The 65,166-nt window shown below is 51.0% G+C and overlaps 1 protein-coding gene and 2 long non-coding RNA genes across 5 annotated transcripts; 2 read left to right on the top strand and 1 right to left on the bottom strand.

The window, feature by feature from the left end:
• Nucleotides 1–16,704: 16,704 nt before the first annotated feature.
• Nucleotides 16,705–28,414, top strand: KLF11 (Kruppel like factor 11). Of its 2 annotated transcripts, none has more exons than XM_025261566.3 (4): nt 16,705–16,909; nt 19,024–19,293; nt 20,844–21,813; nt 25,751–28,414. In XM_025261566.3, exons 1-4 carry the CDS (start codon nt 16,865–16,867, stop codon nt 26,035–26,037), a joined length of 1,572 nt encoding a protein of 523 aa, XP_025117351.2. In that variant the 5' UTR covers nt 16,705–16,864; the 3' UTR covers nt 26,038–28,414. The 2 variants fall into 2 exon arrangements, with proteins under 2 accessions (XP_025117351.2, XP_044782189.2); XM_044926254.2 differs by lacking the exon at nt 16,705–16,909 and adding an exon at nt 18,275–18,299.
• Nucleotides 28,415–31,726: 3,312 nt separating this feature from the next.
• CYS1 lies at nt 31,727–49,950 on the bottom strand. The gene is made up of 3 exons (XR_003102389.3): nt 49,611–49,950; nt 36,901–36,953; nt 31,727–33,813 (listed from the first exon to the last, which is right to left on the bottom strand). It is a non-coding gene; the product is annotated as a cystin 1 (long non-coding RNA).
• Nucleotides 48,787–57,840, top strand: LOC123328624. 2 transcript variants are annotated; one of them, XR_006543585.2, is made up of 3 exons: nt 48,787–49,405; nt 55,586–55,822; nt 57,782–57,840. It is a non-coding gene; the product is annotated as an uncharacterized LOC123328624 (long non-coding RNA). The 2 variants fall into 2 exon arrangements; XR_006543586.2 differs by lacking the exon at nt 48,787–49,405 and adding an exon at nt 50,238–50,284.
• The last annotated feature ends 7,326 nt before the right edge of the window (nt 57,841–65,166 follow it).

Genomic DNA, 65,166 nt, shown 5'->3' with positions numbered 1-65,166 from the left:
TTGCTGAAACTGAGCATTTTCGATACTAAAACTTGATTCCTCGGGCAATCAGCTTCATCTCTTTGCACGCAGTGGCCTGGAAGGGGTGGACAGGCCCATTAGCGGGGAAACGGGGATGGATAGGCCCATTAGGGGGGAAACTCTCGAACTGAGCCCTGACCCACCTCTCTCCTTTCTGTCCCATATCTCCTCCAAGAGTCTCTGCCCTTTGCATGGAGGGACAGACGGTTAGCTCTGAGGGGCCTCACACCCATGGATCCCCTATCGCACCCCCGTCCACCTGACTCTCTGTCCCCAGAAAGCCCTCCAATTGTGAAGCCAGGCCCCGAGGCTGCAGAAACCTGGGTCAGAGACAGCAGCAGCCCCGGGGCCTCTGCCCGCCCGCCCGCCAGCACAGCAGATGCAGCCCAGGCCTCCTCGAGGTCGCGTGGCTTCCCCTGGGTGGCTGACAGCCAGCCCAGGGCTGGCCTGTGGATGTCTGGCCCAGCTGGCCGCTGGCCACCCTCCGCCCACCGGCCCTGGAGCGAGGCCACCGCCGGCGCGACGCTCTGACCTTTCCCCCACTTCCCGCTCCAGCCTCCAGATGCTTCCAGGTCCCCAAAGCCAACAGGAATCACATGCGGCCGGCCCCTGCCTCCCGTCTCAGGCTTGGGCCTGACGGCAGCACGAGTGAGCAGGGAGGGCCGGGTCTCAGGTCTGCAGGGCTTGGACCACCCCATGTTCCCCTCCTCCATCCAGCACCTGCCTGCCATCGTTGGGCTCCTTCGGCCCCTGATGTCCTCCTCCCTCGAGCAACAGTCCTGAGGGCGGGCTCAGTGACCCATGCTCTCACGCTGCCCACGCTGTGGGTGGTCCTTCTCCTAGGATTGCTTGGAGTTCCCTGAACACTCCCAGGCCCAACTCTCAGCTCCTCATCCAGGGTCACAGCGCTACAGGGCTCCCCAAATCCTCACGGTCCAGACCCTGTCCCTGAGACAGACAGAGACAGCGTTTCTCTTCCCCTCAGGCCCGTGACCCTTTAGGGATGGGAGGCTTTGCCAGAGAGCCATGACTAGGCAGCAGGGCCGGGTGAAAACGCAGCCCCAGCCACAGCCTTGAGATGCGCATGGAGAAACCAAGACAGGGAAAGGTAAGCAGGGGGCAGAGAGACTGAGTCTGGTGACCACAGCCCCCACACCCGCCTGGACCCTGGAGCACAGGGCAGGAGTTGGGGACTCGGGATGGATTTGGTCCCAACTCTCTTATACCTCCATAAAACTGGAAAATATATATATGATTAAACTTAAAGATAGTTGGGAAGGAAAGTCGTTTTTGTTATTGTTTTAAATATTTTATTGAGGAAGACACTAAACATATGCAAATGTAGACAGAACAGTGTGGTGAACTCCTATGTAACCATGATCCAGCTACAATAATGCCCATTTGACCAGGGGTCAGCAAGTTACGGCCTAAGAGCCAACTTCAGCCCACTACTTGTTTTTATGAATAAAGTTTTAAGAATAGTTTTTTCAGTCACTCACAAAACCATCAATCCCATTATCCAAATGTGATCACTGCTGATGTTCTAGTCAATTTCTGATTTTTGAATTCTCTTTTTATTTTCTCCTAAATCTAGCTCAAGGACTTCTCAGGTGGCTCAGTGGTAAAGACTCCACCTGCCAATGCAGGAGATGCAAATTCAATCTCTGGGTCGGGAAGATCCCCTGGAGAAGGAAATGACAACCCACTCCAGTATTCTTGCCTGGAGAATCCCATGGACAGAGGAGCCTGGCGGGCTACAGTCCATGGGGTTACAAAGAGTCAGACACGCCTGAGCAACTAACACTTTTTTCACTTTTCCAGTTTCTGTGGTGTAAGTATTCTCATGAGGGCTGATCTCAAGCTATGCTATGACATCACCAAACGTGGGCTGGAGGGGGTGCGCACACTCAGGGTGCCAGCTGGCTCTGGCCACCATGGCTGTCCTCCTTCTGGCAGGTGACAACCACAGAGGTTGGAGATGAGTGGGCTCCAGGCAGGTGACGTGTGTGGCTAGGAGCACTCTTTTCATAGGTACTCAAAAAGTTCCGGCTCAGACTTCCCTTAGGAGGTGGAGCCCCCATATCTTGGCATGTATTGTCTGTGTTTGCCGTGCTGCTTTGTTGCTCGTGGGGGAAAGAGCTTGGACTACGCCCTGCATCGGCTGCGTCTTGTCCTCTGCGGTGCGGAAGCAGGGCCCTTGGCGTGAGAACGGGGGCTCCTCTTCTCCCCCTGTGGGCAGGCAAATGCTTGGGGAGCAGCAGACAGGCTGTGTGTGCGAGGCTGAGGCTGTCTCGAAGGCCAGGGTGCCAGGGCCACCCAGAGGAGGCAGCTCTGAGCACCAGCTGTTAGCCCAGCCCCTGGGCACCATGAGGCCTGCAGGAGCTAAGGGCACACATCTGTGTGAAGCCCTGGGGATGGGGGAGCCTGCCTTGCCCTTCCAGACCCCCTACCACCGCCCAACATACATGCACACACAGCGGCCTAAAGGGAGAGGGACAAGAACAGGGAGGCCCGAACCAGGGCAATGGTCTGGGGGAGGCTGGTGGCACCTGAAAGCCGTGGTCACTGAGGCTGAGACTACCCCTTGCCTCTCACCACCGGGCCCTCAGCAGCTCTTGGCCTCTGGGTGTGATGGTTAGTCTTCCCTGTCAACTTGGCCAGACTCTCATCACCAGTTAGTCCATCAACGCTAACCTAGAGGGTTGCTGGGAAGGGATTTTTGTCCATATGGTTAATGTCCACAGTCAGGTGGCTTTAAGCAAAGGAGGTTGCCCTCCATAATGTGGGTGGGTCTCTTCCAACCAGCGAAAGGCCTTATAGCAAAGCTGAGGTCACCCTGAAGAAGAAGAAATTCCACCTGTGTCTGCAGTGGTCGGTCCTGCCCAAGAGGGTCCAGCCTGCCACCCGTCCTCTGAATTTCTAACTCACCTAACCAGCCCCCACAATTGTGCAAGTCACTTCCTTGTAATAAATATCTCTTGTGTTCTCTCTCTCTCTCCATATATATATGTAATATTACACAATATATATCATACATGATAATACATATTATTAATAATATACTGTATGTGGAAATCTCATACTTGTTTTAGTTGCTAAGTTGTGCCGGACTCTTTGCCACCCCGTGGACTGCAGCCTGCCAGGGCTCCTCTGTCCATGGTATGCTCCAGGCAAGAGTACTGGAGTGGGTTGCCATTTCCTCCTCCAGTGGATCTTTCCAGATCTGAGACTGAACTCCTGTCTCTTATGTCTCTTGCATTGGCAGGCGGGTTCTTTACCACTAGTGCCACCTGGAAAGCCCTTACGTTGGTATACTATTCAGCAGAAAACAAAAAAAGCCCAAATTATTGTCTGCCTCCCACCCCTACCTCCCACACCAACACACCCACCACACACACACTCCCCCTTTATGCTTCCTTTTTTCTTTCCTCTTTGAGGCTCAGCTCAAACATGGCCAAGAGGCAGGGTTCTGACCCCAGGATGAAGTGCTGGTCTGCCTTGGGCTCCCCACTCCCCACACAGTTCCTCTGGCCCATCTTCCAATGCCTGGTCATCCCTGTGTCCTCCGGACTGTGAACTCTGGGACATCAGCACAGGCTTACTCTCCAGAACCCTGAGATCAGCTCCGGACTGGCCATCACCAAGGGTCTATTGAAATGAATGAATGAATAACATGTCACTTTCCAGATGGGAGTGGGGGTCATTGAACCCTTTTGTGTCTTTTGAATGAAGAGCAGCATCTCCACGTGAATGGAGCGCGATCTTGGGAACAAATGCTTCCCAACCCTCTCTCCAGTTTGGACTGCCAGAGCATCTGGGGTTCAGCTGATGCTTGCTGGAATCCACAGAGGCTGGCTGGGCTATTTTATCTGTGCTTCTGCCAGTCTACTACCACCATACCAACCAAATCCTCTCCTACCCCAGAGGGGGTAGCCCCAGAGGCTGAGGCCAAAAGGTGCCTGCCTCGCTAACCTCTCCCCAGCGGCTGCAGAGCCCATCAGCCTGGGTGTGTACTCCGGCAGGGGAAGTGGGCCAGGCCCACCCAGCTGCAGAGGGATTGTCCCAGGGTGGGGCGCTTCCGGCTCTCGGGGTACCAGACAAAGCCCTCAGAGGGCCCTGCAGGACTGGGGGCTTCCAGCGCCCCTTCCCACCTGCCTCCGCCCTGAGGAATGCTCTGGGCCTGCGACACCCTCATCCCTCCCTTCCTTCCTGGCCCAGAACTGTGAAGGGAGCCAGGAAGCCGGAGGGCGGGGAGCTTGCATGATCTCCCAGCTTTGCTCTGAGACAGCTGAGGGCCTTCTCTGGCAGTCAAGCAGCTAAGACTGCACACTCCCAGTGCACAGGGCGTGGGTTTGATCCTTGGTCGGGGAACTAAGATCCCACATGCTGCATGGCGCTGCCAAAAGGAAATTGAAACGGCTGAGCAATGAAGTGCATGTGTGTCCAAAACAGCTCAAAGGCCTGGCTGTGGGGTGGGGTGCCCTCCGAGAATGCCCTGGGACCACCCCAGCCTCCCCACCAAGCCGCCCACCCTGGGGGTGCAAGCTCAGTGGCCTCCTGTCCTACACCAGAGTTCTGGGAGTACCTTCCTCTATCCCCAGGGACTCTGGCCCCTGCCCCTGCCAGGGTTTCTGGGGTTCCCATGTCTGGGGTGATGGGTGCTGTCCCAGTGTGGGGATCCCAGCTTCCCCCTCTACCCTAGACATAGAATACAAAGCACCCCCTCTCTCCCAGCATTACAGATGGGTCTGCCATGAGGGGGAGTTTGGGCCCAGCCAAACCAGAGAAATCACCTCTCTGGATGGGGGCTCATCTGACGCCCTGTAAGGGCCATGCTTTGTGAGCATCACCTCTAATTCCTAACATAACCCTACTAGGAAGGTGTGATTACTCCCATTTTAGAGTTGAAGAAACTGACCTCCTGAAGACAGTGGTCCCTGCCTAGGGAGTCACGAGGAGAAAATGTGGAGGAAAGCATTTGTAAATGTGTGTGTATAAGAGATCATCGCTACAGCCCACATACCAGACTCTTGACTCAAGTGGCCTAAGATCTGGGGTCAGGCCTGGAGATCAGACAAAGCAGAGGTCAAGAGGTCCCTTCTCAGGAGAGACTCAGGCCTCCCTAGGCCTGTGATCACTGCCCAGGCGGGGGGCCCAGGCCATGGCAAGCTGTCCTCCCACAGGGATGGAGGAGCTATGTCACCTGGCAGACACCATGGCTCCTCAAGTTTCCTCCTGAGCCTGAGAGCTAAGGCGTCCAGGTGCCTGGAGGGCCCGAGCCCTCAGGAAGCCCCATAAACGAGCCCAGGAGGAAATGAGCGGAGTGGACCACACGCTGGATGCAGGCCGGAAGTGTGAAGGCAGGCAAGGCCCCGGAGGGTGGCTGGCCGGTGAGTTAGGATTTCCTGCTGAGGCTCACTTCCCTGGGGGTTAACTAACTGCTGCATGAGCCGGTCAAAGTAATGCAAAGGAGGAACTTGAGTTTCTCCCAGAATCCTTGGTCAGCCAGTGGGGCCACCAGCTTGGTAGACCCTTGAAGTGAGGCCATGCATGACCTTCAGAATGACTCCCTAGCAGGCCACTTTCACAGTTGGCACGTATGCTGGAGTGGGGGTGCCAAGCTAAGCCTGCCTCTCGAGGACCTGTGGTACCTGCTAGCAGCAGATAGCGTGGCCACTTAGGCAAGAGCTTGGGAGGGACACCCTGACGTGGAGGCTGCTGCTCCCTGTGAGGAAGGGCTGCCGTGGGCAGTAAGACAGTTTGCAGGCACCACGGGGTCCTGGGAGGAACCGCCCAAGGCTGTGGAGTCAGTGTGGCCCCGAGCCCCCAGAATCTCAGGACTGGACCTGGGGCCCCAGCAGCCAGCCAGCCCACTGTCGGTGGGAATCCACACCCCGATGGATTTCTGCCCTGCCTGGTGTGGGGGCATCTCAAGTTGGGGAGCTCACCCTTCATAGGGCGGTTCCCGCGTTTGTTACAATCCTAACACATATTCCCATTCGCTGTAGGAAGGCAGGGGAAGGGGACGACAGAGGACAAGATGGTTGGATGGCATCACCGACTCAACGGACATGAGTTTCAGCAAACTCTGGGCGATGGTAAAGGACAGGGAAGCCTGGCATGCTGCAGTTCAGGGGTCACAAAAACTCAGACACGACTTAGTGACTGAACAGCAACACCGTTATCACCACTTTCCTTGTGAGCCTCCCTTATCAGTTCAGTTCAGTTCAGTCGCTCAGTCGTGTCTGACTGTTTGCGACCCCATGAACTGCAGCACACCAGGCCTCCCTGTCCGTCTCCAACTCCTGGAGTTTGCTCAAACTCATGTCCATTGAGTCAGTGATGCCATCCAACTATCTCGTCCTCTGTCGTCCCCTTCTCTTCCTGCCTTCAATCTTTCCCAGCATCAGGGTCTTTTCCAATGAGTCAGCTCTTCGCATCAGGTGGCCAAAGTATTGGAGTTTCAGCTTCAGCATCAGTCCTTCCAATGAATATTCAGGACTGATTTCCTTTAGGATGGAGTGGTTGGACACAAGACAGCTTTTCAGTCACCTTTTATGAGTAGTCATGTGGCAGGCACCTTTGAAGAATAGTTACATAAGCATCATCTCGTGTAATCCCCAGGACATTCCTATAAGTAAATATTTTACCATCCCCATTTTACAGAAGAGCAACCTGGGGTTCAGAGAGGCTAAGCAACCTGCCTAAGTCACACAGGTGCTGAGCTAAGTCCACAAGAGCTAGAAGTGTATCACACTCATGTCTCCCCAGTGGCTGGCAGAGCATCAGGCTTCAACATGAACTTGCTTGCACTTCAACAGCAACAGCAAAACCCCGAGCCTGCTGTTCCTGCCCCGGGGAGCTGAGCGCAGGGGTCAAGTCCTCCCATCTCTGCGCCCCAGGTCTCTTGAGGCTCTCACGGTGCTGGCCCCAGCAGAGGCAGGGCTCTGGGAGAGAAGGCTCCCACCTCTCAGCGTCCCTGCCCGGCGGGAGGGAGAGAGAAAGGCAGTGAAGACGGCTCGCACACTGAGAGCCCGAACTAGCGTGTGCCTCAGAGCCACGATGGGGAGGGACCCAAGGGAGCCGGCGGGGATCCGAGAGTGACATGGAGCTGGAAGGGTGTCCGGGCAGGGGCTCCAGGCAAACCAGAGCGCAAGGCATTTTCTAACTCATCCTGGATAAGCAGTTTACTCCTGTCTTGGCCCCGTCCACACGGGCCTGCTGTGAGGTCGGAGCTCTGTGTTCAGGAAAGAGACAGACAGGAAGTGGTAAACACAGCAACTGTTACCAAAGAGGCATGCAGGATGCTGAGGGGGGAGGGGCACTGACTTCACCTGGGGCGGGGGCTTCATGGGGGAGACGAGGGGCTTCAGGGCAGAGAGGAAGCCATGGGGAGCAGGAGCTGCCCCCCAGGGGTCCCCTGGTTCCCCAGGAAGAGGCCGGCAGCAGGGCCAGCCCACCTGAGGGATGGGGGCAACACCCCCTGGTGCCACCGTGCTCAGCTCTGAGCTGGAAGCTGACACCTCCTTGGAGGGTTAAAATCCATTCCTATGTTGAGTTACGCCAGCTTGGGACCACTGGGGTGATATAATGCAACTGAGGCTGGGTCTGGTACTCCTGGAGGGCAGGCATGAGGAGCAGGCATCCGGGCAGGACCCTTGCAGGGCCCACACAAGCCCCCTGCAAGACACTTCTCGACTGGCCATTCTGCCAACGCGCCGAGCTGCTGTCCCGCTGACCCTGCTGCCCGCCTGGGCCGGTGCCAGCATCGCACTGGACCACTGGGGAAGCCAGGCTGGCAGCACACCCAGGTACAAGCCGCTGGCCAGGCAGACAGGCTGGGCAGCCACGGGACACTTGGAAGACTGCCTGCCCAGGCCAGCAGGTTCATTGTGCTGTTGCCTAATGCTGCACTGACCTCCAAGGGCTTTTTTCTCGGGTGGCTGCTCTCAGGACAGTGGCCCTGCAGCATCCAGCCAGAGGGCTTCGTACTGTGGTGGGGGGCACTGAGCCCGGAGGGGTGGGTTCTGGTCATCTGAGAGCGATCTGGACGAGTGGTTTCCGTTCTCTGGTCTGTTTCTCTTCCCACAAAATGAGGAGGGTGGACAAGAGGACTGCTTCTCGCAGCTGGGTCCCTGGACCAGTGGCAGCACCCACATCTGGGGACTTATCAGAGATGCTGCTTCTCCGACGCCATTGGAGACCTGCTGCATCAGACACACGGGGTGGACCCGGCCCTCTGTGTCGACGCAGCCCCCAGGGCTTTCCGGTGTTGCTCACGTGTGAGATCCACTGGACTGGCCGCTCTCCCCAGGTCTCAGGCCTTCTGCCAAGCTTATTTCCACCTTCAGCACCCGCTGAGGAGAAGGCAATGGCACCCCACTCCAGTACTCTTGCCTGGAAAATCCCATGGACAGAGGAGCCTGGTAGGTTGGAGTCCATGGGGTCGCGAAGAGTCTGACAGGACTGAGCAACTTCACTTTCACTTTTCACTTTCATGCACTGGAGAAGGAAATGGCAACCCACTCCAGTGTTCTTGCCTGGAGAATCCCAGGGACGGAGGAGCCTGGTAGGCTGCCGTCTATGGGGTCGCACAGAGTCTGAAGCGACTTAGCAGCAACAGCAGCAGCACCCGCTGCATGTGCACAGGGGGCTAGCTGCGTCATCAGCCCTGAGACGCCACCTCCATTCCCGGAATGGCTACCTCCCCCTTGTCCCTTAATACCAGCTCCGATGACCTCTCTTGCGGAAACGGCCCTCCCGCCAGCTCGCAGGCAGAGCTTGTGAGGTCCCCTCTGCCCACCTCCTCACCCACTCCCCACGGCCCTTGTTCATGGGTCAGTCTTTCCTGCCAAATGGTGGGACCAGAGGGCAGGAGTGGGTCTGGTCCCTGCGATGGTCCCCCTGCACCAGGCACACAGCAGAGCCCTCCTTCCTCACAGCTCTGCAGGCTGCCCAGCCCACTCTCTCAAGACCCCACCACCGTCCCCTAAGGGAAGCCTCCAGGGACCCAGTGTGCCCACAGTCCCACCCTGGAGCTCTCCTTTGGCAAATGGAGCAGGTTGTAGACTATGTGGCCACTCTAACCCAGGACCAGGGGCCTGACATACACAGAGCCCGGTTCTCCCTCTTAGGTTTGAAGATGCAATGCACAGAGAGGTGTATCCTGGCCTCTAGGGGACACACAAAGAGAAGACAGAGCACAGCACGAAGGAGTGTGTGTGTGTGTGTGTGTGCGCGCGCGCATGAGCACACACAGAAGGAGCTGACTGTTCCCTTTGTCTGCTGGGAGCCACGGAGGCCCCCTCCCAAGTCCACTTATTGGACTCACACGTGCTCTTAGGGCCTGTTTCCAGGAGGAGATGGTTGGGAGAAAGAAGTAGGGGCCATGGGTCTGAGACACGGAGCCTGGCTCCACCTGTGCCAGCCTCGGCTGCTTCACGTCTCTAGTCCTCAGTGTCTGCCCCATTTTATAGATGAAGAAACCAAAGGTGTTAGATGCCTGTTGTCAGGTTGGTGGGTCAGTCATTCAACAGGTGGGAGATTGGTGGGTCAGTGATTCATGAATCATTCACTAGTCAATCATCGATGAGGTCATTTAGCCAACCAGCTTGCGGGTAAAGCGACTGGTCAGTTCATAGCATGTTCTGGTCCTTGTGTGGCTTCCAGCCAGTGGGCTCAGCCCAGGAAGGAAAACAGGAAGAATGGGCTGGACTCAGGCCTCACAGGCGGCCAGCTCTTCCCTCCCAAGTCCGCTCTCTCCAGCCCTCCCACTCATCCTGTCGCACTGTGGGCAGGGAGAGCAGCCTCCAGACTTGCTTTGTTCCTCTTGGCTCTGCAGCTGGGCTCAGGCCAAAGACTGAAATACTCAAGAGCTGGCAGAGCCTGGGCCAGCCAGTCTGCAACCCAAGGAGGGGATGTTGAGGGTCAGGAGAAAGAAAGAGTGCATGCCCCCAGCTCCTCTGACTCTTCATGGCTGCCAGGCCCAGGGCAGGGAGAAGTGCCAACCATCTGTTTCTGACTAGGCCTTCAAATCAGCTCCTTCCATTTCAACATGAAAAGAGGACCAGCCCTTGTAGAATCATAATTATCCAAGGTGGAATGGACCTTTGGAAGCATCTAGTCCAGAAATTCCCAGATGTGGGGGTTTTACTGACCATAAAATTTCAGAACAACTTTGAGGGGGCTGCCTTAGGGTTGCCAGTGTTTTGTTCTCACAAGTTAGAGTACTATGTGCCATCTGCTATCACCAGCTCTTCCTAAAAGACATGACATCTCACAAGAAAAAAAAAACAGATTTAATAATAAATTAATGATAGTCTGAACAAACGATAGTCCTTAAACTGTACTTGACTATATGAAAAAAATGCATTCCTTGCACTTATTTTTCTCATTCATAACCAAACAATGAAAACTAACTTGATCACAATTCACTGCTGATTAGAATCAAAGAGCTAATCCAACCTGCCAATTTGGCAGGTCAGAAAACTGAGCCTCAAAGATGACAAAGAAACCTGTCCAGGTGATCCAGCACTTTAATAGCAGGAGCTAGGACACAACCTCATTCTTTGTCCAGGATCACTCCAGCATCCTGCCTGGATCCTCAGGGCATGAGGCAATCATTGTCACTCTCACTGGCCAAGTCCCTAACACATTTCCCCGAGTCGGCTCTAAACCTTTCTCATCTCACCAGGGCCCCCTTCCCACCAGACGGCTCCCACGTCACCAAGAAGGTAGATTACACGTGGACACCCTGGCCGTGTCTCCTCTGCACCTGGGATGCTGCCCAGCTCCCTGGCCACCTGCTCTCCCCTCCCCCGACCTCTAATGAAGCGGGTCCGTCCTCCTGCCCGGGGCCTGCTTCCCTGTTATGTGCTCCCCCATCCTCCCCAACTCCCCAACCTCCTTCCCTTCCCTCTCCGCAGCATTTTCCTCCAATGAGCCCTTCGCTTCAGCATACAAACATTCTCAAGTCCCCGCACTGCCATTTAAAATTCCTTCAAAGTTCACACAAACAGAAATCAAGATGGCTTTTTAAATATAATATCTTGTGTTAGACTCTTTTAAAAAATTCATTGATTTTTGGTTGTGCTGGGTCTTCTTGGCTGCACGGGGGCTTGTCTCCAGGTGTGGCTAGCAAGGGCTACTCTTTGTTGCAGCGTGTAGGCTTCTCATTGTGGTGGCTTCTCTTGTTGTGGAGCACACAAAGGTGCGCAGGCTTCAGCACTTGCGGCTCAGGGACTCATCAGTTGTGACTACGGGGCCCTTGAGCATGGGGCTCAGCAGTTGTGACCCATGGGCTGTTGCTTTGCTGCATGTGGGATCTTCCCAGACCAGGGGTGGAACCCCTGCACTGGCCAGCGTTTTCTTATCCACTGTGCCACCAGGGAAGTCCATGATGGCTTTTCAATACATGAAAAACCCTCAAGAAAACACCACCAAAGAAATGCAATCAACTGTTATGAGTTCTCATTTTTTCGACCCAGCTTGGCAGAAGTCAGAATATTCGAGAAGGCCCATTATTAGTGAAGACATAGGGGAATGTCTTCACAGCTTATTTTTGACAGGGTCAATGGACACAAAAGCATGTTTGCTAGGGCAATTTGACAATTTCCCTCAATTAAAAATGCACCTACCCACACTAGTAAAGTAATTCTCAAAGTTCTCCAAGCCAGGCTTCAGCAATACGTGAACCGTGAACCTCCAGATGTTCAAGCTGATTTTAGAAAAGACAGAGGAACCAGAGATCAAATTGCCAACATTCGCTGGATCATCAAAAAAGCAAGAGAGTTCCAGAAAAACATCTATTTCTGCTTTATTGACTATGCCAAGCCTTTGACTGTGGATCACAATCAACTGTGGAAAATTCTAAAAGAGATGGGAACACCAGACCACCTGACATGCCTCTTGAGAAACTTATATGCAAGTCAGGAAGCAACAGTTAGAACTGGACATGGAACAACAGACTGGTTCCAAATAGGAAAAGGAGTACGTCAAGGCTGTATATCGTCACCCTGCTTATTTAACTTCTATGCAGAGTACATCATGAGAAACGCTGGGCTGGAAGAAGCACAAGCTGGAATCAAGATTGCCGGGAGAAATATCAATAACTTCAGATATGCAGATGACACCACCCTTATGGCAGAAAGTGAAGAAGAACCAAAGGGCCTCTTGATGAAAGTCAAAGAGGAAAGTGAAAAAGTTGGCTTAAAGCTCAACATTCAGAAAACTAAGAACATGGCATCCAGTCCCATCACTTCACAGCAAATAGATGGAGAAACAGTGGAAACAGTGGCAGACTTTACTTTTGGAGGCTTGAAAATCACTGCAGATGGTAATTGCGGCCATGAAATTAAAAGACGCTTACTCCTTGGAAGGAAAATTATGACCAACCTAGACAGCATATTAAAAAGCAAAGACATTACTTTGTCAACAAAGGTCCATCTAGTCAAGGCTATGGTTTTTCCAGTGGTCATGTATGGATGTGAGAGTTGGACTATAAAGAAAGCTGAGAGCAGAAGAATTGATGCTTTTGAACTATGGTGTTGGAGAACACTCTTGAGAGCCCCTTGGACTGCAATGAGATACAACCAGTCCATCCTAAAGGAGATCAGTCCTGGGTGTTCATTGAAAGGACTGATGTTGAAGCTGAAACCCCAATATTTTGGCCACCTGATGCAAAGAGCTGACTCATTTGAAAAGACCCTGATGTTGGGAAAGATTGAAGGCAGGAGGAGAAGGGGACGACAGAGCATGAGATGGTTAGATAGCATCACCGACTCAATGGACATGAGTTTGGGTAAACTCCGGGAGTTGGTGATGGACAAGGAGGCCTGGCGTGCTGAGGTTCATGGGGTTGCAAAGAATCAGACACAACTGAGCAACTGAACTGAAGTGATGTATCAGAATTTTCAAAGCTGCTTTAGTCATGACAGCCCCAGACTGGAAACAATCCTGATGCCCGTGGGCAGAAGAACAGGTGGATGGATCATGCTGCATTTTACAGCAAGAAGAATAAATGATCTGAACTACACATAACTCCATGCCAGACCTCAAGGAGAACAAACTGTAATGATTCACTTGATACAAGTTTCAATACACGCAAAGGCATCCGATGTTAGAAGTCTTGACAGGCATTATCCTGGGTGGACTCAGGGAGGGGGCATCTATGATTCTGCTAACACTCTGTGTCTTTATCTTCATGTAGTGACACACATGTGTTTGCCTTGTACATCTAAGTTTTTGCACTTTCTGATATCTAAGCTATACTTTGACAAAATTTATCAAAAGGGGAAGAAAAGGGAAAAGGAAAAGAAATGCAAGTGACTTTCCTGGTGGTCCACTGGCTGCGTCAACGCTCCCAATGCAGGGGGCCAGGGTCCAATCCTTGGTCAGGGAACTAGATCCCACAAGTCGCAGTGAAGAGTTTGCATGCCTTGACTAAAGATCCCGTGTGCTGCAACTACGACCCAGTGCAGCCAAATAATTATTTAAAAAAAGAAATCCAAGGGCATGTTCAGCAGTTTCAATTCTATGAAGTTATTCTTGCATGTAGACAGACAATGCATGGATGATGTCCCGGAAAACTGGAAATAGCCTAAACTCCCTGGTGATTTAAGCAAGAGTGGTTACAACTCTTGTTGTACAAGAGTTGTACAACACAGCCATATAACAGAATAGTTATTTAACCACGGTAAAGCACAAGGGTGATCTTTATGTACAGACATACAACAGCCTTCGAGATGCACTGTGAAATCAGCAAGCAAGATTCAGTAGGTGCATAGATCATTATCCTCTGTGTAAAAGTATTTCTGTATATACACAGACTCTGGGAGGACCCACGAGAAGTGGTGGGAGTCTAGCTGGTGGCAACATACTCTACTCTATACAGGAGGCCCAGTTTGCCTGCTAGGCTGCGCTCTGCCCTAGACAGTGTGAGGCCTGGTGCCGATGAGGGCTTTGGTGATGGCTCAGAGTGAGTGACTTGTGCCTGTCTTCAGTTTATAAGCATGTCAATATCCCACTGACTGTAAGAAGGACCAGAATGTGGGGTCTGGCAGCAACCTCAGCTTGGGGGGTGTGTGTGTGTGTGTGTGTGTGTGTGCACGTGCACGGGTATGTATACAAAGGCTTCATGGAAAAGCAGTATCTGGGTAGAGGTGGTGGAGAAGGGAGGAGGGACGAGCACAAGACCTGTCTGTCTATCACATGGACACATATAGGAAGGACAATGCCTTACACCTGCGGAGCCCTGAGCCAGCCTGCTGTCCAGGGAGCAGAAACTAAGCTGCTGGTGAGAGGAACTGCTACTCTAGATTTCCAGAGGGCTGCAGCCTCCTCCTCTTCTACAGTGACACAGCCAGCCACATGGCCTGGCCACACTGGCAGAGCTGGCATTTGCATCCAGGTCTGACTCCAAAATCCTGCACTTAGGGGTCAAGAAGGGCTTCACTGAGGAGTCACACTGCAGTCAGAGAGTAAAAGTGGAGAAGGGAAGGGGTGTTCCATGCAGAGGGAATGCCACTTACAAAGCAGAAGAGAGTGACTTCATGTGGTGTGGGGGACACGGGGCTCTGTACTGGGGCTATGGGTCAGGAGGGAAAAGGATTTGGGGAACTGGTTTGAATGGTGCAGGAAGCTCTGGCAGGGGCCTGGTTACCCAGCCTCATAGAGTCCCACCTAAGGCATAAGCCTCAGTCCCATAGCTCTTTGGATTCCAAACTGAGGGTTTCATAACATCTCTACTTCTAGAAGATCATTCTGGCAGTGAGATGAGAGGCAGACTGCAGCAACGATGGGGCAGAGAGACCCACTGGGAAGCAGTGGAATAATTCAGGTGAGAAAAGGAGAAAAGATGGTGGCTTGAACCACAGCAGGAGTAGGCAATGGAGAGAAGTTAAGAGTTCTAGGAATATTTAGGAAGAAGAAGAACACAAAGTAACTGGCAGAAGGAAGCAAGTGTAGGGAAGGGAAGGGTCAAAGGTGACTCTCAGATTTCTGGATGAAGGGATGAGGTACCTGGTGGGTTTCCTTCCAGAGGTGAGAAATCCAGACTGGGGTAGAATGGAAACTTGGTTTCAAGGACATTGAATTAGAGGTGTCCGCAGGATGTCCAAGGGGCAGGGGCCCGCGGGGGATGGTGTTGACCTTTATTCCCTTATTGAACCAATGGTTACTGTGTGTTTGCAGTGAACCAGGCACCGGAGGTTCACAGTGAATCAGACAAGGTCCCTAACTACTAGGGAGGAGGGTTCCTTCTGGTTGAGAGACAGTTAACAAATAACTAAAGAAACAGAAAAGTTACAGGCCATGAAAGGTACTGGGAATGATCTGAAAAAGATGAAATGGACAGAAGCCGGAGGCCAGCTTATCATCCCACTGCCCAATAGAGCAGGCCTGTCAAGGAACAAGCTGGCCAGAGCCCTGGACCCCATCTGCTTGCTTATCCGTACAAGGAGGAGGGCCTGGCGCTCTGGTGGCCTGTTCCTTATGCTCAGGGATTCTCTTGCTAGGAGCCAGTCCCCACAGGGCAGGTTTCCTTTCCTTTCACCTGCTCTCAGCTTTTAGGGTCGAGGTTTCCTGACCGTGGCCTCTGGACAGTGAACTGTGCCAACCCATATCCAAGCTCAGCAAGCATGGGTCACGTGAGTGGATGAAGGGTGGTCTAATGCCTCGCTGCAGGCTGCTGGGGGGTACAAATAAACTCAGCCTGCTCTTTAGGAACTTTGAGCTGCCGAATGGATAAACCACACCCAGAGAGACACAGGAAACAGAAATGCTGGTGGGAGACGCGGGAGGCGAAGGGGGCGGTGGGGTTGGGGGGGTTTCTGGGGGTCCTTGGCATCTCTCTCATTCAGGCCTGAAGACGTCCCAGAGAGGAGTGATGCTCACACCTGGTCTGGGGAGAATGGGTTTCACCAGGTGACTTTTGGGTGGGCATCCGTCTTGCCCTCAATTCCCCACTCCCCCTGAACTAAGCGGAAGCTGCAGCCCGGAGCAGCCTGCGGACGGGGAGGGGCGCGTCCAACAGACACAGGTCTATAAGCTTGGGCTCTGGACATCTGCTGCAAAAAGCAGATGCAGGAAACGCAACCTGGGGCTCAAGAAAGCAAAATCTGGGTAGAGGCCAATAGGTGAGCCGCCTCCACCGTGCGGATGCAATCGGTGGGGACCTGCGCTCTGGCATGCTGTGGGCAGTGCCCCGCCCCCACCGCCTTTAAGCGGAGTCCTTCTCCCCAGCAGCTCCTTAGGCTCAGGGACTCCCCCGGCCCCAGCTGCGCGGTCGGTTCCCGGGGCCTGGCCGCCCGGCCAGCCGCCGCAGCAGTGGCAGTCACATCGCAGCGCAGCGCAGCGCCGCCGCCGCCGCCGCCGCCGCCGGAACCTTTCCCCTACTTTCCAGGGCCTCAGGCCCCGCCCCGTCGCCGCGACCAAAACACGTGCCGCGTCCCGCCCTGCCCGATCACGCCGCGGCCAGGCTCTGATCACGCGGCCCGGCGCGGCGCCGATTGGCCGGCAGCGAACGGGCCGGCCGCGGACTGGCTGTCGCCCGCGCGGCCCCGCCCCCTAGGGGCGGGGCGTGTTTTGGTTCGCCTCCGCGCTCCGCCCCCGCGCCGCTCCAACCCCGGCCCCGGCCCCAGCCCGGGCCCCGGCTTCGGCCCCGCCCCGCCCGCGCCGCGAGGGCCGCGCTAGGGCAGAGCTGCGCGGGCGGGCGGAGGCGCGCGCTGGCCGCCGGTGCTCCGGGTGGTCGCCGCCGCCGCCGCCGCCCGCCGCGCACGTGCGGCAGCTGCCGAGCCCCCGAGCTCCTGCCTCGCGGGCGCTTTGTTGCCTCCGGGCCGCCGGCATCATGCACACGCCGGGCTCCGTGGGCCCGGGCGACGCGCCGCGCGTGGTGAGTGGCCACCCATCGGCGTCAGGGGCGAGGTGGGGACGCGATGCCTTGTGCGGGCCCGGCGAGTGGAGGAGGGCCCCGGGCCTCGCCGCCGCCGCCGCCGCGCGCGCACCGCTAGGAACCCTGGCGGGTTCGGCCGCCGGGAGGGGCGGCGGCCGTGCGAGGCCGCGGCGGGAGGGGCGGGAAGGGGGCGTGTGCCTCGTGCCGCTCCACGCGCAGCTTTGTCCGGCGCTGCCGCAGCGGCCCCGCCCTGCCAGCCCCCAGGTGCGGGACTATTTCCAGCCATGACGTCACCAGGCCCTGTGAGCAGGGGGCCGTTGGGCGGGGCGCGGCCGGCGGGAACGCGCGGCGAGGACTGTGGGGGCGGGGCGCCGGCGAAGGGGCGGGGACTGTGGGAACACGGCCCTCGGGCAGTGAAAAGGCCGAGGGGGCGGGGCAAAAGCTGGCGGGTGGGTGGGGGCGGGGCGCCGGCGGGGGTGGGGAAAAGGCCGAGGGGGGGCTGGGTACCGTCGAAGGGGCGGGGACTGGAAAAGCGGCCCTCGGGCGGCGAAAAGGCCGAGGGGGCGGGGCTAGGGCTGTGGGGGGCGGGGCGCCGGCGGAGGGGCGGGGACTGGGAACGCGGCCCGCGGGCGTTGAAAAGGCCGAGGGGGCGGGGCTAGGGCTGTGGGGGGCGGGGCGCCGGCGGAGGGGCGGGGACTGTGGGAACGCGGCCCGCGGGCGTTGAAAAGGCCGAGGGGGCGAGGCAACAGCTGGCGGGAAGGTGGAGGCGGGGCAAGTGCTGGCGGGAAGGCAGCACGCGGGGGGCGGGGCGCCGCGCCTCTACCCCGGGGTGTCTCCGGTCCAGGCTTGAGGGTCGCGTGGAGTTCGCTGGCTGCTTCTGGGGCCTAGTCGTCGATCCGCGCGAGCCGCTGAGGATCCGAGAGAGAGGTCAGGGGGCCCCGCACCGCCCTGTTCCTCCTCGCCAAGCAGGCAGCAGGCCCCACGTCTGTGAGTTCACAGCTCTTTCCGAGGAGGCCCGGAGCAGCGTGCAGAAGCGGGGCCAGAGCGGCCTTTGTAAAAAGCAGCAGCGTTACCTGGGTTCTGGGGGTCGGGTGGAGGGCAACGTGGGTGGGACAGGTGGGGTATTGAGGCAGACTGACTCGAAACTCCAATATTTTGGCTACCTGATGTGAAGAACTGACTCATTGGAAAAGACACCGATGCTGGGAAAGATTGAAGGCGGGAGGAGAAGGGGACGACAGAGGATGAGATGGTTGGAAGACATCACCAATGTGATGGACACGAGTTTGAGCAAGCTCCGGGAGTTGGTGATGGACAGGGAGGCCTGGCGTGCTGCAGTCCATGGGGTCGCAAAGAGTCGGACACGACTGAGCAACTGAACTGACTAGAAGTGTGTATCTTCGTAGATGTAAAGTTTCTTTGGGAACAGATCCGTTCCAGTTGCTTCCCACCCCTCCCTTACTTAAAAAGACAGGGTGCTGCGCTGGAAGGCCCTCAGGCCTTGGGCTGGTGGCGGATCTTACACTTTCTTCCGTCTCCTCACTGGCCTGGTGGCCTCAGAAGTGACTTTATGCCCCCGGCTGTGGGGACCCAGGCCAAACAGCACGGGCTCTCCTGCCCCAAGCTCTGCTGAGCAATGGATGCCCTGTCTGGTGTGGATCCCCCAGGGTTGTCACAGATGCGTCTGTGGGGATACTCGGATGGCTTCGCTGGCTCAAAAGGGCCGTGCTCTCAACTCAGCCAAGCTGAGCCATGGGTGTTTTTTCTTCTCTGCTGGGGACAGTTAGGTACTAGACAGGCTCATACCTCTAGAAATAAGTCTTATTATTCATTTTACCAACGGAAAACAGGAACTTAATAACCTTTGTTAAGCATCAGGGTTTTCTGTGAAGCCACTGGCCAGCTGAGTTCATTCCTCCTCCTCCTGTCGGCAGAATGCTATCTTGGAGCTCGGTGGTCCTCGGCTGCTCTGTGGGCATCCTTCCTGAAAGCTAGAGGGCATCCATGTGCTGCCCGTGGTGCTTGGCGGGCTCCCGTACGAGTCCCCATGCTGTCGGGGTGCACCTCCCTGTGTTTCCAGGGACTGAGTAGCCATCCTATTGTTATGCCTTTAGGTTGACATCATGGACATATGTGAGTCAATCTTGGAGAGGAAACGGCACGACAGCGAGAGGTCCACATGCAGCATCTTGGAGCAGAATGACATGGAAGCTGTGGAGGCTCTTGTTTGCATGAGCTCCTGGGGTCAGAGATCTCAGAAAGCTGACCTGTTGAAGATCAGACCCCTCACACCTGTCTCTGACTCAGGGGATGTCACCACGTCAGTGCATGTGGACACGGTCCCACCCGAGCTACCAAAGGACTTCCATTCTCTATCAACTCTGGTAAGAGGGAAGGAGAGGAGCCATTTGTGCAGTGACTGAAGTACTTTTATTAACTGTGCTGAAGAGATCTTAGGTAGATTTGCCTGATGCTGGCTAGCAAGTTCATGTCCTCCCCCGTGTGGGTCCAGAGAGTGAAAACTTCCTTTTGCTCTTGAAAATAGCTTTCAACTGATCATAGTTTGTAGCAACGGGGTGAAAATGTCCAGCGACTGAAACCTGCAGATTGATGGGAAAAAGTGAAGTGTACTGATTTCCCTGGGAAACTGCAGGGCAGGGCTTTGGTTCCCCCAGATTCCCCAGTCCAAGGGCAGGACCAGCAGCGGCAGCTGGGGGAGGCCTGGGCTCTGGTGCCAGGTGGCCTTTGTTAGCTGGATTGAAATCTGGCCTCTCTGTGGCAGCCAGCTTCTCTCTTGGGTGAGTTGGGTGCAGTCAGGCACTGGTTTTGGTTTTCTTAACTTGCTACAGCTATGAAGTTCCTGGAGAAAACTTGCTTGTCAACTTGGAGACATTGAGAGCTGTCAGTTGCCAACAAAACTGAAAATTATAATCTGATTGTCCTGGTCTGGGGGCTTGTATTGAAAGGAGTGTGGAAAACTGACTTGGAGGGATGAGAAGGGACTTGTGGGTAGTAGAGAGGATTGTCCAGGTAGTGGGCCTGGCTACCCAGACACGTCTGACCCCAGGGTGAAGTGTTGGTCTGCCTTGGGCTCCGCACTCCCCACACAGTTCCTCTGGCCCCGCTCCCAATGCCTGGTCACCCCTGTGTCTACTTTCTTGTCCTTTCCATGTGTGTCCACGTGACAGACACACAGGTCTTAGCTTATGCTGGTTCCTTCTTTCTCCTCCACCTCTACCCAGATACCACTTCTCCATCAAGCCTTTCTACACACGCACACACACAGCACACCACACACGCCCCCACCCACCTGGGTTGAAGTGCCCTGCCTCATGTTCTCAGAGTTACTTGGCATTGGAATTTTCCACTCAGAGGCTGAAAATAAGTGGGAATTGTTGGGGCAGGGGGGCTGTTTCACAAAGAGAGGCTTGGTTTAGACAGAACCCCCGGTTGGAACATGGCCTTTTCGGGATCATTCTGTTAGGTTTTACTTTACATTCAGTAGGCACAGGATACATGCGTGATTAATGGATAAGTGTGATGATTTCCACTTGAATTTTTAAAAGTTTTTTGAGAATCTAAAATTATCCTGTAAAGCACTCATCTTGAACATAAATTTTTATCTCTCATTTGTAGTCCTAATATTTAAATTGTCCATTTCAGTAGATGTGTGAGGCCAAGCATGGCACTGGTTTTCTTACAACTGAGCAAATGGATGGCTTTGAGAGAGGGCAGGAAAAGGGGAGGAAGCTAGGAAGTAGAGCGGCTGATACAGCCTTTGTATCCACTGGGTGCTGCTGTGAACAGACCTCAACCAGTCTTTTCTAGATACTTCTTTGTAAAGGCCTTGGGGAGACAACATGATCAAAGTAAGTTCCTTAAAATTTAACCAGAACAACCTTTTCACGTGGTACTTTTTTTTTTTTTTTTTAAGTGTATGACTCCTCCTCAGAGCCCTGACCTCCTAGAACCATTGACTGGGACAGTTGTTCCTCCCCAAGTAACTGCTTCCAAAGCCTCTGTGGTCATGGCGGTCCCCCAAGCCTCTGCTGGGGCTGCCAGAGTGCTGAGCAGGACGGCGGAGGGGGGCCTGCCTGGTCCGAAACCAGAGCTGCTGGAGCCAGCTGCCAGCTTTCCCTGCAGGGCCACGGTGACGGGTATCACTGGCCATGCTGGCGGGAGTCCCACTTCTGCCCACCACTCCTGTCCCACGGCCCAGACTCAAGAACACCAACTTTCAGCTTGCACAGAAGGAGAAGCACAGTTCCTGGGACACGTTGAAACTTTGCAGGACATGCACCTTACAGACAGTTTACTCAGCATGAACTCAGTGTCCTGTCAACCTTGCTCGCACAAGTCCAGTGGCCTGATCCCCACCAACAAAGGCCAGCAGGCAGGGTGGCCTGTTGGAATTCAGACCTGCTCACCAAAGAATTATGATAACGACTTGGCAAGGAAAGCCACCCCTCTGATCTCCGTCCCCATTCCTAGTCCCCCCGTCCTCTGCCAAATGATCCCTGTGACTGGATCCAGTGGCCTGTTACCAGCTGTTCTGAAGCCGCCTCCCCAGCTGTCTACGGGGCTTGTCAAGCCCGTCTTGCCCCACGCGGCTCCTGCACTCCCGCCTGTGTTCGTGGGAACGTCTGTGCCTCAGGGAACCGTGATGCTGCTTGTGCCCCAGGGGGCCCTCCCCCAGCCCACCACATGCTCAGCCGGCAACATGCCTGTCGGGAACACCAGATTCCTGCCCCTTGCCCCTGCTCCAGTGTTCATTGCATCCAGTCAGAGCTGTGCCCCTCAGGTAGACTTTTCCCGGAGAAGAAACTATGTTTGCCACTTCCCAGGCTGCCGAAAAACCTACTTCAAAAGTTCCCACCTCAAGGCTCATCTTCGCACTCACACAGGTGAGTACTGCAGGTTAGGTAGGGCATGGGGAGGTCAGATCCTGTGATTAAGAAACACATGTCCAACCTTCTCTTGGTGGGAGCAAAGCTGGGACCCACTGGAGAAGGTGACCATTTTTCTTTGATTTTGAAAAGCCTTCATCGTCTTGGGGTGAATGTTAGTACATCTGTCAGTGGTTTTTCTAGAACCTTCTGTTTGTAGTGTCGTTCTCTGAACCTGTGATTGATAGGCTTTTAGGGTGAGACTCACACACCCTCTTTTTCTTCATATTATAGTGGAGGCTTTTCTTTGCATTTTAGAAAATGTCCATTCACATTCAGTAAACACTCTTATCAGTGCTACTTAGGCTTACTCTGGGGAAAGAGGTCTCCAAAGTGTGGAAAATTCTAGAATATTTGAACTTTAAGGGAATTTCGGTTTTTTATTTTTGGAAATACATAGTTTTAACTCAGAAGTCACAGAAGATAACTAACTGTAATGACCCAGTGATCTCTCTATAATCCTGTCCATTCCATCCAGAAGGATTTTTGGCAGTGATGGAAATGTTCTCTATCCATTAGGAGGGTAGCTACCAGTGACACCCACTTGAAATGTGAACAGTGTGTCTGAGCAACCTAGTTTTACATTTTCATGGAGTTTGCATTTACATAGCTACATGGTGCTGGTGTGGAGAAGGCAGTGGCAACGCAGTCCAGTACGCTTGCCTGGAAAATCCCATGGACGGAGGAGCCTGGTGGGCTGCAGTCCTTTGAGTCTCAAAGAGTCCGACACGACCGAGCGACTTCACTTTCACTTTTCATGCATTGCAGAAGGAAATGGCAACCCACTCCAGTGTTCTTGCCTGGAGAATCCCAGGGACGGGGGAGCCTGGTGGGCTGCCGTCTATGGGTTTGCACAGAGTCAGACGTGACTGAAGCGACTTAGCAGCAGCAGCATGGCACTGGTGGCTACCACGTTGTTTACTTGGGGTGTGGGGTTGCTGGTGGATGGAACTTGTTTTTTGATTGATTTGGCCTGAGTGTCTCGGGTGGCTGTCTTACTCTTTGAGTTAGTGTCAGTTCTGTTTTCAAGGGTCCTGTGGCTAAATAGTCTGTTCGCTAAACTCAGCTTACAGAAGTTCATACACATTCATATATGAAAGCACAGTAACAGGTCATGGGTTCTGCAGTCAAGATGTGTTTCATAAGCGCCCTTGATCATGGAACCCCAGGTGTCTGCTGGTGGCCTAGGGGATGGCAGTGAATTGTAGAATACAGCTGAGGAGAAGCTGAACTGAAGGGAGTGGTTATGGTAGTTTACTCTGAGATGCATTTGAGGTAGAGCAGTTTGTAATTAGCACATTAAAACTCTAACCGTGGTAGCTCCTACTTGTGGCATGAAGTTGCATCTGGAACATAGGCCTTATAGGAGCCCTACCACCCTGCCCGCTGTGGAGGGGCTGTGTGCTTCAGGGATGAGCCGCAAACCTGGCCTGTGAAGAACTTGCGTCTCTGGCTTCACCTTCTCTCTGCAGCCCCACAATGCCCCTGTTCACCCTCTGCCCGTCTGTACTTACTGAAAACCCTGTAAGACACTTCTGTACTTACTGAAAACCCTGTAAGAGCCAGTTCTTAAAGTATTTCCTCATCTCTCCTCTTTTCTTTGCCCCTAGTGGTTTGCTGTTTTTCACCACGTCCTCCCTTTGTGTTGTAGTTACTTGTATACTTGTCTGATGGAGAAGGCAATGGCACCCCACTCCAGTACTCTTGCCTGGAAACTCCCATGGACGGAGGAGCCTGGTAGGCTGCAGTCTGTGGGGTTTTGAAGAGTCGGACATGACTGAGTGACTTCACTTTCACTTTTATGCATTAGAGAAGGAAATGGCAACCCACTCCAGTGTTCTTGCCTGGAGAATCCCAGGGATGGCGGAGCCTGGTGGGCTGCCGTCTATGGGGTCACATAGAGTTGGACACGACTGAAGCGACTTAGTAGCAGCAGCAGCATACTTGTCTGATCTCACTGAGTATACACTCAGTGTCTGTCTTAGGAGCCTGACTCTAGTTAAAGTCGTGATTGATTATTGGTGCTGCAGGGTTAGTGTAAACAGGTACCTCTAAGGGGCTCCTTGACTTGGCAGCTCTACTTCTCACTGAGACTACTGAGGTGAGCTTCAGATCACGTCCAAACGCAGATTCCACATCTGGGGATGCAGTGGGATGACGTCTTACTGTTCATTTTGGTCAGCTTCCCTTGGTAGAAATACTGACAGGATGGCATGAAATAAGGTGATCAAGCAAGCTGTCTTCAGGTTTCCCAAAGTTCTTAAGTGTCAGGAACCATAAAGGCTCTGAAGAATCAAATTCCAGTGCTACTTTGTACACACTGAATTGGAGTTTTCGTGAGAAATAGAAACCTTGGGTAAGTTTACGTTAGATAAGATGGTTTTTCACTGTACCAACCTGAAAATGTTTTCCTTAGGATAAGGTAGAGTGGGCAAAGGCTACATTTTTGCTAAGTTGAAAACATGGGACACTTTATAAATCCCACACCAAAGGGTTGTCTCTCTGCAACATCTGGCCACCTGGTACGCTGCCACCAGTGGCGTTTTCCTGGAAACAGGTCACCTTATGCTTTCAACACGGGGTCTTTGAAATCCAAGAAATGCAAGCCCTTTTTCTTAGAGTGGTTCATAAAAACCCACTGGGATGCTGAATTTTCCTGTTAAATCTGCTTTGAAAATACCAAAGATTTAGTTGATGTCTCTTCAGCACTCATTCACTCAGAACCATTTATTCACCACCTATCATACAAAGGGCTGTGCCGGGGGAGCTAAACTGTACATAGATGGATAAACTAGACAAGGTGTAAACCTTCTAGGAGGAAGGTCATGACCGTACGCAACAGCATTTAACAGATCCGTTCACAAAGTTGCACGAGTGGTGTATGATGGTCACGGCCTGGTCAAGGCGAGGGCCTTGGGAGGCAGGAAAGGGCCGGGAGGACTTTGCAGACAGGTGCTCCCTGGCTCCCCTCCGTACCTCCAGGGAGACCCGGTGCAGGCGGGACAGCTGCCAGCTGCTCTGAAATGGAGCGAGTGACAGACGTACGAAGCTTGTGACAAGAGGTTAGCTATTAGAATTCTCCCCAGTCTTGTGATTAACCTCATCGTCAGTGTAATAACAGACATGAAGATGGAGTTAATGATGCTGAGAAGTCGTGAAGGTCCTGGGAGGGTTTTTTTAAAGATCTGCAGCTTCAGAGAGTAAAGGAATTCTTTTACTTATTCGTTTTTTTTTTAGGAATTGATTCTTTTCAAGAATCTTCCTCCTACCCCAAGTTCACAGTCAGAGATTTTAAATTGAAAACATGATATGACATCCCTTATGTGTGGAATCTGAAAAGAAATGATACAGATGGACTTACTTATGAAACAGAAAGAGACTTACAGACTTAGAAAACGAACTTACGATTAGCAAGGGGATGGGATGGTTAGGGAGTTTGGGATGGACATGTACACACTGCTCTGTTCAGAGTGAATGACCACCAAAGTCCTACTGGACAGCACAGGGAACTCTGCTCAGGGTTATGTGGCAGCCTGGATGGGAGGGTGGTTTGAGGGGGAATGGATACACGTGTATGAATGGCTGAGTCCCTTCACTGTTCACCTGAAACTGTCACAGCATTGTTAATCGGCTGCACCCTAATACAAAATAGAAAGTTAAAAATAACAACAAAGATTAGATTAATTCAACATCCTGGGCCCCTGACATCTTGCGTCTTAGGTGTGCCAGGAAGAAACGCGTCTTGAACGATTTCTTGACCTGCAAATAACCTGTTACCGGAATAATGGAATATTACTTGCCTCTTAGGTTTTCATGCACAGAATTTTAAAACAACATGATTTAACGTGTCCAGTAAGGTGCTGGGCATTTACGTTTCTGTTTCCTTGCCCCTCAGGAGAGAAGCCTTTCAGCTGCAGCTGGGACGGCTGCGACAAGAAATTTGCCCGTTCAGATGAACTCTCGCGCCACCGCAGAACTCACACTGGGGAGAAGAAGTTTGTGTGCCCAGTGTGCGACCGGCGTTTCATGCGCAGCGACCACCTGACGAAGCACGCCCGGCGCCACATGGCCACCAAGAGGGTCCCCGGCTGGCAGGCGGCGGTCGGCAGGCTCAACAGGGCGGCCTCTGCGGAGGACCCTGGGAGCCCGCTGGAGCCGGAGTGCGCGCCGGCCTCCGCCTGAGAGGGCCACTGGGGGTGGTGGGCGGGAATTTTCCAAAGCCTTTTTTCTTTTCAGGAATCATGGAAGTGGTGGTTTTCTCTCCAAAAACAACAACAACAAAAAATCGTCTTGAGGGCTAGGGGAGCTGGTTCTGATGAACGTTCTGTTAACTTGGCTTTTTTGGTTGGGACCCTGTTCAGTATCTTTTGTAGTTTCAGAAGTTCTTTTAAGGAAATGGAAGAAAATTTGGTAATCTAAATCACCAGCATTCAGACACACAGTTTGGCAATAAATTTTGCAAAATTTGGATTTTTACAACCTTCCTATTCCTATTTTGTAGGATTGAGACAGGGTACTAATTTTTATACTGTTTTTTATAAAAAAGATACTTATATTGTTGGTTCTCAGATCACTGATTTCTATATAGATGATTTTACAATCTTCTTTTCAGTGTTTAACATTTTTATAATAACCCTGCTTTTGGTAAAGTTGGCACATTATTCAGGCAAAAAAAAAAATTTACAACTTTGCAATCAGGCCTTTTAGATCTACGAGTTAAAATCAGAACTAGTTGAATAGGGGCTCTTAAAGAAATGGGGGCCGAAGAAAACCTTTGCAGGCAGCTTCTTCCTAATACTCTCAAGGGAAATTCCAGACAACAGTTCCTTTTAAGGCTTTATGTAGCCCAAGGAATTAGAATTTTCTTTAAGTAGAACTTAGTCACCTGTGTCTGTGGTGTGACTTGTGAAGATTGTGCCCCAGAGATGAACTTAAAATAATTAGTAGATATCCAGTGAGCAGAGAGCTGCTGTAGAATCTAAGTGTCTGTGGTCAGTTCACAGTCTCCTGTCTGTACCTCAGACTCCAAGAAAAGATGACATAAGCACTCAGACCCAGCTGCTCTGTCCCTTTGACTTCCTTTTCTGTGGCCTTACCCAGGTGTTTTGTGGGTAGATCACTTCTTAGAGAAAAAGAGGTCCTTAGTGGTTGGAGGAACTTTCCACCTAAGGAAAGCTTATGTGAGGTGAAGTAGCTGTGTGTGCGGTCCAGCTGCCGTGTTCTGATTCCATTGCTTATTATTAGTGATGGGGAATGTTAGTGACACAGAACAGCAATAATCCTACCCAGCTGTCCGTTCAGTCACTTTGTTGGAAGGGAGTTGATCAAACAGAACAGTACTTGGAATGGGGTATTTTGCAATCTGCCTAGAGAAGAGACCACGGGCCTCACTGAAGCTGTGAGCACAGGTGCCAGCGTTGCAGAGACTGCGCCCTGGTGTCCAGGAGGCCACTGAGACTGCTTCCACTGGGCAGCCTTGGGAACCCAGGCAAGAGAATGTGTGCAAGGAACATGGCAATGTCGCTCTGCCCTTCAAGCCTGGGAATGGTTTTTGTCATGCTGTATGTAATCAGATTCTGTCTTTGCTGCTTATTTATTTGCATTTGCCTTTATTAAAATGATGGTAAGGTGAAATATTGAATAAGTACAATTAGGCTTTGTGTTCAGGTCTTTTCTAGTCTGATAGCCCTTACCCAGTCATTCATTGTATGTCACTTGATACCCATTAAGTTACTCTTTAGTATCAACCGCTGATTGACATACAGGTCTGTAAGTGCTGGCTGTGTTTAGGAGGCTTCCGTGTCTTTGATCACTTCTATAGCTAAGTATTCCTACTGGTCGTGAGACATACTACAGTTACAAGAGAACCAGAATTCAATGTACATAGCTCGTGTTTCCCCACCACCCCGTCCTTTCTCCCACTCATGCCCTAGATCAGCATAAACATTTCTATGTGTATGCTGTGAATGGCATTGAATTTGGATATTTTCCATAATTAACACAAAATAATATTGGTCCGACTAAGGTTCTGGTGGATAATATGTCTCTGAGTGTTTGGTTGCTTGTCACCCTGAATGAAGTTCATTCTCTGAACAGTGTTGTTTCTAAAGAATAGATGTGCTAAAAAAAAAAAAAAAAAAGGAAAAAAGGTTTTGATTCACACTTCCATTTCCTGATGAGACTTTGAAATACCTTCTGTAAACAACATTTTGGGCCCTCTGTTGTTGATGGAAAGATTGTAAGTTGGAAAACAGCTTCACCTGAAAAACGCAACGTGAGAACCAGAGCCTCACGGGGCGTGTTCAGCATGGGGTCCCTCTGGGCGCCAGGGCGTCGGAGGAGCACGCGGGAGGCACGGCCCCTAGAGCACTTTACTGCCCAAGCAGTTTTGCTTGTTCTTTTTTGACTTTGAGCCTTTTAAAGTAGTTTCAATGATAAAATTTTAAATGTTTCAGAATTACGTTTTATGTAACAGACTTTGACATATTATTTAAATGAATATGTGTGATGTAACTCTTTTCTTTGAATCATATAAAACTCTTTCGATTTGCAAACTGGACCTGTGTCCTGTACTGTGATGTACCCAGTGCCTGACCACCACCCCTCCTCTTTGTTTTCTGGGATTCTGTTCGACCTTCAGGTTCTTTGGAGGATTCTTTCTGAAAGAAATCATGTGAAGAGGCAGTTTCCATGTTGGCTGCTCTGACGTTGGGACTGGTCTTGGCAGAACAGGACCATGGGTGCCGGGTAACCCGTGACCCTTGTCCTCAGGCTCTGTGTATGCCAAGAGTGGGGATGGGAGGCAGCCGCTTCCTGTCCCCCAGCCCCCAGCCCAGGCTTCCAAAGAACATCCAGGAGCCATAGCCTTCACGCCTACTTCTGGAGTCAGTTCAGTTCAGTCGCTTAGTCATGTCTGACTCTGTGACCACATGGACTGTAGCATGCCAGGCCTCCCTGTCCATCACCAACTCCCGGAGTTTATTCAAAATCATGTCCATTGAGTCGGTGATGCCATCCAACCATCTCATCCTCTGTTGTCCCCTTCTCCTGCCTTCAATCTTTCCCAGCATCAGGGTCTTTTCAAATGAGTCAGTTCTTCGCATCAGGTGGCCAAAGTACTGGAGTTTCAGCTTCAGCATCAGTCCTTCTTCCAGTGAATATTCAGGACTGATTTCCTTTAGGATGGACTGGTTGAATCTCCTTGCAGTCCAAGGGACTCTCTCCAGAGTCTTCTCCAACACCATAGTTCAAAAGCATCAATTATTTGGCGCTCAGCTTTGTTTATGGTCCAACTCTCACATCCATACATGACTACTGGAAAAACCCTATCTTTGACCAGACGGATCTTTGTTGGCAAAGTAATGTGAGTACATTCTCGCTAAGCCACTGTGCCAGGGCTGTGTATCAGCACCCCACCAGAGGTGGCCTGGTGGCCTCGGTTCCTGGTCTTCAGGCTCTTTTGTCAGCAGCCCTGCTCAGGGTCGATGGCTCCCCTGGAGGCCACACCACCCTGCTTTCCTCTTAACCTCACTGTCCTTATCTGTCTTCGTTCCTTTCCCTGACCCCTCTTGTATTCTCTTCACAACCTTGGTGATCTTTTCCAGCCTTGTGATTTAGATAAAAATGGTATCTCTACCATAAAGACCCCCGCATTTTTGTCTCTCCTTTACACTTAGGCACCTGGCTTCAAATTCCTATATCCAGCTGTCTGCTTGACACCTGTCTAACCAGCATCCCAACCTATAAATGACCAAACTCCTTGTCTCCCCCCACCCCGACACGTGATTTTCTCACAGTTGACCCTGCTGTCTTTAAAAATAATAGGGAATCTATCCTTCTAGCTGTTGAGGTGCAAAACCTTGGAGCACCTGAGACAGGCCTGGGTGGAGATCTGACTCCATCTAGCTGTATTTTGCTGAGAAAGATACTGGACCTTTAATTTCCTTATTTATAAAGTGAAGACTAGGTAGAGAGAGCAGGGGCCTGTCTCAGGGTCTGGCAGTTTTATTTTGCACATAGAAGAAAAAACCCTAGTTGTTTACCAAAAGCATTCAGGGCTCCTTGAAGGGTAATGAGCACATAAATAACAATGGGCTTAGAGTATTCTGTTGCCAGCTGCTATCAAGGGTGTCAGGGACTGCTAAATGGCACAGGGCTCCCAATGGCCAAGTTGTGACAGTTTAAACATGAACGTAATAGTAATAGGAATTTCACACTTCTACCCAAGATGGAGTAACAGGAAAAGCCAAATATACTCTGAACACCCAAAGTAACCAGACAAGATTATCAAATGAGAGTTTTCTAGGAACTAGACCTTAGGTCATGAAAGACAGTGACCCTAAGAGACAGGATGTGGTGCAGGGATAGGAACTCATGAGAGACCCAGCAGAGTCCCCAAGCTGAGCAGATGGAGCTGCGGGTCCAGGGATGCCAAGGTGGTGGGGGTGTGGGGTAGGGTGCCAAGGCAGAGAAAACAGCCCAGAAAACCCAGGAGATCTACAGAGGGTGTGTCTAGAGGGGAGGAGAACACCTTGACACCAAAGGCAAATCGTGTGCACAGGGGCACGTGTCCATCCTCTGGGCTGAGGAGTCTTTACTCACATCACTTCTCAAAGGCCGACCCGACATGGTTGGATCGGGGCCCAAGGGTAAGGCTGCATGGAGAGGCACACATGCCCTGGCCCAGACACTGGGCCAGGACAGTGGCTGGGCCTCGGGCTTGGTGTGCTGGGCACCTGACCCCTGGCGGCCCCTGCTTGGTATTGGAACCTGGGGAGATGGCTGTATGTGTGGATCACGAGAGCTGGGACAGGAGGTGCCCAGGTGGTTTTGCTGAGGGACATCCCTACCAAGGTGGGGTGGTGGCTTCCCAGGTGGCATGTAGGTAAAGAACCTGCCTGCCAATGCAGAAGACATAGGAAACTTGGGTTCAATCCCTGGGGTGTGGAAGATCCCCTGGAGAAGGGAATGGTAACCCACTCCAGTATTCCTGCCTGGGAAATCCCATGGACAGAGGAGCCTGGAGGGCTGCAGTCCATTGGGTAGCAAAGAGTTGGACATGACTGAACGACTGAACAACAACAAGCTTTTCTGGAGCACTGATGAGTGTGTCTCTGCTCACTAGAAACAGAACGTCCTCACTGGTGGAGACCAGATATTGCTACCGGAACCCTGGCGTCTTGTAGAGGGCCAGGCTCAAAGCAGCAGGGGCTCAGAAAATGAGAATGAATGTGGGTTGAACAGACGCTCATGGGAACTTCCACCCTCCCCTGCAATCTCAGCCCACCCAGAATGGCAGCCCAGTGAGAATCGGACCCAAGACTTTGGCACTCAAGGGGAGTGTCTTGGGAAAAACTTATCTTAGGTGAGGATGGGGAGCCTGAACTGGGCAGGACCCCTTTGAGAAGGCCTGTGGCTGGCACAGTGAAGGCCGTGGCTCCCTCCCCAGGAAGAAGGACACGACATTTCTCAGAGCTGGGGATGGGGCACATTTTCTAAATTCCTGCGCTTGGGAGCCTCTTAGAGAAACCTGCCACCACACAAAGCAGGAGGCACGTGCGTGGCACTGGGACTTTCCCGGACATCCAAGTGTCACTGTCACTTTCAACACAGAGACGTTTTTCTTCCTGCCTCTGTTTCAGCCACATTCCCTGTGTCCATGAGAAGATCCCACGCTCAGCTCCACGGCAGAAAGCTGCAGCTCAGAGGCAACACCGAGCGACCAAGAGAAGGCCCGGAGCAGCGCTGGGCACCCAGGTGGCCCTGTCTGCACGCCCAGTGCAAGAAGCACTTGTTACCAGGACTGGCACCCTAGTCCCCGCCACCAAGCATGATCAGCCTCCCTCCCCTGGACACAGGGTGGCAATACCTCAAAGCTGGGACATGCCGCTTTATTCTCAAACACCATCCAGAAGACACATTTTTTCCTGAATTGGGGGAATAAAAAAAATATGAAGACCTGAGAACGACCGCTGTGACTTCTCAGCTTTGAGGAAGTATATTCACCCCATCAGTGACACCAAATGTCATGAGGAATTCTTTTCCTTAATGCTTTTGTCTCGTGAAGGGTTTTATGAGGTTTCCACAGGAAAGTACAGGGTGTCAACTTTCTGGCTGAATTAATTCACCAAATGAATGATGTAAAACTAAACGTTTACATTGTTAAAGTCAAGGCCTAATCTGTCTACTAGGGAGAAACAAAATTTTAACTTCAAAAAGAAGTATCTGTATTATTAAGATAATAACAAATGGTTATCATATCATATCATATCAAAACAAATGGTTTGGGCTTGGATGAGAAATAGCTCTGGTTTGGGGGAGGTTCTGAGCCAACCCTCCAGGACATTTGCTGGAAGGCTCCATGGTTCCATCGAAGCCTCGAAGTTTAAAATCTCCCTGCCATGAAACATCTGATCAAAGACACCCTTGCCAAGTCACAGAGGTTTGTGGAAATGCCTGTTTGCCCATTTGGGCAGCAGGCCTGTGGCCTGGGCACGGTGCCAGGTGGCCGTTCCTCGAGCCCCAAGATGCTCTTGCAGGTGACACCGTGGAGGAATCACCTGTATGTGGGTGGACCAGTTCTGGCTTCGGGAGGCTAATAGGTGCCCTCTACATGCCCTTTTTTACCCATGTCCTGGCCAGCTGCTCTGGAGGGCCCACCTCCCGGTCTCCTGCCTCCTAGGCTCTTGACCGCCTGCCACCCTGAGCTTTCCAACAGCAGCCATGCTGGGCCCACAGCAGGGGTCTCCCTTCCGGTCAGGTTGCGGGTCTCCCCCCGGGGTCCTCCTGGTTCACAAGGCGTTGGCTTCCTCATTTGTCTGCTGGGGATGTTCTAAGGCTCTTCTGGCCTCACCACTGTGATTTTCTTCCTTCTACTGGGTGGGAAGAGCAGGCAGCCCTGAGCAGGTGGGACCAGGGCTCAATCCCAGCAGGGGAGGCAGTCCCGTGCCCCTGGGGGACCACAGAGACCAAGGACGCCTGGGATTATGTAATCCCAGATGGTCAGAGCAGGGGGGTGGGGGGCACACCTCTGGGACTCACTTTCTAGAGAGGGGCACCAAGGCCCAGAGTGGGGAAGTGACTGCAGGTTAGTTCGAGGGCAAGGATCAGAACTGGGGACTCTGGCTCTGGTCCCCCACCTATACACACACACACTGCAGGAGCACAGGCCTCTCTCTGGGGAGGGGGGTGGGCTGTGGCTCCGAGAGGCCTCCAGCACCAGGGAAGGAAGATCCAGCCAGGCCGAAGGCTCGGGCTCATCCCCGCCGCTCTGGGCGCGGCTGGGACCCAGCAGCCTGGGTCTTGCCTGGGAACTGCTGAGACCTGCAGACTCACAGGCCATGCCCCAGATCCATGGAATCAGAATCTGCAACATCTCCAGGAGACTCATTCGCAGACCTGAGGGTGACTCCCTCTAGCTCGGTAAGGCATACCTCCTGGATGTGCCCTCCAGTGGGAGACCTCCCCGGGGCACTGTGGGACGCGTGTGAGGCCCCAAAGCCGCGGCTCTGAGCCACTCTCAGCTAATGAGCCTCCTCCGGATCAGGTGGCGAGGGGGCATCAGAAAGGGGAAGTGTTTCAGGATCCAGTAGACCCTTGTAGACGGCTGTCTCCGGCACCCACACCTTCCTTCTGCCTGGGTCTGCATGGCTGACCATCTCTTGCCAGCAAGCACGATGGCCAGCAGTCAGCCACGTTCAGAACTGTCTGAATGTGGATTTGAAGAGGCCAGTTGTGAAAGATCTTGGAACGTGCGCCCCTCCAGCCCAGTTCCGGTCTGCTGGGGCCGGGTCTGGGAGGAATGGCACGTCGGTTGGTTGCTGGGTGACGCTGGGGCTGCTGCCGCACTGTCCTCAGCAGCAGTACTCCCGCTCAATGCTGGCCATCAGCTCCTCCTCGGAGTAGTCATATGTGATGGCCGACTGCCTCTCGGGCTTCTTGTGGCAGTTGCCTGGGGCTCTATGGGTGAGAAACACGGACACGGGAAGCAAGATGTTACCTTCAAACTCCACATCTCTACTGGACGACTGCAGTGGCCATGGATGGAATTCTGATCCATCCTCAAACTCAGACTGAAAACCTCTGCCCTGGGGACACATCCTCAACCTCTTCCATGAGCAGCTCCTGACTCATTCTTCGGTTTCATCTCCTGCTGTGTAACCCAAGACCTTAGCCTGTGAGGAAGCCCGTGCCGGCAGTGCTTCGGGGCGAGGGCCTGGGGGTCGAAAGACCTGGTTTGCATCCTGGCTCTGCCACTTCCTAGCTCAGTGACAGTTTTCTCTAAAACGGGGAACTGCATTCTTAAGTTCACTCTGAGGCATAAATGAGACCATGCGTGGACGGCATGTGACCCTGAATCTTGCACCCTGCAGAGCCCTCAGAAGGTAAACTGTTGAGATCCTCTATCGGCTGACTCATTCTTGTGTCTGCACCCTCAGGGAGTCTCACAGGAGCTGGCCCTACAAGACAGGATTCGGCGTCAGGGTCCTCTGGATCGTGACCAGGCTCCCCACCCCCTGGGCAGTGTATTAAGTGACCAAGTCCTGGCTCCTCATCCCACTGCTTGGACTCCGGTTCCCACTGGCCTCGACCCACAGCCCACACCCTCTCTGGCTTTCTGGACTTCGCTGTGACCCCAGACTCCCCTGAGGAGGGAGGCTGCCAGCAGTCCAGACCCTGGGGAGGGCCTGTGTGGCTTCCGAGCCTGTTCCCCAAGGGTCAGCACAGCCCTGACCGCACCGGCAAGACTCTCTCCCCTTCCAGTCGCTGTGCCAGGACCTGCCTGGGAGTCACCCAGCCCTGAGCCCAGGGCCTAGGGTGGTACTCAGCACGCTGTCGCCAAAGTCTATTGAGGGAGTGAATGCATGAATGTCCTTCACTCCTGGTGAAGGACATCCTGGAATGTGCGTGTGAGGGGAAGGGACCCATTTGTTTCAAAATAAGAATAAATAGCTAATTCTTTCAAGGCGGAATTTAATCCTCCTAACGTCCTTGGGTTGAGGAAAACTGAAAGTCACTGCCAATTATCTTTACAATCAGTAGAAATACGCAGCTGGGACCGAGCAGTGTGGGCACCAGGCAGGGCCGGTGTCCTCAGCATCGCCATAGGCACGGGTTTCTGGGTCAGCTGAGCAGAATTTGCCGCTGGTACCTGGTCACTGCATTGGGAGCCCAAGGGGCTGAGCCCCCCTGGAGCTGGTGTGCAACGCGCGGCCGATGCTGTCTGCAGAACACGTGAGGGGCAGGGGGCTGTCAGGGAAGATGGGTAGGGATGCTCCATTCTGTCGAGGGAGGCTCTGGCCTTGGAGGGGGGGCCGAGTCAGCATACAAGCTCCCACTGCTTCACCTCCAGGGCCATGATGGAAGCCCAGGGCCCACCCAGCGTCCTCCTACTCAACAGCAGTGGCCCTGAGGCAGGAAACAGATGGGCCCCCTCCCCATGGTAAAGCAATTGAGATACATTCTCTCTGTTCTGAAACTCCAAGACGAGAATAGCAGGGCAATTAAGGGAGGAGGCTGTACCTTGCACAAACCACATATTTCTCATTCCCAAAGTCAGGAGACCTCCCCAACCATACATGCATAGAAAAGGCTCCTTGGAGGTCAAAAGAGGAGCAGTGTCAAGGGATGGTCTACCCAGACACCTTTCCGGTAGGATCCATCTTGGCTAAGAGATACCTGTGCACACATGGGAGGATCCTGAGATACACAAAATATGGACGTGAACCAGGCAAATCAGAATGATTGGCCAAAGGAAAATTGGGAGAAAATATCCCATAAAAGTGGGGAAAGGAATGGCAACCCACTCCAGTGTTCTTGCTTGGAGAGTCCCATGGACAGAGGAGCTTGGCAGGCTGCAGTCCAGGGGTCGCAAAGAGTCGGACACGACTGAGCGACTAAACCACCACCACCACCACCATCCCATAAAAGTAATTCAAACTACCGTGAGAGCGCCGCTCAGCAACTCAGCGACTCTCCCGCTGAGTCTGCCTGTATCTATCCACGGACTGCACTCTTTTCCCTCCTAATCAATACTTGACTTGCTTCACTATTTTTCGTCTTTGTGGATTTTTTTTCCTGCAAAGCTGAAGGGCCAGGGTCCCTGTCACTGACCACTGGTCTAGTGGCCAGGATCTGGTGCTCTCAATGCCGTGACCCAGCCCATCTCTGGCTGGGAACCCAACCCCCACCCCAATCTGGTGCAGGCCAGGCCACCTACAGCTCTTGATTTCAGCCCTCCTTCTTCCCCAGACCCTGTTCTAAATGCTACCAGCCTGTGTTCGGGGTCCTGTTCACACCTCCACATCTTGCTTGTGGCTCTAGCCACCTGGCGCGCTCCTGCCCTCCTCAGTGAAACCACTTGTCCTTCAAGCCATTTAAGCCTCAGCTCCTCCACGAGCCCTCCGGCTGCTTCTGTCCCCTCTTGGACCTCCCTTGAGCCCATCTGAAAAGACCCCACTCTTCAAGGAAAGGTTTGTTAAATAAGGCAAATGTTTGTTAAATAAGGGGGACCAGCAAGGTTCTGGCCCCGCAACCATTTGGAATTGGTAATAAAAATAGCTGTTGAGCCAGCGTTTTCACTGTTTCTCACATCCATGGTCTTGAGCACCACCATCCCCTGCGTCCCAAGGACAAGGGCCATCACGGTGACTCCTTAGAGACGAGAAAGCAAGGGCAGATGGGCTGGGACGCAGGTCAGCCCAGCCCAGCCTCCAGGTGCAGTGTGCTCCGGGGGCCCCGGGAATCCTCACACAGCCCAGGGTTGTGCCAACACCTTGATGGCTGGAGTCCTCAGCTGACACTTTCCAGGGGGTTTAAATGTGTTTTCCTGCTAACACTGTAATAGGATTACTGGGGACCCACCCATCACCCCTCTAGGCTGGAAACTCCTGAAGGCCAGGACCGCGCCTCATTCACAGATGAGCACTGCACACAGTTTCTGAGTGAATGAGTGAGGGCAGGTGCAGAGATGCAGGTGCTTGGGGGGTGGCAGAGGAGGGGAGCTGTGATTTCTTGCAGAGATGCACTTCCCTGCCCCATACTTACTCAGAGTTACAGCTGCCCTCTGGGTGGTCTTCAGTGCTCCGCTTTGGGGACACCTTGAGAAGGACAAACAGAAGAGGCATCAGAAGGTTGTCTGTGCTGCAGCCTGCCTTTGCACTGGCTTCCTGCTGACACAGAGCTGCCACGTTCAACCCACGGCTAATAAACCAGAGCTGGAAAGTGGAAAGGCTCCCTTGCTGTCTAGCTCCAACTGCCTGTTCGGTAGGTGGGAAACAGGCTGGGAGAGGGGAGTGACCTACACAACTTAAAACAAGAGACCCCCTGCCCCTTCCTTCCTGGGAGCTACTGGCCAGCAAGCCTCCAGCTCTCACTCTGGGAGTGGAGGTCCTCACCTCCACCCAAGCCCTTGCCTGGCAGCCTGCCCTGCTGCTGTGCTGTACCTTGTCTGTCTGGAGTCACGAGTGCACAGGCGTCGCTCATGTCTGTCTGCAAACTCTCCCAATGATCTATGCTTGTCCTGTCGTCAGCACCGCCCCGTCTCAATGACCACAGCTTCAAATGAAGCTGGATTGGTCCTGGTTCTTTGCACTTCCAAACGTGTGTGTTGTAGTCAGCTTGTCCCCCTTGGGGCTTTTGTTGGGGTTGAATCAACATACAAATCATTCCAGGCAGACTTGATATCTTTTTTTAAAAATTGGAGTATAATTGCTTTACAATGTGGTGTTGGTTTCTGCTGTACAATGAAGTGAATCCAGTGTAAGTATACATATATCCTCTCCCTCTTGAGCCTCCTTCCCCCCATCCCCCGCTCTATGTCATCACAGAGCACCAAGCTGAGCTCCCTGTGCTATACAGCATCTTCCTACTAGCCATCTGTTTTATACATGGTAGTGTATAGATATGGGCTTTCCTGGTGGCTCAGACAGTAAAGAATCTGCCTGTAATGCGGGAAACCTGGGTTCAATCCGTGGGTTGAGAACATCCCCTGGAGGAAGGCATGGCAACCCACTGTAGTATTCTTTCCCGGAGAATCCTATGGACAGAGGAGCCTAGTGGGCTACAGTCCATGGGGTCACAAGGAGTAGGACGTGACTGAGCGACTACGCACAGAAGCACACAGCACAGTGTGTGTATATATATATATATTGTCACTCTCTCAAGTCACCCTGCCCTCCCTTCCCCTTCCCCATGTCATAATCTCTATAATAACAAGCCTTCCAGTTTATAAACAGGGAACATCTCTCCATTTGTTTAGGATTTCTTTAATATCTTTTAAGAAGTCTTAATCATGTTCACTGTAGAAGTCATAGACACCTCTTTTTAAACCAATTTCTAGATACTTGATAATATCTTTTTAAAATAAAATTTTATCTTCTCCCTGCTTGTTTGTGCAGAGATACGATTGAAATACATACATGCACAATCAAGTGCAAAGAACCAGGACCATGTTCAGCAGTTTTACTAAGCTCTCTTTATTAGCCCTAATAATTTATTTGTAGATTCTTTTGGACTTAATTTCTTCCCACTCACATTATGTGGGAATAATGGCCATTCAGTTTTTTCCCTTTCTGATCCTTCCATATTTTCCCCAAGCCTTCCTGCACTGGCTAGGACATCCAGTACTACCTTGAAAAGTAGTCATGATAATAGGCATCTCTGCCTTGTTCCTGTAGTGGAAGGGGAAGACTTAATTATTTCAAATGTAGTATTAGTTTTGCTGTGGCTTTTTTCTCAAGCTGTCTTTCATCAGATCCCGGTCTCTCTGTGCTGGTCATTTCTTCAGCTCTGTTTTACAGGGCACTGATCTTCTCTAAATCTCTAATTTCCTGTTCACCCAAACCATCAGAATCTTTCATTTTGTTTACTGTGTTTTTCATTTCTACAAGTTCTATTTGGTTGTTTTTCAAATATGCTAGGTCACTTTCTATAGGTCCTTCTTCACAAATGAACATGCATGTGTGCTCAGGCACTTCAGTCGTGCCCGACTCTTTTGCAACCCCACGGACTGAAGCCTGCCAGGCTCCTCTATCCATGGGATTCTCCAGGCAAGAATACTGGAGTGGGTTGTCATGCCCTCCTCAGGGGATCTTCTCAACCCAGGGATGGCATCTGTGTCTCCTGCATCCCCTGCAGTGCAGGTGGATTCTTTAACATTGTTGTTTTTGTTCAATCGCTCCGTTGTGTCCGACTTTTTGTGACCTTATGGATCGCAGCTTGCCAGGCTTTCCTGTCCTTCACCATCTCCCAGAGTTTGCTCAAAATCATGTCAATCGAGTCAGTGATGCCATCCAACCATCTCATCCTCTGTCGTCCCCTTCTCCTCCCACCTTCAATCTTTCCCAGCATCAGGGTCTTTTCAAATGAGTCAGTTCTTCTCATCAGGTGGCCAAAGTACTGGAGCTTCAGCTTCAGCATCAGTCCTTCAAATGAATATTCAGGGTTGATTTCCTGTAGGATTTACTGGTTTGGTCTTCCTGCAGTCCGAGGGACTCTCTAGAGTCTTCTCCAACACCACAGCTTGAAAACATCAATGCTTCGGCACTCAGCCTTCATTATGGTCCAACTCCCACATCCGTACACAACTACTGGAAAAACCATAGCTTTGACTATAGAGACCTTTATTGGCCAATAATCTTTGGTAATCCAAATAAATGAGGCCCTCACTAGTCTATTTTCATTGTTTTTGTTTCTTCTGATTTTCACTTGGCTCTCTGAAAGTATTAGTTGCTCAGTCATGTCTGACTCTTTGCAACCCCATGAACTGTAGCCCGCCAGGCTCCTCTGTCCATGGAATTCTCCAGTAAAGAACACTGGAATGGGTTGCCATTCCCTTCTCCAGGGGATCTTCCCGACCCAGGGATCGAGTCTGGGTCTCCCACATAGCAGGCAGATTCTTTACTGTCTGAGCCATCAGGAACAACTCTCTGGGTGGTTGATTATTTTTTCTTGTCTGATGCTCATTATCCTTGAAAACCCTTTGTGGGTGTTCTCTGAGGCCTGAGAGGAAGATGCCTTCCCCTGGGGAGGACATGCATTTACTCTGTTCAGGCACTAGAGGGCACTCTCAGTCTGGGCCCACTTGAAATTAAATCCAGCAAGCTGCAGAAGGCAAGGGTGGGATGATTTGAGAGAATAGCACTGAAACATGTATATTATCATATGTGAAATAGATCACCAGTCCAGGTTCCAAGCATGAGACAGGGTGCTCAGGGCTGGTGCACTTGGATGACCCTGAGGGATGGGATGGGGAAGGAGGTGGGATTGGGGTTCAGGATGGGAAACACATGTACACCCATGGCTGATTCATGTGAATGTATGGCAAAAACCACCACAACATTGTAAAGTTATTAGCCTCCAATTAAAATAAAGAAATTAAAAAAATTCAGGGAGAAACATCAATAACCTCAAATGTGCAGATGACACCACCCTTATGGCAGAAAACAAAGAAGAACTAAAGAGCGTCTTGATGAAAGTGAAAGAGGAGAGTAAAACTCAACATTAAGAAAACTAAGATCATGGCATCCGGTCCCATCACTTCATGGCAAGTATGTGGGGAAACAGTGGAAACAGTGACAGACTTTATCTTTTTGGGCTCCAAAATTACTGCAGATGGTGACTGCAGCCATGAAATTAAAAGATACTTGCTCCTTGGAAAAAAAGTTACGACCAACCTGATAGCATATTAAAAAGCAGAGACATTACTTTGCCAACAAAGGTCCATCTAGTCAAAGCTATGGTTTTTCCAGTAGTCATGGATGGATGTGAGATTTGGACTATAAAGAAAGCTGAGTGCCGCAGAATTGATGCTTCTGAACTGTGGTGTTGGAGAAGACTCTTGAGAGTCCCTTGGACTGCAAGGAGACCCAACCAGCCCATCCTAAAGGAAATCAGTTCTGAATATTCAATGGAAGGACTGATGCTGAAGCTGAAGCTCCAGTACTTTGGCCACCTGATGCGAAGAACTGACTCATTTGAAAAGACCGTGATGCTGGGAAAAATTGAAGGCAGAAGGAGAAGGGGACGACAGAGCATGAGATGGTTGAATGGCATCACCGACTCGATAGACATGAGTTTGAGTAAACTCCGGGAGTTGGTAATGGACAGGGAGGACTGGCGTGCTGCTGTCCATGGGATCTCAAAGAGTCAGACATGACTGAGCAACTGAACTGCACTGGACGGATTCAGGTATTTTGGACCAGCCAGGTGATGGGAATGGGGGCTGCAGACCTAAGGGACAGCTAGACTATGGCTTCTGTACCCTCCTGCACTGTTCTGCGCTATGACACTCGCCTGTAGTCCCGTGAGGGCCCTGAACGTACGAGCGAAGGATCTACTCTTAGTCTCTGTTTTCACTGGGCCCTAAACTCTGTCCCCTTTACTGTTGGACATGGTCAGACCCAAAGCTCGCGTTCACCTGAGGCAAGCACAGCCCGGTGGGTCACCTGCCTCTCTGGATTCTGCCTTCCTTAGATCCAGACTGGTAATTCCTCACTGTCTCATGAGCCACTTTATGCTTCAAAGACACTCTTACCACATTAATTATACCCAGAATATAAAACTGTCTTCAGCAGAGGGGCTTTTCTGAATAAGCTTCCTCACCGTGTTCCCCAGCATAAGGCACTTGGCACTGTGGAATCCAGCCTTTGACCTGTGAAGCTGAGCAAGGCCACAGCCCATCCAGACATCAGCCTGCTTTGTGCAACAGATCCCCCTTGGTACAAGCAGCATCCTAAATACAGACTGCAGCTGTCAAGAACCCAGTCTTCCAGGAGCCCATAGCACATCGGGCGAGTCTCATAAAGATGCAAAGTGATGCCACGTGATGCATTCTATAGCTGAGTTATAAGGTGCTGGGAAAGCCTACACTCTGCAACAGGAGGGGAAACCAACTCTGAGTGGGAAAAACTCTTTCAAGAAGAGTGGAAAGAATAACATTTTAGCAGGAGTTTTGAAAGATTAGGAGTTTACCAGATGGAAAGGAATAGAAGGGTACTCTGGATAAGGAAGAGCATATGCAAATATGTGGAGTCATCAAAGGCTGTGAATAAGTCTTCATTCATTAACTCCCACGTGCGCTGCTGGGCGCGGGGTTCTATTGCCCATAAAGGATATGATATCCCCGCCCAGAGCAGCCCACATGAGGACACAACTGGAGAAAAACCCAGCGCTGTTAACATTAACATCAGTTAATCCTCCCCAACAAGAATATCACTTCTCCTAAAGTTTACAGATCTCTACGCAGGGCACACAATAAACATAAAATAGTTCCTGAATCAGATTCAATGTCACTTTGATGGGTAGTCATAATTGGAGAAGGCAATGGCACCCCACTCCAGTACTCTTGCCTGGAAAATCCCATGGACGGAGGAGCCTGGTGGGTTGAAGTCCATGGGGTCTCTAAGAGTCGGACACAACTGAGCGACTTCACTTTCATGCATTGGAGAAGGAAATGGCAACCCACTCCAGTGTTCTTGCCTGGAGAATCCCAGGGACGGTGGAGCCTGGTGGGCTGCCGTCTATGGGGTCACACAGAGTCGGACACGACTGAAGCGACTTAGCAGCAGCAGTAGCAGCATAATCCTGAGTTTGCCTATATAGCAGTTGGTGTAAGAGTAAAAATAGCACAATGCAGAAAAGGGTTCAAGGCCCAGTTTTGCCATTTAATCATGATGTGCCTTTGGGTGGACTGTGAGGCTCTATGAGCCTCAGTTTACTCATCTGTGTAATAGGTACTTAGCCTTGAGGGCCACAGAGAGAAGACAGATTGTCTGTCTCATCCTTAGTATAATACCTGCAAACACCATGACAAACATCTGACCCAGTGTCCAGCCCACAGTAGCCTCTGACCCGGCCCAGCGAGAAGAGAACCTGAAGGCACGAGGAGGAGGAGAGCCCAGGGAAGATCTTGTGTTCGAGGCCTGAGAGGTTCAGGACAGCACTTTCTTCCCTGAGAAACTAGTGTTTCTTGGAGATTGTTACCTGAGGTGCTGAATAGAAGCGAGCTGACCCCGGGTATATCTGACCACACAGGCCCCGTGGTGTGGTCCATGGTGGCTAACCCGCTACTGTGGGCATCCCATGCCCTGGCTAGAAGAGCCTGTCCTGCCCACCTGGCGCTCTCTCCATGTGGAGTCAGGCTGCACAGCGAAGGTGCACAGACTTGGTCCTGGGATACCTGAGGGGCCAGGGGGCTGCTGGATGCTGGAGATCTGCCAGGTGGAGTCAGTGTTCCCAAAGATTCCCTTGAAAATTCACTGTGCCTCTGGGGAGTGCAAAGATGAAGAGGAGATGCTTCTCACATCAGCAAGGAATTCACAGTGGGAAGAGGGGGTGATGAACACGAGAGCAAGCAGGGGAAATCACGTGCATGCACACACACACACACACACACACTTGCACACACACACACACTTGCACACACACACACATGCTCACCTCTTCTGCCTCCTGAAACAGCCCATTTCAGCTCAGGCAGCTCAGACTATCTGAAAATTCTTTTAAATTTCTTTTTAATAAAAAATTAATTGTGGTGCAATACACAGAATCTAAAATGTACGATCTTAACCATTTTTAAGTGTATGTTTCAGAACTAGGTGCATTTACATTGTTTTACAACCAACCTCCCAAACTACTTTCATCTCACAAAACTGAAACCTGCCCCCAGTAAACAACTCTCACCCCCCAATCCCCAGCAATCACCATCCTGCTTTCTGTCCTACAAGAGTGACTCCTCTGGACACCTCACCTAAGTGGAAACATGCAATATTTGTCATCTTGTGCCTGGCTCATTTCACTTAGCATAAAGTCCTCAAGGCTCATCCATGTTGTAGCCTATGCCAGGACTTACTTCCTTTTTAAGGTGGAGTAATATTCCCCTGTACGTATATACCATGTTTTGTTTATCCATTCATCCATCAAGGGACACTTGGGTGGCTTCTGCCTTTTGGTTATTGTGAATAATGCTCTTATGAATATAAAGCCTCTTTGAGATCCTACCTTCAGTTCTCTCAGGCACATAAGAAAGCTTTCTTTTACTGACACCAATCTGCTTCCCTGCAGTTTTCAGTCGCTGAGCTTAGTTATAGTCTCAGGGACAACACAGAAGAAAAGTAATACTTTTTACCCAACCATTCTTCAGCGATTTTTTTCATGAAGTCATCCAGTAGGGACCCTAGTTCTTTCTTGCCCATTTCTGCTGGAACCAGCTTTTGTCATCACCAGATGGGGGCTTTTCCTTTCATCACTAGATTTTGTAAGGGTTGTTCAGATATAGTTTCTGCCCTCAGGAGGACAGCTGAGGGACTTCCCTGGAGGTCCAGTGGTTAGAACTCCATGCTTTCACTGATGAGGGCCTGGATTCAATCCCCGGTTGGGCAACTAAGATCCCATAAGCAAAAAAAAAAAAAAAAAGACAACTGAGTGAAAGACTGCTCAGATTGGAATCAAACATTTGCATAATCACCCTGTTTCCATTTCCCTGAGCTGTTCTACTCACTATTGAGGGCGACACGCTGCTGGCCAAGCAAGATGGCAATGACGTATGAGGTCCATTGCGTACGAGGACTGGACACCCTGAAGCTGCACTCAAATGGAAGATCATTCTCTTTCTTTTATAACTTTCCTGACAGTTCAGCTTTGTTCTTTCACTTTTTCACCTGTGTTCCTTTCTGCGCTTGTGGTTTGCAAGTGTGGTTCTTTCTCTTGTTAATCTGTCTGTAACTTGACTTAGATGCAAAACGCATTAGACACCCTCCCAGCTTGACCCACCCTGGATCTCCCAGAAAATCCAGCTGGTGGAAGCTTCGCAGGAGCTTGGATGAACAGCAAAGACACAGCAGCCCCTGGTGGCCACTCCAGGCCGAGTGCAGACGCAAGCTGCCGCCTCCAGCCAGCTGCCTGCCTGCCTCTCCTGGTCAGTAGGACAGACTTCTGTCCAACCCCAGGGAGGCTATGGCGCCTGGGCTGGGGCCATGGGAACTGGGCTGAGCTCAGGGCGCGCGTGTGATGTGTCATCACTCCGGGTCTTGGGGAGGCTGAATCACACCACACCATGACAGAATGAGAAGCAGGAAGCATATGTGGAAGAAATGAATAAGATGATTTCTTAAAGCCTCCCATGTCTCTTACAACTAGGGGTTTTGGAAAAAAAGTGAAGTATCTATAGAAAATCCAGTGCATATTTTATTTAACAATATGTGGAAATACCATGGACAGAGGAGCCTTGTGGGCTACAGTCCATGGGGTTGCAAAGAGTTGGACAACACTGAGTGACTAAACCACCGCCTTTATATCCTGCTTCTTTTGTTCTTAACATTTAGGTTTTAACAGTTTTATACGTGTATATGTACACATATCAATAATATATATAATTAACATGGGACAAGCTGTAGACATTTAATATAATACAATTTGATAGGTTTTGGCACGTGTATAGGACACGGCAACCCACTCCAGTATTCTTGCCTGGAAAATTCCACGGACAGAGGAGCTTTGTGGGCTATAGTCCATGGGGCTACAAAGAGTCAGTTACAACTAAGGGACTGAGCACACACACACTATGATCTTACTGACAAAAGATATGCACAAAAGAGAGAGAAAACTGGAAGGAACCACGTCAAAATAGTATCAGTAATAACTGCAGCGTTTATTCGGAAATCTTTATTTCCTTTATATATTTATATACATATTTTTGTTTTGTTTTCTCACTTTTCTACAATGAGCAACATTCTTTTACAATTGTAAAGTGAAGCTAATTATAGGGCTCATCTTTTTTTTAAACCCTTTCATAAGTAAGGTCATTTTAAGGTTTTTCTTTTATTGGAGAGAACAGCCAAGAACAAAATTTTTCTCATGCACATGTATATTACCTATTCTAACTTCAAAAATAAACACTTAAAAGTAAGCATAACCTTTGCCGGGTTGGACTCATATTCAGTGACTGGGACACATCTTTACAGTCAGGGAAATGGGTGAAGGCTCCTAGATCCAGGGAATGGAGACTTATTTCAGAGAAAAACTGAGCCCCAGAGAAGTTGGGGAACAAGTGATAATCCCTCCTGATGGCAAATTGGCTCAGTCAAAACTCTAATTGAACTTCCCTGGTGGTTCGGTGGCTAAGTACTGTGCTTTCATTGCAGGGGGCCCGGGTTCCATCCCTGGTTTAGGAACTAGATCTTAACGTGCCGCAACTAAGAGGTCACATGCTGCAACTAAAGATCCTGAGTGCTGGAAAGAAATTCTAATATACACATGGCTCTGCAGAGGGTGTGTTCAGAAAGACTCAGACTGGCTGTTTCCAACTGCATGGCCTTGGCCAAGTTAACTGCTTCTCTGGGGCTTCTCCCATGAAGTTAGGGGAAAGTGACAGCAATTTGGCAAGGACTTATTCTGACAAGGATTAAGTAAAACACTGGATGTTAGGAGCGGGCTCTCGGAATAGCCTGAGTAAATAGTGTCTGTATTACAACATATTAACAATTTCTGAGCAACTGTAAGTGAACCTCAGAGCCCTCTGTTTAGTAGAAATCAAAACTGGTACAGGACAGGGACCAGACCTCATTCTGGGTCTTTTTCCTTTTTGTTCTTCTGCCTCTGCCCCTGGGTGACCAGCAACATGCTTACATGCACAGGCTCATGAAAACGCTCAAAGAAAAGGATGCTGGTGACAGATGTATTAAATAAATAATTGGGAGTCTCACAACTTTTAGTAAAAATGGTATTATCCCTAAGCATATAAACATCTGAATGAACAAGGAGGCTGCCAAAAATAACATTCAGGGCATATTATGAGGGCAAGGTGGAGTATCTTTATCAGACAAAATAAAGGTTCTGATGAGTTTGCATGAGGAACACTCGGGATTACTGAATGTTAAAAAAAAGTCATTTGGTTGTAATTAATAAATGACTATGTATTTTTTTTAAAAAGTCATTTGGTAAAGAAAAATGGGCCAGGCATTAGAGCTGCTGTGAGTAGAGCATTGGAAGTGCTAGACACCTGGAAAATGAAAAAGGCATGGAACATTCCAGATTGTACACCTGGAAAACAAAAAAGGCATACAACATTCCAGGTTGTCTGTTGATGGGACCTGGCAGACTTGCTACAAACTGCTCCCTCCACTTACTGGCAGTGTGGCTTTGGGTATGTGATCATTCTCTGGGACTAAAATGGCTTTGTTTATAAAACAGAGAAAGCACTATTTACCTATTTATTAATAACTCAGAGTCTTAGAAAATGTGCAGTCGCCAGAGATCCAATTAAAGGGCGTAAACTATAAAGCAGAAAGGCTTAGGCTCCATACTTGGCCATATGTGCATGCGTGCATGCTAAGTCACTTCATTTGTGTCCATCTCTTTGCAACCCCACGGACTGTAGCCCACCAGGCTCCTCTGTCCGTGGGACTCTCCAGGTGAGAATACTGCAGTGGGTTGCCATTTCCTTCTCCAGGGTATCTTTCTGACCCAGGGATCGAACCTGAGTCTTTTATGTCTCCTGCATTGGCAGGAGGGTTCTTTACCACACTAATGCCACCTGGGAAGCCCCCACACTTGGCCATACAGGTAGTTAACTTTCTACCTGAGACCTCTAGAGCCAGGACATGAAGCACCTTCAGCCGTTTTACTCAATCTCCCCAGAACTGAAAAGAATGGATAGGACTCGGGAGCATCTATTCTGCTATAATAATCTAGGACTCCAGGATTTATTCAAGAAATATCTATGGCACAGAAGATATATACTATCCACACACAAAAGAGCAGCACAGCTGGGGACTTCACCTCCTAAAGTCTCTTGACTCCATCTCCCGTTCAGCCCTCTAACTGCCCTGCTTCACTCAGGACCTGCTTGTGTGGACTGCTCCCGCAGTCCCGTGAGCTATCTTGCCCCTTGTCTTACTGGGCCCAGTTCATCCTCCCCATGGCTGTTGGCCTAACCTTGCGGAGACACAAAATACCACTCCTCTTAGCCCTTCAAAATACCCACGGTTTTTATGATCAAGTCCAAATGCCTCAACCCAGAACACTTCTAGCATGACATGTCTGGAGCCTGGCATTCATCCTTCCCACCCTCTTCAACTCCACTGTTAGCACCCACACCCTGAGTACCACATGCCCCGACCACCATTGCCCGCACTCAGGATTCTCTTTGCCCAAATGCTCTTCACTGCTTGTTTGCCCGGCTAGCGCCATAGACCCTTCCAGATCCAGGTCAAGCCCTGTCCTGCTGGGATGCTGATGTGACTTCTCCAGGGGACCGGCTCCTCCTCCTATGGACTCTCTAGACAGACTGCCCACTGGTGTTCCACTCTGTGGATCTCTCTCGCCCATTACACTGTGAACTTCTTTAGGGCAAAGACTGTGCCATCTGTGTTCATCTCCAGCACTCAGAGTGATGCCCAGCACACAGCAGATGCTCAAAAAATCCTGAGAAATGACTGAAAGGGTGAATAAGGCAGCCCTAGCACCCTGGGAGTTTCTATGATTCTCAGCCAGTGAGGGTGGGACAGGGGGTGGGACGGGAAACTCTGTCTCTGTTTTCATTTTCACTTCTGAAACTTCCAAAGCACTTGAAAACTGAACACAAAGATTGCTTCCATGCCACCTCAGAATTTCCCCTGAATTTCTCAACTGTTTATCCCTTTTGAGGGTTATATAACAGAACACTGATGTAATCCTAAAGGAATCTTGTTATATAATTCGATCCCTCTTGCTGCAGCTCACTTTGGGAGGGTAGCAGGGCACGGGCAGGAGGTGGTCAGGGGAGGAAGACCCCGCCCCGTCTAGGTTGGCTCAGTCCTTTCGACCTCTCCCCACCTCCATCTGGCGGAGGAGCTTCCCACTCTCTCCTGCTTGGTGGCTGCCCCCAAGACACTTCCCTCCCGTCCCCAATAGTCGTTAAGTGCGGCCTGTGGGATTCCAGGGCAGGGGGCCGTCTTGTACATCCTCCTCAAGCCCAGGAACTGATACTACTGATCTCCTTCATTCAGTTCTGCCGGAGTGGTGGCTATTGCCAAAAGAGAGTGCTCATTTGTATTGTCTTTTTCTAGAACAGCGGGGATGTTATTACAAGTGTTCTGGAAGAGAGAGGAGGGAAGCCAAAAAGAAATTGCACAGCATCTTAAAAATAGCTAGCAGGGTGCGAGTTGCTTGACAACTCGCGAAGTTGGCAAAGATCCTGACGTGTCTGTTGGGCGCCGGGCTTTGCTACCACTATTTGGCTACCGGTCCCATTTCCTAGGATTCTTCTCTGACAGTGCTCTGGAGGCTGGCTGAGGGGGGAGGTACCAGAGAGACAAGCATCCCCCTGGCCAGCTCCTACCTAGGTTGGAAGGAGCCACAGTTTAAAAAAAAAAAAAAAAAAAGTTGACCTCTGGCCAGAAGAAGGCCCAGGAGATGCTTTTCTGCTAAGGGATGTCTGGGTCCCTGTCAACCCCCAAGTTGGAGGCAGTTAAACCAGCACCCAGAGGAGGCAGAGAGACTCAGAGGGGATGTTTGGGAAGGAGAGGCCGTGCGATCAGCAAGAGACCCGGTGGGATTCGGGGACGGCCAGACGGTGGGTGACACAGGGCAGCGGGGACAGGGCATCGCTCAAGCCCAGGGAGCCTGGCAGGGACTGGGGGCGGTGGGAGGAAGGGGGGCGAGCAGGGAGCGCAAGGCGGGATGGCGCCAGGGGCTGGGGGACAGGGCGCGGGGTGTGGGCCGGAGGGGAGGGCACCCCCGCCCTGGGCGGGAACGGGCGCCGCAGCCCCCACACTCACCGGGCTCCCGGCGCCGGCTGCGGGTCTGGGCCTCGCCGGGCCCCGCGAGGCCAGCTCCCCGGGGCCCCAGCCCGCCGACTCGGCCAGCAGCTGGTCCAGCAGGCGCAGGGTCTCGTCCCCGCCGTCGGGGGGCGCCGCGGGGCCGGGATCGGTGCCGGTCACCGCCTCCGGGGCCTCCTCCCCGGCCGCCGCCGCAGCCGGCGCCGAGACCGGCAGCCCAGTCCCGCCCTCCGGGGCTGCCCCGTCGGGCCCCGCCGGCCGGCTGTCGGGGCTGCGCAGACGCCGCAGGGCGCGGCCGCTCCGGCTGCTGCCGCTGCCCATGGCGCGCGGGCGGAGCGGGCCGGCGGCGGGGCGGGAGGAGGCCCGGGGGCTCGCGGCTCGGCCGGGGGCGGGGGGAGGAGATCCCGGGCCCGGGACGCGATTGGGAGCGGGACGGCTGGGCGGGGGCGCGCCGGGCCGGGAGGGCGGGGTGGAGGTGATCCCGGGCCCGGGACGCGATTGGGGGAGGGGATGCGAGCCGAACCGGGAGCGGGGAGGTGCGGGGGGCGCGCCGGGCCGGGGCTCGGGGGATGGAGGTGATCCCAGGTCTGGGACGCAGTTGGGGGCGGGGATGCGAGCCGGGCCGGGGGCGGGGCGAAGTCGCCGGTGCTGGGAGAGCGGGGCCTGATGTCGCGGTGAGGGGTCCAGAGCCCGGGACTTGGGGGAACGTGCGAGTAGGCGCGACTGGGGCCGGGGTGCTGAGCCGGGCCCGGGGCAGGAGGAGGGGCCGGGCTGGGGACGAGATCCCGCGGCGAAGAGGCGGCCGGGGGCGGCTGAGAGCGGGATGCTGGCCCGGGCCTGGCGGTGGGGGCCGAGACCCGGGGAGGTGGTGTGGGGTGGGGGTGGGGTGGGGGTGGGGTGGGGGTGGGGTGGGTGGTGAGCGCTCTGGGGGAGCCGGCGGCCGGGAGTGGGAACCGAGGGCCGGGTCTGGGGGCACTGGCTGGGGGACGAGGGCACTGGAGCCCGGCATCCTCTCCTCCTCCGACTCCTTCCTCCTCGCCCCTCCCCACCTTGGGTCCTGCGCTTTCTTTGCGGGGTCTGCCCTCCAGTCCCTGGCTCCTGGGGACTAGGGACCCTCCTAGTCCCCCGAACCAGTTAAGAACTGAACACCCTGGAGCCCCTACCGGCGCTCGGGCTAACTCGGCCGCGCTTTTTCGTTTCTTTATGGAAAGCACTGCAGAGGCCAACCCGGCTTGCCTGCGGTGGTGATGCGCGCGGAGATGACTCCACGGTCCGGTCCAGCCCCAGTGTGGAGCGCGTGGGGACGTCATCTGTCCCAGCCTCCTGTTCCTCAAAGGTTGAGTTGGGGGTGGGGGGAGGACGGTAAAGATACCTCTGAGGATGGAGTAAGATGACACAGGTGCAGGGCCTCGCACCCTTTCATTTCTGCCCTTCTCCCTCGCGCGCATGGACAGACCTAAGACAGGACAGAAGGAGGGAAAGGAGCGACGCTCTCGGACCGACTACCCCCTCCAGCCTTTCAGCAAGGGAGCGGGCAGCAGGAAGTGGTGCCTTGGGTTTCCTGTCCCGCGGCTCCTGCCCCAAAGGCGATCTGGTACCTAAATGCCGAGCCTCATTAGAAACCCTCATCAGAAAGGTAACCACTTTTGAGAAAGAAAACATTTAAAAGGAGACACAGAAAGCATTCTGTCTCCACGCAGGGAAAAAGCCAGTAGGCACTGATCATAATTAATTCTAGCTTTTGGTCACTGCATAGTAAAAAAGAAAGAACAAAAACGTTTATTGTTTTTAAGTGAACCAACCCCAAAAGAACAGCAAACAGGCCAGACGTGTCCAGTTCAAACTGAAACCGATGGTGTAATTGTTGGTTGTGCTTACATTTAATTTAAGACTTCTTTCTCTCCCTTTGTCACTTATTTAAAAAAAAAAATCTAACCTCTCCAAAGCAAGACAGCTCCAACATGGTGAGTTTTAACTCCCATCTTGACATTAACCTGAATCCAGATGGGACTGCAGAATAACTGTTGATGAATTTTGGCTAACCTTTCTTTTTTTTAAATGTGCTGTCTTAACCATCCAGATGCAGGAGATGGGCTACCTTATCTGGTGTCATTTGGGTGTTCTGAGTCCACAGGTGTATCTAGTTTGAAGCTATGCTGCTGCTGCTAAGTCACTTCAGTCGTGTCCGACTCTGTGTGACCCCATAGACGGCAGCCCACCAGGCTCCCCCGTCCCTGGGATTCTCCAGGCAAGAATATGGATATACGTTTTTCTTTAGGAAAACAAATCTTATCTTGAAGTTCTTTAAGCCTGGGGAAAAAAAAACATTCACAGGGAAAAAAAGTTTTTCTTGTACTAAGTTCAACTAAGTTTAATCATTTAAAGGAAAACATGTTTTACTTCTGCCTAAGTAGCGTCTAGTCATGTGACTCATAGTTTAAATATATCCAGAGCTCCCTGTGTTCACCTCCCAGGGCAATTGATTTTTCTGATGGCTCTTGATTCTAACCCTGTTTCCCCAGACTTCTCTGGCTCACTGGGCTTCAGTGAGCATAAGTGCCAAAGCCTGTGTTATTTCCACTCTGAGAGTGCATTTAAAATCAGCCACATTCCAGGATTGGCTTCCATTTATTCTTGCTTAAAACCCAGATTGATTAGCACCTTCCCATAACAAGCAAACAGCCTGAATTTTCCCACATGACCAAGGTCGCCTAAGATCTTATTTAGAAATAAACAAGAATCTCTTTGTCCCAAAGAGACAAAGGAATATTGGGACATTTAAAATGGGTCTGATCCCTCTTAGGGAAGCGTCCTGGCAGCCACACTCCTCCAGCTAAAGAACTTCTTCTTATATATATATAATTAAATTTATTTATTTTTAATTGAAGGATAATTGCTTTACAATAGCATGTTGGTTTCTGCCAAATATCAACATGAATTAACCATTGGTACACCTATATCCTCTCCTTCTTGAACCTCCCTCCCACCTCCTTCCCCATCCCACCCCTCTAGGTTGTTACAGAGCTCCCATTGGAGTTTCCCAAGTCATACAGCAAATCCCTATTGGCTATCTGTTTTACATATAGTGTATGTTTCCATGTTACTCTCTCCATACAGCCCACCCTCTCCTTCCTCCCCCGACCCCCCACCCCTACCCCCTGCCATGTCCAGAAGTCTGTTCTCTAAGTCTGTGTCTCCATTGCTCCCTGCATGTAGGTTCATCAGTCATTATTAAAAGACTTCTTTATGTAGTGTCTGGAGTGGTGGCTGGTGAGGGGGTGGAAGACGAGGCTCCGCTTGGGAGCTGTCTGCTTAAACTCCTGGAAAATAAGAACATCCTGCAATGAACAAAGTAAACTTCGGGAGAGAACTGCAGTTCTTGATACTTTCTGCAGGATGTCCTGAGTGATGTTTCTCTTGGCAACGGGACTAGCCTGGCATCTGGACATGAAGGAGGTCCTCTCCTTACTGCAGCCTGGGGACCACCCTCATTGCAGTAGGCTGCCAACACCAGCTCCCTTTTCAAAGCCACACTTAAGTACCCTTCTTCCGAGACTCTCCAGATCTCATCTCCCTCCTGAGAACCAGTATAATTTCCCACCATTCCTGCCTATCCCAAGCTATTAGATAGGAGAGAGATATTGTGTGGGTGCAGGTCATTATGAATATGCAGAAGGATAATGTTTATATTCAGATGAGAAATGAGACAGTATTTGAAACACAGGCAAGCCAGATTTCAGTTTTGAATGCTTAATCAGTAACTTGAGAGAGCCACAGTGCTATCAATTATTGCTGATACCTTTCCACGGGCAGCATCTCATATAATTGCTATTGTCTTCTTGCAAAGCTCCAAGGTTTTGCAGCCTGTTTCATGGCTTCCCCACAGAAAAGGGTAGGCGAAGTAAGGGAGAGTCAACACCATTCATTAAGGACTATTAATGAGTTACAGAACTCTTTTGCAAGATTTACTCAGAAAAAAACATATCTTGCAGGTGAGAGGTTGCTGTGCAGCACCAGCTGGGGAGCCCAGTCTGGCACTTTGTGATGGCCTTGGAGAGGGGGAGGGGAGGGGGAGAGGGGAATGTGTGTATAATGATGGCTGCTTTGCATTGTTGTATGGCAGAAACTGACACAACATTGTAAAAAAATTTAAAAACATATATTTAAATTAAAAAATAGAAAAAAACCATGTCTTAAGTCCTCAGAACTGGCATGTTTGCATCATGATTGCTTTGGCTCATTTTGTAACACTGTAAGAGTCTGAAACATGGGTGACTTACATCCTTTTGAACAAAAGGTAGGAAACAGGATTCCTGATGCAGATTTTTCCATTAGTTGACCAGGTCTCACTGCTTAAAGAGACATCTCTGGGCTTCTGGTTCAAAAGGACAGAGCAGGTAGAGTTTGCTTCTCTTGTTCCTTGTTCCTCTAAAATTAAGATATTGAAGTTTAAAAAAAGGAAGTTCAGAAAAAAAATAAAAAGGAGGGGGAGTCGGGGAAGGAATCGTAAAAGGGAGAGAAATCCACAAATGAGAGATTTCCACACACTTTTGGAAGATGGAAAGCTGATGGTAGAGAGCTGCCAGATGAAACAGGAAGAGAAGTGACAACCTAAGATATGCTGTCGGAGGCTGGCGGGGAAACGGGGGTCGGCCTTCTGACAGATGAGGCTTGGGACTCTTCCTGTGGACAGTGCATCACCCCCAAACCCCTTCGTGTGTGAGGAAAAGGGACCGGGTGGCCGGCGTGGCTCACTCTGCTTTTGTGTGAGGAAGACTCTTTTCCTGCTGAGCTTTTACCTAGAGTGTGGAGCTGTGGGGGGGTGGGGGGGGTGTTTGCTGGTCACTCTAGAGTGGGGCTCCCCCGGGTTCAGGTGCCCACACCTGCCCACTGAACCGTGGTGATGGCTCCTGCGGGAGGACTGTCCTTCCCCGGGGCGGTGGACAGGGCAGGCCCCCGACTACGTACTTCAGTATCTGCTGGCCTCAGTGTGGCCCGGTCTCCTCTCCTGGCAGAGCCGCCGCCCAGAGGCCACAGGCTGACTCTCCTTTCCATGAACTCATAGTTTTGAGTTGGAGATTTGGAGGCCACTCAAAGCACACTCAGATTCCAGGCTTTGGTAGGGTTATTTATCACCCTGACTCATTGGAAAAGACCCTGATGCTGGGAAAGATTGAAGGCGGGAGGAGAAGGGGACAGCAGAGGATAAGATGGTTAGATGGCATCACTGACTCGATGGACATGAGTCTGAGCAAACTCCTGGTGTTGGTGAGGGATAGGGAGGCCTGGCGTGCTGCAGTCCATGGGGTTGCAAACAGTCAGACACGACTGAGCGACTGAACTGAACTGATCACCCTGAGGAAATTGTGTAGCAGGAAGGGAGGTGGGGAGGGGGCAAGTAAGCCTATGCAAATGTGGTCATTAACATACTCTGCTTATCACAGAAGTCAACCTTTGCAGTACCACTGGCTAAAAGGAGGGTGTAACACGGGACTTCCCTGGTAGTCCAGTGGTTAAGAATTGCCTTGCAATGCAGTGGATGTGGGTTCCATCCCTGCTCGGGGACCTAAGATCCCACATGTGCAGGGCAACCATCTCGTGCTACAACTACTGAGCCCATGCGCCCAACGCAAGACCCCGCATGACACAATGAAGACCCAGTGTGTTGTCACTAGACCTGATGCAGCCAGTAAATCAACACACTTTTTTAAAGGAGTAACATATTTGAAATGTCCCACTTTAAGCTCAAACGTTGTCACAAAGAATGGCAATTCCGCAATGTGGAAGTTGTCCTATTTGGATGGTCCATTCTGCACAGAAACAGCCTATGGTCCCAGAGAGGTGGAAAAACATACAGTTCCCCACTTCCCACTGGAGACCTGAGAATGAACTAGTGAGTTAATGAGCTGAAGGGACAGAGGTCTCTGCTTAAAGCTCAGGTTAAACATTAAATCTCTTGACTTTTTTGTTCACAGCTCTTTAACTTGTCAAGTGGAGCTGAAGTCCTAGCCTGCTCATAACTGTTCCTGAGGAACGCTGGTGAGCTGTTTGCACAAGTCCTCCTGCTGGGAAGGCTCTCAGGAACACAACTTCCTCCTCTAGGCCATTGACCGCCTCTTCCTAAGAGGCTGCCCCAGTGCCCTTCCAGGCTGTAACTCACTGAAGGAGCCTCTCAACAGCCTTCTGAGGTCCTCCGTTTTATGGATGCAAAGGTGAGGCTTAGAAGAGTGGGATGCCTAAGTTCTCAAAGCTAGTAAATAGCAGAGCTGGGACTTGAACCCAGGTCTGTCTAGTCCACAAGGTCTTTTCATCATGCTGCTGCTGCTAAGTCACTTCAGTCGTGTCCGACTCTGTGCGACCCCATAGACGGCAGCCCACCAGGCTCCACCGTCCCTGGGATTCTTTCATCATGCTACTATGCCCAAATAAATGAGAAACCTAGCCGAATAGACAAGTTGACCTCTGAGTAGAAGGAACTACTACTCTGGTACCCAGGGCTACCGTGCAGGGAGGGTGACCAACCATTCCTGCTTGCCTGGGTCTGGGGGTATTTCCGGGTCATGGAATTTTCAAGCATATGAATACATCACCCTCCATGTAGGGTTGCACAGGTTGCTCATGGAACAAAAATACCAGACCAAGCAGCAAGTCGAGGCTGCAATCCAGCCATGTTCCATTTGCCAGGCTGTCCCCTGGGAAGCAGAGCTGCATCCCCCTAGACAAGGGCAGCATGGGCTCTACCAAGGCTCCACCAGTTAGTTCTTCTGACACTGTTGACCCAGTAGTGATGAAGGTAAAGACTTCATTTTAAACTAAGCTTTTACCCTATCTTGCCAAAGAATTTCTCCCAATCCCTGTACACACAGGCACACAGCATCAAAACACAAAGTCCCAGTCATGTTCTTACAAACTAGTCCAGTCACGGATGGGAAAGGAAGCTGGAGAAATATAGATCTAGAATGCAGTGTCTGGTGGTCCCCAGTACTGCTCTGCAAACGCTTCCTCCTGGATGTAGGAGTGGGATGACTTCCCCTCATGGGACCGGATGGTCCTGGGACAATCTTGTGTGAAAAAAAGTGAGTGTGTCATTTATGGACTGGAGCAGTCAATTCTGCTGAAATAGCCCCTCAAATTCTCTTTTTCCACCGTGGAGATGGACCATGTTCAAGCTGGTGGCAGCTGTCAGTGAGCGTTCTGGAGCATCCCGCTCATGATGGATGAGCTAAAGAACTCATCTTGAGTTCTAAGAACTAAATCTTGGCTGTCCCGAGCCAGTTCCACTGGGGCTGTTTCTTCCTGTGACATAATCCAGGCTACTGACAATGATACTCTAAAGTAAAGACATTGACACTGGGGCTTCCATGGTGGTCCAGTGGCTAAGACTCTGAGCTGCCAGTGCTGAGGGCAGGGGGTTCATTCCCTGATAAGGGACCTAGATCTCACATGCCCCAACTTAAAAGTCCTGCATGCTGCAACAAGATTGAAGATCCCATGTGCCACAACTAAGACCCAGTGCAGCCAAAAAATAAATATATAATTTTAAAATTAAAGAAAAAATTCCCCCAGATATAAAAAGATATTGACACTCAATTCTGTGAATGAGGCAGGCTCCTAGAAAGTAAAAAAGTCAGGCTTGTAGTGGTCACAGACCACTATTTTCTTGGGGACTTAAAACATGAGTATGTTTAATAGTCAAGTTAGTCATATATATATATATATATATATATATATTTAGTAAAAGTTACTTTAATGGTAGTTGTGATGGTTAATCTTATGTGCCAACTTGACAGATCTAAGGGATGCCCAGATAGCTGGCAAAACATTATTTCTGGTTGTGTCTGGGAGGGTGTTTCAAGAAGAGTCGGTGGACTCAATGTAGCCGAGGCCTTCACCAATGCAGCTGAGGGCCCGCAGGGAACAGAAAGTGGGGGAAGGGAAGATTCTCGCTCTCTGCCTGAGCTGGGGCATTGTCTTCTCCTGCTCGTGGACACCAGCTGTCCTCATCCTCAGGCCTTCAGAGTCAGACTCACTGACATCACTGACTTCTCTGGGTCTCTCCAGCTTGCAGACGGCAGGTTGTGGGGCTTCTCATCCTCTATAACCCTGTGAGCCAATTCCTGTACTGTGTCCTCTTATATACATCTCTTTATGTATTCTTTTGGGCTTCCCAGGTGGCTCAGTGGTAAAGAACCTGCCTGGCAATGCAGGAGACACAGGAGACATGGGTTCAGTCTCTGGGTAGGGAAGATCCCCTGGAAGAGAAAATGGCAACCCACTCCAGCATTCTTGCCTGAAAAATTCCACGGACAGAGAAGCCTGGGGGACTACAGTCCATGGGGCCTCAGAGAGTGGGACGTGACTGAGCACAAGTATCCTGATGGTTCTGTTACTCTGAGAGGCCTGACTAATACAGTAAGTTACATAAAATCCCTGAGTAATAAAAGAGGCAGATCTCCTTTCCTGCATGTTCCCCCTCACTTTTTAACATAGCTTTTTATTTTATTAACTAGTGTTTTAAACTACAAAGCATGCATGCTCATGGCAGAGGAAAAAAGGTACAATGAGTGCAGAAAGATAAATGTATAAATAAAGCATGCTCTATACCACAGGCCATCCAGGTCTCCCAAGGTAATCATTGTTAATGGTTTATTGTGTTGGCAACCCACTCCAGTATTCTTGCCTGGAGAATTTTATGGACAGAGGAGCGTGGCAGGCTATACACAGTCCATGGGGTCACAAACAGTTGGACACAATTGAAGTGACTTAGCATGCATGCACATGTATCGTTTTAGTGATTCCTTTCCTGCATTCCTCCCTGGAGGAGGGCATGGCAATCCACTCCAGTATTCTTGCCTAGAAAATTCCATGGACAGAGGAGCCTGGCGGGTTACAGTCGATGCGGTCGCAAAGAGTCGGACACGACTGAGCGACTAACACTTCCTACATTTGTCAAAAGGTTAACACCTCTAGTGTATGAAGGTTTGCTTCAAAGACCATTTGTCAAAAAAAAAAAAAAAAAAAAAAGGAGTTCCCTGGTGGGCCAGTGGTTAGGACTCTGTTTTCACTGCGGAGGGCACAGGTTCAAGACTTGTAGATCATTTGTCTAATGAAGCCTGAAATATGTCCATCTGGCCCTTTACACAAACTGCATGGAGCCCTGGTTTAGTTGAAAGCGCTCTGAGTTTTGTCCCAGATTATAGGGTTTATTCATGAAAGAAAAGGAAGTTAATATTAACCACCTACAGTTTTTAGTAACTTATTTCTGCCTTCATACCTAACTCAGCATGCTCACTTGGGGCCCCAGGTGAGATTGTTGAGCTATGAAACCCAAGGGAAAAGGTTCTTGTAGACAAATAAGCCCTCTTAATATTTAAATTCCTTCTTGTGTGTGAACCAGAAACGAGATCTGAAAGTCACCTCTCTTTTTATACTTCTAGATTTTATTTTTTCTCTACAGATAAAATGTTATCAGCATTTCCTTCCTGTCCTTTCTCTTATTTAGATACAAATAAAAAGTCTTTCTGAGTTTTTGCAAGTATCAACCCTAGGAATATATTAAGAGTTATTTTTAATCTACTCAGGAATACTTATCCAAATATGTTTTGATTATTTAAACTGAAAGCAAACTTACACCAAAATGAAATCACCAGAAAAGAAACTCAATCTGTTTCTAGTATATATCTAACAGAAATGCAGTTTGACTCAACTCTATAAGCACTTGTAAAGCTTTTACCATGTGATAAACTTGGGGAATATATAAATAAATGGCTTCAGGAACTCAGAGACCAGTGAGGGAGACAGCCGTGTTCAAAAATTAAAATAGAGAAATGTGACATAACAGGTATAAATACTGAGGAAAGACAAGGTAAATGAGTTAATAAGTCTAGGAGAGGTCAATAAAGCATCATGGAGCAAACACTAAAGCTGGGTGTTAAAAGGAGGAGAGTTTCCAAAATGCAGATGAGAAAGGATCAAGATGTGGAAGGACATATGGATGCTCCCTATGCTGGAGGGTGAGGAGGGAAATGAGAGTTGGTGCCCTCCGGTCCAATGCCCTCCTGGTCCTTAGCTTACTGCTATAGTGGGGAAGGCAGCACCCTAATTTTTTAAAAAGAATCCTGCGTTTGGTACAAAATGAAATCCTAAATGAAATGATGGCTTCTCCAGCCCCAGACCGTCACCCTTTCCCGGGACAGACAGATGTCATTCTGCCACTTGGAGCACGCGGTCCTCCACGTGTGGCAGCCGCAGCAAGGAGGAGCACACAGCAAAGGCTGGGGTGTGGGGTCGGCCCTGAGAGAGCCTCGGGTAGGGCTTGCTCAGAACAGAGTCCTGAAGAAGGAAAAGTGGCTCCTGCGGGGTCCCCAGGCAAATATTTCAGAGCTATTGTTTACTGAGAGCTAAGATGCCCTGGGCACTCTGTGAGCTTCTGATGGTTTGACCCTTGGGAGCATGATGGGGTAGATTCTGTGGTCCTCCATTTGATGGATGGGGCACTGAGGCTCAGAAAGCCCAAGACACTTGCCCACAGTCACACAGTCAATCAGTGCTGGAGCCTCCGGTGGTCTTGCTGCAAATCCCTACTGGCCCCCAACACCTGTCCTAACACTGAGCCCAGGTACCTGGGCCCTGGCTGTCCCTCCGTTACCAACAAGCCACCCTAACTAGCAGAGCAGCAGATGGTGACATAAATGGCTTTGGTGACAGTTTTAAAGCATGTGCTCCTGTCCTCTGAGGAGCCTCTTTCCTAGACCAGGGAGAATCAGCATCTTCCAGACCCTGGGGAGATCCCAGTCCATCTTTCAGCTTCGACCTGGCACCTTCATACCCTCTCCAGCGCTGCCCCACCCCCAGGAAAGCTTAATCTGACTGTGCCTGGAGCCGCCACGACCACCACTGTGACATCATGCCTCTCTAGGTCCAAGCAAGAGCTGAACACCAGCTGGTCTGAAAGCAAACTTTGGTTGCCATGGTAACTGGGCCATCAGCCTCTTCCTGACTTCAACAGTGCCAGCAACACCACTGTGTCTCAGCTCCAAAAGGCGCCCGCAGCAGCTCACTGTCTGGCTGGGCACAGTGGGGGCGGTACTCCCGTGGTCAGGGTGAGATGAGGTGAGGGGAGTGAGGAGGGTGGGGACCAAGGGGGAGGTGCAGAAGGGCCTCTCCTTACTGGCTGCCATGTTCTTCAGCCCCAGGGAAAATTTGAGTCAGTGCTTTGATCCTGACCGAGGGGCCCTCCCTTTCCTTAACCATCTGTGTTTTGTTGGTGAAACACAAGGGGTAGGGGGATGTTTCTCTGCCTCTTAGAACCAGCTCTGTGGATCGGAAGTGGCCGTGGTGACCAGGGGGTTTGGTGGTCCTCGGGTGTGAGGTGGGGACCAGGGTGGTGGCCCGGGGAAGGGAGACACCAAGCTTGGGTTGCTCCTCTTTTGGTGGGGGGTGGGCTCCCTGGGTGGTTGACCAGAGCTCCACCCAGGCCCCAGACTCCTGCCCAGACCTGGGGCCCAAGGAGAAAGAACAGAGGTGCCAGGCAACTGCCAAGGAGACAGAGAAAACATCTCGAGTTGAAGGAGAGTAAGGAGATGTGACAGAGAACTCAGGGAGGGACCCTGTATCATCAAAGTGGCAGTACAGTAGGGCACAGGGAACTCTGCTCAGTGTTATGTGGCAGCCTGGGGGGAAGGGGAGTGTGAGGGAGAAGGGATACATGTGTTAGGTTGGTAGAATGGGAAGAAGGAGTACAGAATAGCGGTGGCTAAAAGACAAAGAGAGGGAAAAGCCCCCAAAAATAGAAAAAGGAAGGTCTGAGGACCCAAGTGAGAACCTCAGGTGAAACACACAGCCCTCCTGGCTAGCCCAGTTTACATAGGGCAGGCTCAGGGGAAGGAGAAAAAAACATATAAAAAGAGGAACCAAAATTGAACTGCTCTCTTCTTTGGGGTCGGCCTGCCCTCACGCCTCAAGGACGTATTTTCCTTTGCTTGCCAAATAAAACTGAGCTGTAACGAGCTGTAACACTGGTCTGCCACTTCAAACTTCTGCTGTGGCGAGACAGAACCAAGGAAATTACACACTCCCCTGACACGTGTATATGTACGGCTGAATCCTTTTGCTGTCCGCCTGAAACGATTACAATATTGTTAATCGGCTATCCTCCTATATAAAGTAAAAAGTTAAAAAAAAATGGCAGTGGGGGAAAACTCTGGAAATCCGTGTAAAGTCTGCAGTGTAGTTAGTGGCGTGGCACCCAAGTTGATGTCTTCTTTTTAAACTTTTCTGTGGTTATGCCACATGTTAACAGTAGGGGGAGCTGGCTGCAGTATAGAAACTGTACAGTTCATATCTTCCATAAGCCTGAAATTATTTCAAAATAAAAAGTTTCTAAAATTGTGTATTTTTCTTCATGGAAATAAAAGGAGGTTCTGGCTTCAGTATCTTGGCACGCTGTAAAATAATTTTGTCATACTGCCTATGTGTTTGCCCCTCTAATTCTGGCACAGTCATGCCATCCAGACCACTGGGCAAAGGTCTAGAGAGACCATGGACAACAGAGACGAGAACTGGCCTCTTCTTTAAAAAAAAAAATACAACTTTTGATTTTGTCTTGGGGTATAGCCAGTTAACAATGTGACAGTTTCAGGTGGACAGTAAAGGGATTCAGCCAAACATATACACGTATCCATTCTCCCCCAAACTTCCCTCCTCATCTGGGCTGCCACATAACATTGAGCAGGGTTCCCTGTGCTATATAGTAGGTCCTTCTTGGTTGTCCAGTTAAAATATAGCAGTGTGTACATGTCCATCCCAAACTCTCTAACTATCCCTTCCCCCTAGCAACCGTAAGTTCGGAGAACTGGCCTCTTCTTAATGCTACAGCATCATTCTAAAGTCCCTATTATTCCAGTTACTCAGTTACTTGGGGGTCCTCCTTGACTCCTCTTGTCTCACAACCCCCCTTTAAGCCACTAGCAATTCCTTTAGTTCTGCCTTCTGACTCTGTATCTAGAATCTGGCCCCTTCTCACCACCTCCATTGCCGTCTCTCACCTCTCTCCAGCCTCCCTGGACTCCTTGCCCATCCTCAGCCATGCCAAACATACACACCTCAGGGCCTTATGCACTGACTGTGTCTGCCTCACCCTTCCAGAAAGTTGTACAGCTCATATCTGTCCATATCTCACCCCTCGCAATGTCCCCTTCCATTTCACTATCACAAGGAAGCTTATTCTAAATTAAATCTCCCCTCCTACACTTCAGACTCTCTTTATTTGGCTCTATTTTCTTTCCATAGCCCATTCTCCTTCTAACATACAATTTGATATACTTATTAATTATGTTGATACTTTGCTTCTGCTTTTCTCCTGCTAGAATACAAGCTCCCAGAGCCAGGATTTTTTCTGTGTTGTCCCTGGTGGTGATCCCAGCATCTAGAATAGTGGTTGGCCCTTGGTAACTATTTGCCGAGTCAGTGATTAGTGGGAGAGAAGTCACTCTTTCTCTCCAGGGACAAGCAGGGGCAAGCTGTTCACAGAACTGTTGTGTTGTAGGTGTTTGTTTCTCCAGAGCAGAAATATGTCACGTGCCCGTGGTTCTGCCAAGCCCAACCCAGAAATGGGGTCTGTTCTCAAGTGTCAGCTTTATGGAGCAGTGGCACCTTGGAAGTGGAGACACTCGGGTGTGACTCTGACACCATCTCTGTAGCTTAATCTCATGGTGCCTCAGTCTCTTCCATCAAATGGGGATTAATAGTACTTGCCTCATCAAGCTGCTGTGAGAAGTGAATAAAATTAAATGTGGTCATGCATATCAAGCCATCAGCACAAAACAGTGTCTAGCCCATAACAAGCACTCAAAGAATGTGAGCTCAGATGCATTTGTAAAAGGTGACTGTTTAAAACAGCGTCTAGCCCATAACAAGCACTCAAAGAATGTGAGCTCAGATGCATTTGTAAAAGGTGACTGTTTAAAATCCAAAATACATTTTCCAAGAGAATGAATAGAAAAAGCTAATTATTCCTTAGAGCTCATGAGAAGAGTTTGGTAATTGAACTGAGGATGTATAATCAGCCTAAGGCTGATCCCAGTTCTGTGAACATTCATTGGGGACACGCTGGCCAGTGCAGCCATGACAGGCAGTTCTTACTTCTTAACCACTGCACAACTTGGTTTTGCCTGCTGGCTCCAGACTCGTTTTATCAATAGGATCAGAAAGCAAAGTAGGGCAGAACTCAAAGAACCTTCAGCAATGCATGCATGCATGCTAAGTCATTTCAGTCATGTTTGACTCTTTGTGAACCTCGTGGACTCTAGCCCTCCATGCTCCTCTGTCCACGGGACTCTCCAGGCAAGAATACTGGAGTGGGTTGCCATGCCGTCCTCCAGGGGATCTTCCCTACCCAGGGATCAAACCAGCATTCCCTATGCCTCCTGCACTGGCAAGCAGGTTCTCTACCCCTAGCACCACCAAGGAAGCTTACCCTTAGCAACGACAGTCTAAAGGCCACCTTTCAGCATGATGAAGCTGAGGCCTGGAGAGGGTGCAAATGCTATGCCCAGGGTCACACAGCTGGCACGCGCCTCACACTGCGTCCCTCCTCCAAGCTTCACGTCCTGCCGTAAGGACTCAATGAAGCCCGTAGATGAAGCATCTTAACCAGGTGCCTGTTACACTGAGTACACAGCTTCCCAGCGTCACCAGCTGGCGAGGGAGAGGAATTCAATACAGGTCTGTCTGCTTCCAGAATCATCTCTTTGATGCTCTTGACATGAACCACATTAATAACTGACGAAGAATTGATGCTTTTGAACTGTGATGTTGGAGAAGACTCTTGAGAGTCCCTTGGATGGCAAGGAAATCCAACCAGTCCATTCTGAAGGAGATCAGCCCTGGGATTTCTTTGGAAGGAATGATGCTAAAGCTGAAATTCCAGTACTTTGGCCACCTGATGAGAAGAGCTGACTCATTGGAAAAGACTCTGATGCTGGGAGGGATTGGGGGCAGGAGGAGAAGGGGACGACAGAGGATGAGATGGCTGGATGGTATCACTGACTCGATAGACGTGAGTCTGAGTGAACTCCTGGAGTTGGTGATGGACAGGGAGGCCTGGCGTGCTGCGATGCATGGGGTCGCAAAGAGTCAGACACGACTGAGCGACTGAACTGAAATGATAGTGAAAGTGAAAGTTGCTCAGTCGTGTCCAACTCTTTGCCACCCCACGGACTATACAGTTCATGGAATTCTCCAGGCCAGAATACTAGAGTGGGTAGCCTTTCCCTTCTCCAGGGAATCTTCCCAACCCAGGGATCAAACCCAGGTCTCCTGCATTGTAGACAGATTCTTTACCAGCTGAGCCACCAGGGAAGCCCAACAATACTGCAATGGGTAGCCTATCCCTTCTCCAGAGGATCTTCCCGACCTGGGAATCGAACTGGGGTCTCCTGCATTGCAGAGGGATTCTTTACCAACTGAGCTATCAGGGAAGCCCTTAACTGACTCCATGGATTAAAATGTCTCCTTTGTAACATGTCCTGGTGTCCTCTATACAATGAACGACTAT

Source organism: Bubalus bubalis, chromosome 12 (genome assembly GCF_019923935.1).
Source record: "Bubalus bubalis isolate 160015118507 breed Murrah chromosome 12, NDDB_SH_1, whole genome shotgun sequence".
Lineage (NCBI taxonomy): Eukaryota > Metazoa > Chordata > Mammalia > Artiodactyla > Bovidae > Bubalus > Bubalus bubalis.
This window is presented reverse-complemented; position numbering and strand designations above follow the sequence as displayed.

What these genes read in the sequence shown, in the direction of transcription:
- KLF11 (XM_025261566.3), top strand. Translation starts at nt 16,865, where the DNA reads ATGCACACGCCGGGCTCCGTGGGCCCGGGCGACGCGCCGCGCGTG. An exon ending in CGGGCGACGCGCCGCGCGTG is followed by an intron (nt 16,910 to 19,023) that starts GTGAGTGGCCAC and finishes TTATGCCTTTAG; the next exon opens with GTTGACATCATGGACATATG. An exon ending in TCATCTTCGCACTCACACAG is followed by an intron (nt 21,814 to 25,750) that starts GTGAGTACTGCA and finishes CTTGCCCCTCAG; the next exon opens with GAGAGAAGCCTTTCAGCTGC.